Genomic DNA, 72,089 nt, shown 5'->3' on the forward strand with positions numbered 1-72,089 from the left:
CTCTCTCCTGCACACTAGACTTATATATACAACTTTCGGCTTGACCCCCCCACCCAAAAAGGTCTGATAAACATCTCAAACTTAACATAGTCCCAATTGAATGATTATAGAAGTACTGATTTGGGCCTCTCCTTGCCTCCTGTCTGCATCCCTGATCTGTTCCTCCCAAAGTTTTTTTCAGCCTCAGTTAACGGAAACATCAGGCATTCAGTTGTTTTAAGCTGAAGGAACTTGGAGTCAACCCCTGACTTCTCACTCTCTCTCATACTCCACATTCAGTCCATCTATCTCTACTATTATCTCATCTACTGTCAAATGCTATACTATCATCTCAACCTATAAAATAGATGCAGAAAAGGAGCACTTCTGGCCACATTTCTGCTACCACCCTGGCCTGAGCCACCATCATCACTTGCCTATATTTCTGCATTGCCTTCAATGATCTCCCTGCTTCCATTCTGGTCCCCTACATTCTATTCTCACAATAACCTGAGTGGTGATGATGGCTCTCCATCTCAACAGAGTAAAAGCCCAAGTCCTTGCTAGTAACTGTAAGGCCCTACATGAGCTCATGAACACACAGACACACACACACACTTTCCCTCTGTCCTTATATCCTTGCCATCTCTCCCTTGTCAACTACAGTCTAGCTACACTGATCTTGTTGCTTTTCCTAAAAATGACACACAAGTTCTCACCTGGGTCCACCATCACATAGATTAGTAGGCCTCAATATCCTCACCTACTAAACAAGGTAATTGAACCAGATGATCTCTTGGGTCCCTCCACAAAGATATTATGACTTTGTAACTGTTTTCATCTGCAAAAAGTGAAGACCGTGAAACCCCAAGGCCTAACGATGGGGCAATATTATGAGTTCTGACCAATGGCAAAGAAAAATGTTCATTTCCATATCTCTTCACCATTGGCTCTGCAAATCAAAATTAGATCTAATAAGCCATTTTTATAGTGAGAAGTGGAAAATTAACAATGGTCTATGGGAATAGTATTTAACTATCAATATTAACTGTTATGGTCATTGTTACTGTATTATAATAATAAGGAAAAATATTCTGGTAAAATGCTAAGGGAAGGGAGGGAAACTGTTTTACAAATACTATTATAATGAAAATGTGAAAATAAGTAGGAAGATTTATAGAAGAAAAATCATCAATGTGCTAAGAGTAATGGGGCTAAAGTCATGGAATTAAGGGTGATTCTTTTTTCTTTTCAAACTTTTCTACTATATGGTTTCTACTATGTGGTTTACTTTATCACCAATATAAATAATGAAGATGTGAGTGTTATGTGTGTTTAATCTTTTAAATATTTAAACCAGGAGATTTCTCTCCAGCTAGAAAAAATACGTTATATTCTTTCAATTACTGGGTCCATACACTACAGGCAAATTAGACACAGTGTTCTTTGAACAAGAACATGGTAATAGGGCTTCCCTGGTGGCGCAGTGTTTGAGCGTCTGCCTGCCGATGCAGGGGACACGGGTTCGTGCCCTGGTCCGGGAAGATCCCACATGCCGCAGAGCGGCTGGGCCCATGAGCCATGGCCGCTGAGCCTGCACGTCCGGAGCCTCTGCTCCGCAACGGGAGAGGCCACAACAGTGAGAGGCCCGCATACAGCAAAAAAAAAAAAAAAAAAAAGAACATGGTAATAAAAGATTAACAGGCAATTTCCCTACGTTGATGTGAATCAGCCATGCAGTCAACTCAGTTGGCAGCCAAGAGCCAAAACACATGGACTCGGGTATTTTCTTATCACATAGACAAGGTTAGTGGCGGATTCAAATTGATGGACACGCTCAGAGGCCCTTGGAGGGATTCTGTATTCTTTTTCTTTTCAGTGATGCCAAGATGCTATTCTTAGATAAGCCTCATCATTCAACAATATTCACTGAGTCCCCCAAATTGCAATCCAGTCTATCCAGTACGTTCAATCTATATTATGGATTGAGGAATGTAGAGTCCAAAGTTGTAGATTCAGGGTTTTTGATACAGAAACTCTTTGACTTTGGCCAGGTTACTTAATCATGGGTCTCAGTCTTCTCATCTATAAAATGGGGAAAGTAAGACCTTTGTCACTCTTGAAGAAAGAAAAAAGGAAGGAGCAAGGGAAGGAATGTCTTCGAACTTACGGGGTTGTTTTGTGCATTCAATATTATATATAATGTTGATATAATATCAATATTATAACAAGTTAGCATAAGATTGGGTTCACAACAAACACTCAGAAATTCAGTCCTTTGTCCATTCAACAAGTGTCTATTAAAAACAGGACGTGCCAGGTCTATGCTAGGAGATGTGGATACAACAGTGAACAAAGCTTATTCCTCTGCTCTAAAGACGTGTCTGGGCCGGAAGGAGAATTCAAGGAGAAAAAGACTATTACAATCCTTTATGATATTCATTAGGTGCGCAGAAAGCATAGTGTGACAGGGGCAGAGGTGAGGATGGGATAGTAGGGTGATAAATAACGTCTAAATACACTACAAATTGTTTTTAATATCAACAGTAACTTGAGTGTTCATTAAATGCCAGGCACTGTTCAGAGCTTATCAAAACTTTTTACTTCTGTTATCTCATTGATTGTATTCTATTATTAATCCCTATTTTAAGATAATTGAGTCACAGAGGGGTTAGGTAACTTTCTTAGAATCACACAGCTAAGTAATCATTGGAGCCAAGATTTGAAGCCGGGAAGTCTGACTTCCAGTGTGCGTTTCTAAGCACCATGTACACTGCCTTCTCCATTGGCTATTGTGTTTATCAAGTGAGGTAACAAATGTAAAGTTTATAGAATACTGCCTGTCACACAGCAAGCGTTCAATAAATGTTAACTAGTGTTAGTAATAGCAGTAGTAGCAAAAGCAGTAAGAGTAATAGCAAAAGTAGTAATGAAATAGTAATAGCGGTACTCGTAGTACTAGCAGTGGTAGTGGTAGTAATAATAGTAGTAGCAACAGCAAAATATAAAGCACTCTACAAATGCCAGTAGTTATTATTAGTCTGGACTCAGACGCATTCTAAGAAGGAAGGTGAAAAGTGTTCTTTACTTCTGTGTCATATGGTTTCGCTCTCATGAAACCCACTTCTTGGTACAGAAGAAGGACCCACACATCATACAGCTGGCAATTTAGAATAAAAACTGTTTAAGTTTCAAATCCAAAAGTTGCATTTCCAAGAACCAAGTTATTTGTGAAAATGCCATCTTTTAGGGTCAGTGCGGAAGAAACATAATAGTTAAGTCTTATGAGCACAGTTAGCACACCCAAAGCACTATGGCAAGCACATCACAAGGACAAGGTCATTTATTCCTTACAAGTGCTGTGTGAGGTAGATACTGATTTATCCCCTTTCCATACATGGGAACACTGGGGTTCAGAAAAGGTAAACTGTTTACTCGAGATGACACATTGAGTAAGTAGACAAGCCAGGATTTTAACTCAGAGCTGTTAATTCTGCTCACCTGGCCACTGGGATGAGGGGTAAAGTACAACCCAGGTGGAGATGGATCAGACTTGGACAAGGAAGAAGACAAGCCAGGGCACACAGAGAAGAGGGGCTGCTGGGGAAGAAGGCTGGATGGAGGTGCATCCGCAGAGATGTGGGCAGGGAGGAGTGAGCGGGGCCACCTGTCAGGCGGGAGCCTGGCCCTGCCCTCCCAGAGCTCCCCACCCAAGAAAAACCACACGGAGAGACCCACACTTGTTTACAATGTCTTGTTTTGAAGTTGCATTTTGTTTTGTCATCTCTGCCAAGGTGTACAAGACAGAAGACAGAACACTGAGAGAGACAGCTTTTGGTTTTTATTTGGTTTCTTCCAAAGTGTTCCTACATAAATAAAACTTCTTTTAAATGCTACTTTGTGTTTGGGACAATATTGGGGGCCACATTTATACACCCATTTGCCTCCCCCCCGATTAGTACTCACCTGAAGCAATCACAGAAGCTTTAGAATGACAGTCACTCATTCAATCAACAAACATTTATTGAGCACTTACCCTGTGTCAGACCACGTGCCCGGCAATGTAGACATGGCAGTGAACCAGAAGAGGCACAATCCTTGCTCCCCTGGAATTCACATTCTATTTGGGAGAGGTGGGCGATAAATGTGAAACCAATAAATAAGATGATACCAAATTGAGACACATCCTTGGACGGATATAAATAGAGTAACATGAAAAAAAGCTATTTGGGTAGAAGGTGTATAATAGGCTGGGTGGTCAGGGTTGGCCCTGAGAAAGTGATGCTTGACCTGGGAAGGAACAGAAAGAAGGGACCCTCAATGTGAAGGTCTGAGGCCAAAGGGAGCCAGGGGGAGGGAACAGCTAGTGCAAAGACCCTAATACTGACGAAAGGTTGGGGTATTTGAGGAACACAGAAAAAACCAGTTTGGCTGGACCACAGTGCGTCAGGGAGAGTATAGTAGGTGATGAACTCCAGGAACCAGATCAGAAAGGAGCTTGTAGACATGGTACGAGGAGCTTGAATTCGACTCGAAGTGCTGTAGAAGCCATTTGAGGTAAGAAGTAAGCAGTCCAGAGAAGGGGCTTATTTTTACTGGGGAAAGCATCTACTTGACAACTGTGTAGAGAACGGATTATAGGGGGCAAAGGAAGGTGGAAACCAGTGAGGAAGGTATTACAGCAGTGAAGGTGGGTGAGGACGGAGCATGGACTAGGGTGTTTGGGTTTATTTGGAGCAAAGCAGAAAGGTCTGAAAAATGTTTTCAAGGTAGAGGTAAGAGGTCTCACTGACAGGGTGGATGTGGGGAGGATAAGAGAATTTGTCAAATCCAGGAAGATCCCTAGGTTTGGCCCTAAGGAACTGGATATGTGGTGGTGTCGATCAATAAAATGTGGAAGTTGAGTGAAGAGCCAGTTTGGGGGCCATTGGGAAGGGAAGTGAAGGGTTCAGTTTGGGCATAATAGGTTAGAGATGGTTATTAGACATCTGTGTAGGAATGTCAAGTAGGCATTTATATGCAGGAATCAATCCACAGTTCAAAGGATAGGACAAGGCTGGAAATAAAGATTTTGGCCTTTTCATCATATAGATGGTAAGTCTGGCATGTGACTGGATAATCACCCTGGGGGGAGAGAGAAGGGGAAATTAGGTTCAAACCATCTCAAGATGGCCACTGTGAGCCTCAGTGTCCTTATTTATAAAATAGAGGTAATAGCTGACACCCCAAAAGGTAGTTTTACAAATTAAATTCTATTTGTATATAAGGCCCTTATCTGTATGACCCCAAATCCTTGGTCCGGTCCAATGTCATACTAAGGTCCCAGAAAGGCCAATTTCATAAAGGTTAGGCTTTCTCAAGAGACAGAGATAATTAGTTGATTTGCAAAGCCAAGATCCTGTGGTCCTGAGGTCTCCACCCACCCTGCTTTCTTTCTTCTTTCTCCTTGACCAACTGCATCTCCAACATGTTTTCACCTAGCACACAAACAGGCACATTACATTTGAGCCATTTCCCCTGGGCTGCTGAATCCCAGGTCCTCAGGAAAGAAAAGACCTTCAAGAGTGCTGACCTAATGGCACATGACCCCAGGAAGTTGTAACTGGCATGGGTGAAGCCCCATTTCACAATGTCAAGTGTCAGCTAATCCCCCTTGGCTGGCATAAGCAATGGCTATCCTTAGAGCTCGTGGTTGGTGCCCAGTAGGGTAAGTGTCAGGCAAAGGAGTCTTCAGTCAGTGGGATCCTTGAGGACACCACCATGTGTGTGCCCTGAGCTACCCTCTCTGCCACACCTCGTTGTCCAAAACAAAGAGTGACAGTGTCCACAACAATAATAACTAACTTTTATTGAGCACCTATTCTGTATCAGGCACTTGTGCAAGCACTTTCCACATATTACCTTATTTAATCCTTCCAGCAATCCAGGAAGGTTGATATTATTAGAACTCCCAAGTTGCACATGAGCAAACTGAGACTCAGGGATGATAGGTGATTGTCCAAGGTCAAACAACTAAGAAGTGATGGAGATTTGAATGCAGGTCTGCTCTCAACCACTATGCACTATCATCTCTTAGCAGTATACAGTATTTACCCTTTTCAGTTTACATTAGCAGCACTGACCTCCCAGGCTTACAGTGGGAAGAGCCCTGGATGAGGAATCAGGATGAGTTATAGTCTCAGGTCTGTTACTGATGAATGACATGGCCTGGAGTAAGTCATTTACCTTTTCTGAGCCTTAGTTCTCCTATCTTCAGGGCGGAGAGAGTAACCTCTGTCTCCTCAGGAGTACTGGGAGCACAAAATGTGATAACTGACGTGAAGATCATTTGCAAAGTCTCAGGGGAGGATTGCACGTAAAAGGTTATGAGGAAATAATGGTAATGGTGAAGATATTGATGCTGATGATAATGGTACACACACACATAAGAATGAACACATCTCAGAAGTCTCAGAAGAAGTTATTAAAACAATTAGAATAGAACCTGGCCCCTAGATAGTGTTCAATAAATATTATTAAATAAGTAAGTAATGAAGAGGAAAGGGAGAGAGTTGATAAAGGAGAATTCAGCAGATTCAATGCTCTTCAAACATTTGGGTTCAGAAATGAATCACCTGAATATGCATAAAGTTGGGGTCAGCATGAAGTTCAAGGTTCAAGGTGTTAAGAGAAAGATAAGGATTCTGTACCTCTGTTCAATTGTAACCTTCTGGGACTTCAAGAAGGCTCCACCACAGCTAAAGAACATCCCCCCATCTAGCAGTTAGTATAGAGTTTAGCACACAATAGTTTCTTTAAAATGGTATCTTTTCATTATCTCCCTTTTCTTCTTTCTCAGTGTCCCTCCCTTCTCATTTCCCTCCCTTTCCCCTCTCTTCTTACCTCTCCCTTTTTCTTTCTTCCCCCCTTCTCCCTCTCCTCTCTCTCTTTCTCTCTCCCTCCCTTTCTCTCTCTCTCCCTTTTATATATTTTCAGACTTTCCTTCAGTCATTTCCTCTTGTCTCAAATTTTTTTCTCTTCTTTCAGTCCCTCCATATTCTTTTCTCTCTCCTCTTTCTTCCTAGATCTTCCTTTCTCTTTCATCCTCCTCCAATCATTTTCCCTAACCCACTATGTAATAAACATTTTTCTTTGTCTTTTGGGTATCCACTAATATGTGAATCCAGCAAGTGCTTTCCTCCCAAGTTTTGATCACATTAGGTAAGAAGTTCAACCTCATGGGCAATGCAGAAAGACTTCTTCCAGCCAACCCAGCCATTGTCATCTTTGAACAGCCAAAGTCCAGTTGCAATATCCAATTCGTAGATCCACACATCACCAAGGGCACCCTAAAAACCACTGACATGATCAGGGTCACTGTCTCCATTAATACAGTAAAGAGAAACTTGTCAGTTCCAGGAAACATGTGTCCTTTTGTGTTGCTATTAGCCTGTTGTTTTAAAGAACCAGCTATGTGGGGTTTTGTCTCCCCCTCTGAATTTTGACCCTCTGGAGGACTCTATTCACATTTATCCTTTCATTTAATTCCCACAACAACCACATGGGAGGACCCTACCATGCCCCTGGCTGTGATTTAGAGATAAAGAAACTCGAAAGAAAAGGGAGGGAAGGAAGAAAGGAAGGAAGGAAGGAAGGGGAAAGAAAGAAAGAAACAAAGAAAGAAAAGAAACAAAGCAAGAAAGAAAGGAAGGAAGAAAGAAATCTCCAAATCACATATTTATTATTTTATAATCACATATTTATTAATTTATTATGAAGAGAACATAGAGTTCAAGGCCATGTCCCCTGACTCCAGTGGTGCTGGGAAGGCACAGCTGAACCCCCAAATCCTTATGTAAATTTCTGAAGATTCACCATCAGAGTTATTCAGGATAAAGAGAGTACAGGTTAAGGTTGTAAAACCAGATTGATCTGGGTTTATTTCTTAGCTCTAGGACTCACTAGCTTTGTGACCTTGGGCAAGTTATTTAGGCTCTCTGTGTCTCATTTGTCCCAAGAAAAAAAAATTATCTTCCTTGTAGAGTTAAATGTTATAATGCATGTAAAGCCCTTCTCAGAGCTCCTGGGAAATAGTCAAGGAAAGTTAGCTATTGTTACTGTAAAGTTTTGATCCCTGGAAAGAATGGTCCCTTAAGCCACCATCAGAAGAGAGACTATGAGGGGTCAGGATACAGACTGGAGGACGCCCAGAGATGAAGTTGAAGCAGAGTATCCTCCCACCAGCTCATGGACAAAAAGAATCAATTGAGGAGAAGCAAGCCCCCATGGTCCTGGTGTCCAATTTTCTAGAAATCATCACAGTGGCCAATACCTAAAGGCATCTTGTCTCCCATAGGTTTTCTAGAACATCTCACTAGAGCTAATGACAACGTGATCCAGGCATCCCTGGGCTCAGAGACAGTCATCTCAGGGGCTCGATGAGACTCAGCCCTGGGGAGGCCTGGGTTGCACCAGGTCTTCCTCCTCCAGGGCCTCGGGGTCTTTAAGACAGTTACATAGTGAGGTGTCAGAGAGGGGTTGGCATCACCAGGCCTCATTCTCCTGTTGACTAGGAGGTGGATTCAGTATCTACGTTCATTCTCTACAAAGCCTACAGATACAACTGGGGGTTAGACAGGAGATCAGCTACCTCAGACACCCTGTGAAAAAAACACAGGCTCTGGATGTTAGAACCAAGGAATGACCTCATACTCTTCCCATTTCATATCCCTGACGGTGCTTCCTAGACAGGGACTCAGAAGAACCTCACAGCATTACATGGTAAGTTAAAGCCAGAGGTTCAAACCCAGCACAAAGTTTAAAGTATTCTTGTGGGTTCTTCAACACTATCCCTCACACTTAAGCCTTTTATTCCTTTAGATTATTAAAGCTACTATGAGCAAGACATTATGGTAGGTATTGAAAAAACAGAAATGCATCATCTGTCTTAGTTGGCCAGGAGGATTGTGGACGATAGAAATGGCTTGTTGGCTTGGTTTCTCTTTCATACTATTCTGAGAAGTTCAACTGATCTCCAGAGAGACATGTGTCACCTCTCCTTAGATCTTTCCATGACCCTACTTCTGTGACTCATTCAAAAGCTCATGGAATGGGCCTTTTGGAATATTGGCAGTTGCTTTTTGTGTAATTGTCATTCTGTTCAAGGTCAAGATATAATGTTCCTTCCTTTCCTTAGCCCAGACATCACCATGTTTGGCCATTGTAAGGTTGACCTCCAGCACTCTGTTAGTTTCACTGAAGCCTTTACTCATATTCTTTTTTTTTTTTAATTTTATTGGAGTATAGTTGATTTACAATGTTTGTTAGTTTCAGGTGTACAGCAAAGTGATTCAGTTATACATATACATATATTCATTCTTTTTCAGATGCTTTTCTCATACAGGTTATCACAGAATATTGAGTTCCCTGTGCTATACAGTAGGTCTTTTTTGGTTATCTATCTTATATATAATAGTGTGTATACATTAATCCCAAACTCCTGATTTATCCCTCCCCACAATGTTTCCCCTGTGGTAACTATAAGTTTGTTTTCAATATCTGTAAGTCTTTCTGTTTTGTGAATAAGTTCATTTGTATCATTTTTTTAATTAGATTCCACATATGAGTGACATCATATGATATTTGTCTTTCTCTGCTTGACTTAACTTCACTTAGTATGATAATCTTTGTTTCTTTGTTGTTTATACTGGGAGTCAGGAAAAGGCAAAGAACCTCAGAAAACCCCTATTCTGCCATCTTTGAACCAATCTTGTCATTTTTAAGTTAAGTAAATGGGTCCAGAGATACAGAGTCAAGACGCCCCAAGCAGCAGTGCTGTACCAAATCCTGGTGTCTTGGTTTCAGCTGAGTGCTGGACAGCAATGATTGGGAAGGAGGGCTCGCTGGCTTGATGCCGTGATGATAACTCAGAGGCAATGCTGACAGTGCATTGCCTCCAGCGGTTTACCCCTCACTCTCATAGCTGTCCCCAGGAGACCTCAGCTGGTCTCAAACACTAGGAAATGTAGTTTGTCCAGTAAGTTCATTACATGTAATTTACTATCTCATTTGGTGTGGAGAATCAAATTTGGTGAGAGGATTGTGGTTCCCAGTCAGTTAACATTTATTAAGATCCATACTATATTTGATTCATTTATTCATTCAATATAGTTTGTGTCCTTTTCACACGGGAGAGGCAGCAGCATGTGGTAGTCTCAGAACTCCAGATTTAAAGTCAGGCAGCTTTAGTTTGCCTCCTGGACCGGTTATTAACTAGCTATTTGATTGGGGGTAAATCCTTTAATCTTTATGAACTTGACTTTCTGCTGTATAGAACTTTTTAAGTAAAATCATGGTTAAATAATTCACAGTGGGCTTCCCTGGTGGCGCAGCGGTTGAGAGTCCGCCTGCCGATGCAGGGGACGTGGGTTCGTGCCCCGGTCCAGGAAGATCCCACGTGCCGCGGAGTGGCTGGGCCCATGGGCCATGGCCACTGAGCCTGCGCGTCCGGAGCCTGTGCTCCGCAACCGGAGAGGCCACAGCAGTGAGAGGCCCGCGTGCCGCAAAATAATAATAATAATAATAAATAATTCACAGTACATGGCACATTAATTGTAAATAATAATAATAATGTGTGCTAGATTAGGACTGGACTAGGGTATTTTGTATGAGCAGGCTATTTCCTATCTTATTGAGGAAGAACATTTGAGAAATCCTTCAGCTGTTTATTTTGCATCTGAAACGATGATCTGTTAGTAAAAGGGCAGTATGTTTGCATGTGTGTCCTACTTGGGCCAACACACATTGACACAGATGAGTTTCACTCTTGCATCTGCTCAGTCTTGTAATTTTTTTCTCACTCACAAAAAGATTTTGACTTGACCATGGTGTTTCCAGGAAATCATTTATAGTAAAAGGGCCTTTTGGGACATCATCTATGCCTTCATCTCCTTTTTGCCAAATTGGAGTTTATAGTCCATTGGAGTGGACTCTTGTAGTGGTAGTGTTTTTCTGCTATGCACATCCTGCAGTGAATTTACATCACACACAGGAAAGATCACCTCTTCCAATCCAACAGCCAGAAGTAAAGAGGAAGTGAAATGAAGTCAATGGATTATTAATGTGAAAATTAATGTGAAAAATCAAGATGTACAATGTAATTTCATATTAACTCCCCTTTTAAAACTGTATTCTTACATAGCAAAAACCGTAGAAAAAACATACATTCAACGATTCATAGTGGTAAACTCTAGAAAGTGGGGCTATAAATGATTTCTTCTTATTATCTCTTTTTTGGTATTTTCAGAAAAGACTCAATATACCTGTGTTTTTTGTATGATAAGGAAAATAGCACGGTAAAAATTAGGTTTAAAAAGCACCTACTGAGTGTAGTACCTGGCAAATTTTAGATACTCAGTAGATGTCCAGTGATGTAATGAATGGTCCACAATCTGGGCAATTCCTGATGAGCTGACAGTTCAGCTGCCCTGGCATATCGATCATCCTGGCTCCACCACTGAGTGATCTCTCCAAGATAGCAAGAGAAAGAGGAAGGAGAAAAAAATGGAGAAGAGAATGGAGGAAAAAGATTCAGGAATGAAGTGCAATAAGGGACAGGTTACATCCCTTGATCATAGCATATTGTACCTGGAACACATGCTATGGAAAATGGACCCCCATTTCTTGGGCACTATGCAGGCATTTCATGGAGAACACAGTCTCCCACACTTCTGCAACTCTCATCATGTAGATGGGGAATTACCCTGACCCATCACAAGTGTAGTTAGTAGCAGTGATTTGAATCAAGGCCTCCTAACTCCAGCTCAGGGTTCCTTCTGATAAAGAAGTACATCTATGAAATATATGAGTATATATGCAAACTTACTTTAACTTAGGAGCTCAGAAGGGTGATGGGAAATCAAAAATATCAGGAAGAATCAGAACACTGAAGAAAAAGAAACTTAAAGGCATATTTATGAGCCCCAGTTAAATATATACAACCTTCAGTCAAAAAATATTTATGAAAGGCATGAATGTTTTAGGAGCTACAAGAGAATCAATCCACAAAGATGAAAGAAGTAACTCACCCAGGGCAGAGAGCACCTCATCAGCCCAGATACAACAGAACAAAACAAACAAAAAAAAAACAAAAAAAAAACCCCCAGAGAGCTATTTAGCAACAATCTGTTGCAGAAGAATCTGCATTGTGCATTTAGGATGTCATTCATTGCTCCGCTGAGTTCTTGTGTTCAAAGAAATAAGGCAAGGTCTATTTCTCTTTCCTAAATCCCTGGATCCTTGCCTTCTACCCACCCCAACCAAACCCCTACACTAAAAGACAGAAATTGGTAGCTGACTACATTATTGACTCAAATCCCCAAAATTGTACTCCCAAATGCCAAAGGGATGATTTGTACGTACACCTGATGCACCTTGAGAATATAGTGTGCAGTCAATGGGAAGGAGAAGAATTGTGCCTCCCACCTTACAATTCTCTACTTAAAGGCAGTCCTTTTTTCAGAATACTTTTTTATTTTTAATTCAGGAACAAGACACTGAATTTTATCCAGGATCTCAATGCACTTCATGGATGTTATCTAGAGGCCAGTATTAGTTTTGTCTGTTCTTTAGACCCTTCTTGTACACAACAGTTTAAATAATAAATAAAAGCTTAACGTGTTATGGAGGGTTTACATTTTGACAGAGATAAAGGTCAAAAACAGAGGTGATATTCATTCCTTTCCATTCCAGGCATTAGTTCTCTGGCTGGGGAATGGCTTGGGAAAGGCCATAAGAACTTTGGAAGCCCTTGATCCCACCTTTCTGAACCTCCGTCTCTCCCGCTGCATGGGCACTGACTGACTCTACAATCTGAGAGACAACTCTAGGCAGTGATTGTAAGAAAATTTTAATCCCCTGGAAATCAACTCATCAAAAACATGAGTTAATTGAAATTTAGGTTTTGATCTTCCTTTTATTAATAAGTGATAACATTAATTAAAGTATCATTATCTGCTATTATAAACAGATTTCAAAAATGTGTATTGTCCCAAACAGTAGAAAACTTCACAAATGTAAAAGCCAAAATGGGTGACATCGATCCGCCGTGGTCCTCTTCCTGATTCCAGGAAACAGGTTCCTCCATCTCATGGCTCCATCATCTTCAACATGGGGCTCTCCAGGTTAATGGCTCATCTGTGTCTGCACCAGGCTGGTCAACAGGGAAGAGCATGGAAGGGACCATGAGAAATCCTTATGTGCTGGACCAGGAAGTGAGACATATCACTTCTGATCACACTCTGTTGGTTAGAGTTCAGTCACATGACCACACCTTATACAAGGGAAGTTGGGAAATGTAGGCTGTGTGTCCAGGAAGAAGAGGAAACAGGTGAGTTTTATTGCTAGACAGTCTCCATGACAATAGGAAAATAAATTAACATCAGCACAATAACAACAAAATTGCAGTTTCCAGAGTATACCCTGGAGGCTACAGAAGTGAGACCTAGTCTCTAATAACTACATCTTCAGTCCTACACAAGACCTCTGTGTAGAATAAAGATCTTGTAAGGTTTTTTCTTCTCTAAGAAAATTTCATCACCATGATGGGAAAACTCCTAAGAAATGAAAACAAAGATGTATTTTAAGGAAGAAAAAGAGTTTCAGCATCAAGAGTTGAAGGAGGAAAAAAATCATTGAAATATCCCTAATTAGTTTGAAATTTTAATTTACCAAAAGGTACATTCTCATTCAAGCTAGTTAATTGGGGGGTTACCCTAACCAGTTAATAAGCCATGGTTATTAATAGCGATATTGTAGTATTCATTATACTAATGAATTCCTATTTACATATAGTCCACCTGAGATTAAATAGAAGCTGAGGGAAAGGAAGGAAGGAAGAAAGAAAGGAAGGAAGGAAGGAAGGAAGGAAGGAAGGAAGGGAGGAAAAGGGAGAGAGAGAGAAAGGAAGTGAGGAGGGAGGAAGGGAGGGAGAGAAAAAAGGAAAGGAAGGGAAAGAAGTAGTTCCCCTCTGTGTCGGTGTTTTCTCCATCATTTGTCCACTGGACAACTACACTTGGCTTTGAAAATCAGTCTCCCCTGCTCTAATTGCAATGACAAAAAGTAGCTCTGAGTGAAGAAACCCAAAAGTATTTGAAACCAGGTTACAACTCCCCTCAGTAATTTGGTTCTATAAGAAAATATACATGCCAACAAATTATCTTTCACTCCTGCAAGAAGAGATCCAGTTCTTTTGGGAATCTGAATTTATTTCAAGAGTGGGATGGGAAGGAAAGCACTCATTTAACCAGTTTTTAAAACAGATTTCATGACTATAAGCTTGAAAAAAGTCTCTGGCAGAAAAACACCTTAACTCTAATCGAAGCTAAACTGATGTTCTTGATGTTGGAGGGGTGCAGAGTGAAAGACGAATGGGTTGTGCTCCAGTGTCATGCATGTCTGTGAAAAACCAAATACTCATACTAGCTTGTCCCCTTCAATCTGAGCCATCATCCAAGAAATGCAAATACTGAGGCTCAGTATCAACTGATATTGATTAGAGTAAATGAAATAAATGCACTCAAACATCACTAATGGAAATACAATTTGGAAGGTAGTTTTTTTGGAAATTTTGTCAAGGTTAGATGCATTCATATTTTTCAAACCAATGATTGAATTTCTAACCTCATTTCAAAGGAAATGCTCTTAATTTCAGGGGGAAGAAGTCATATATAAGATATTTGTTGGGCTTCCCTGGTGGCGCAGTGGTTGAGAGTCCGCTTGCCGATGCAGGGGACACGGGTTCGTGCCCCGGTCCGGGAAGATCCCACGTGCCGCGGAGCGGCTGGGCCGTGAGCCATGGCCGCTGAGCCTGCGCGTCCAGAGCCTGTGCTCTGCAACGGGAGAGGCCACAACAGTGAGAGGCCCGCATACTGCAAAAAAAAAAAAAAAAAAAGATGTTTGTTGCAAAGCTATTTATGACAGCAAATGCCAACAATGGGATAGTTTCAATCAATTTGGCATATAGACTATAATGAAGATATTTGAAATTATGCTGTAGTTTTGGTCCTATGCAACTTATTACCCGTCATGAATCAGTAAACTTGTAATTACTGAATATTTAGAGCTCTTAGTGTCAAAGTAATTGAGACCTCAGTCTTTAGCTTTAAATGAATACTTTAGTTTGTGCTTTCTGAGCGGCTAGAATATTGTATTCCTGTTTCTAAGTTTGGGGCATTTTAATGGCATTACATTTGGGAATGAATGGAAATTGAATGCCGGGATCACTTTGAAAATGACGTCATTTTACAAAAACTTGGAGACAGGCTTAAAAGATAATGTTAAGTGAAAAAGCAGGAAAGGAAAATTGTTGGTAGAGTCTGGTAACAAAAAAATGAAATAGGAATGAACATTTTGAAATAGAAGAAAATCCTATTTTTTTCCACTTTCCTTCATCTTTTCAAAATTTCTTCAAAAAATTAACATTTTCTTTGAGAAAAAAGAAAAGATATGTTATATGTATAACTTAAAAAAAAAATTACCTCTTAGGTCTATACCTTCCCATACCTTGACTGCAACTCTCAAATTGTAACAATCATGTAGGTTACACGAAGCCTGATATAAGCCAGGCGACTGCAATACCTCCTATGAAACTGGGCGGGCCTCATTCCCAGAAGCAGTGTGAGCCCTAGGAGGGACGGATGTCCATGTAGCCAATCAAGTGTCTCAGGTCCACAACCACTTCATATGGAGCAAGGATGATGACACTGAGTATCCATTTAGAAAGGAACACAAGCAAGAATTCCATTCTTCCTCAACTCTGCAGCTCTCCTTTACCCTGGATCTAGAAATGACTTCTCAGGCTGAGGAAGTATAAGGCGGCAAAAGGACCAGAATCTGCCTCTCCCGCTCCTCTTTAAGGTGACTGTACCACCGATAAAAAGACAAGCTACTAGAAGGCAAGCTGAGTCAGGTCTCGTAGCCAGCAATCTCCTTATTGCTCTTGCGGGCAGAATGAGGTTTTGTTTCTCTTTCGGTGAGAGCGACACTGAGCCTATCTTGGTCAGGGCCTTCTGCATCATCCTAAAATGACTTTTTTTTCTTTCTCCTGCATTTAATCGTATTCTCTGCCACTAAACTTTTTAAAAAGCGGTGGTTAGATCCTGTTGAGCTGGGCATGAAAGAGCCCCTTTGCTCCCAGGGTTCTGATGGAGGAGACTTACCTTTAAATTGTGAAGAATCTCAAGGATCCCACTTGCCTGTGATCCCACTTTAGCCTTAAGTTCTGTCTCCTCCCCAGAATTCAGATATAGGGTTGGGCTTGAGGAGGTAATGGTGCAAGTTGACCGTGTCACTGGGTACAATGGTATTTCCTGAGAACCAACTTGGGTGTTCGGTAGCGCATTAGCTGCTGGATTATGACAGTGGAGACATGCTTTAAACAAATTATTCCAACAAGTTACTAACTAATTAACCTCAACTGTCCAGAATGCTATAGGAGTGTCTCACAGGCAGACATACCTCAGCCTAAAGCAGTGACTTTTTTCAACCAGGGACAGTTTTACCCTCCAAGGGGACATTAGGCAATGTCTGAAGACATTTTTGGTTGTCACAATTTGGAGGAAGGTGAGGACAGGAACGAGAGTATTACTGACCTTCAGTAGGTAAGAGCTAGCATGCTGCTAAACACTCTACAATGTCAATAGTGTCTAGGTTGAAAAAACCCTGGTAATTTTCAAACTTGCCCAGTTTCTGATTCAGGAGGTATGGGGTGAGGCCTGAGAATTGCATTTCTCATAAGCTCCCAAGTGATGCTACTCTCTGTTGGACCAGGAACCACACTTGGAGAATTATTGGTCTGCATTTTCAAAGAAGTCATCCCCAGAAAATGACGTGTAAAGGCCCAGCGAGCATTAGCTGAAGAAAAAGGGAAAGATAAGCTTTTGCATGCAGTTTGTGCAAAAACGCAGAAGTAGGAAGTTTTGTCATGTTCAAGTAGCTGAAATAAACAAACATGGGGTTGAATGAAGCTGGAGAGGGAGCCAGAGAGAGATTGTGCAGGGCTATTGTAGAAGCATGGTCTCTATTCCATTGAAAGCTACGGAAAGGCACTGAAGAGATTTTTAGCAGGGGGTTGGGGAAACTTGACTGGGCAGTTGGGGTGAAGAGTAAAGTAAAATATGTTGCCTGTAGTTTAATATAATAAAAGAGCATGGCCTTTGGAACCAGACAGTCCTGAATTTCAATTCTAGTTAAGCCTCTTTGCTAATTATATGATCAAGGGCAAATCATTTAACTTTCTGTGAGCCTCTGTTTCCTCTCTGTAAAATGGAACCATTCAGACCTACGTCACTAGATTGTTGTGAGAATAAATGAGATCATGTTTGTAAAAGTGTCTGGCACACAGGAAGGCTCAACAAATGTTAATTCTCTTCCATTAATCATCAACGATGAAAGGATCATGGTCTCCTCCAGAACCTAATTTGCATCTCAAAAAGCACACAGTAAAGCATGATGTCAACAACACAGGTCTGTCCAAAGAGTGCTTGTATCACCTGTGTGTGCCAAACGTATGTCAGGGCCTGCTGCTGGCAAGTTTAAGGGCAAATTAGGCAACCACCAACCCACGCAAAAAGGCTGCAAAGCTAATGCTAGGTTTGCAGATACCATCACAGAACTCAGGCCAAAATTACCTAATTTATTGACGTTTGGATACTTCCAGAGGCTCTTTTACCAGGTCCCTTACTGTTTTGTAGCCTGACAATGGGAAGGAGAAACAGTACTTAAAACCACAATAAATAATAATAATACTTAGCACTTAAATAACCTCCGCCATCTTCAAAGCCATTTACAAACACTCACAAATTAAGACTCACCCAGTCCCAGCCTTGGGAAAGTGTCATTATCTTGGTTTCTTCCATACAGCACAGAGGATGAGCCAGTAGAGTTGTCCAAATTCTGGCCACTTGGCTTGAGAATCAGCTGCTTTAATTCAATCCAGGCGTCACTAGTGGGCCTATTCTAGAAGAATCTGGGCATTTCTTTGGATCATAGAGTAGTACAGAATGTTTGATGAGAAGAGTAATTCCACTTTCCAAGAATCCTTTAAAATAATAAATAAAGAAGGTAGAGGAAATGCTTGGAGGAGATGCGTAGGTTTATGGCATAGATTGTGCTATGGTTTTACTTCATCAAGTTGTAAACATGTGTAGCTTTTTGTATGTCAATCACACACTCAGTGAAGTGATTTTAGATAAAAGAAAAAATCCCTTGTGAATCTAATTTTGCACAGAAGTACCCAGCACAATCTGAATTAGACTTAACTGGAAGGTTGGCTTTTTGGCCAACAAAGTGCTGTCTCTGAATCCCCAGCTCTCTTACTCTACCATCTCCCAGAAAACTGAGTGAATGTCAGGATTTTTGCATGTGTCTGATAATTATGTAATTAATAATGATAATATCTCAAAGTTTCCTCATCTGTAAACTAGAGATAATGGACCACAGGGTTCTTGTGAGGACAAAGTATGAAGAATGCCAGGGTGGCAATCAACACAAGAAAGCTTTCCTTATCATTGTTGTGGTTGATACCATTGCCATTAGATTTTTATTATTTTCCATATATTTCCCATATGCCGTGTCTTACAGGGTTCATCACAGTCCTCTTGTAGAGGTAAGCAGGTAATATTACCCTCTGCGGAAATGTGGGCTCAGAGAGAGAAAACAGACTCACCTAAAACCACAGAGCTCATCACTGTCAGAAGAGGGAGGAGCCCACGTGCTGTCTTTATATCATCCCTGCTTCATTCATAATTCCTCTCTTCCTTCTTCTGTGCTAAGCAGTACATTCCATTTTCTCCTTCAAATCCTCCACCCACAATATTTAATCTCACTTTTACAGGAAGCTCAGCATCTGAGAAGTTAAGTAAGATGTACAAGGGAGTGCTAATGTGGACCTTAGGATCTGGGTCCAGGTCTATCTGGCCCTAAAACCTGAGCACTTAATCAGTGCAATAGACCAGAAAACAATCTACAGAAAAAGACTTTTTAAGTCTAGCATGTTTGCATTCTCTCCCTCTACACATTCCAGGCAAAGAATGGCATCTCTTATTTTTGCTCCCGTAACTCCACAGCAACTCTAGACATTTATTGAGCCCCTATTATGTGCCATACACTGTACCCAAGGTCTATGGAATATCTTCAAGGATCTTGTACTCAAGAAGCTTCATGTCCAGTGGAAAAGGTGAGCATCAGCTCTTACCACTGCTCCTCAGAACCAAGATTGAGAAAGGATCATTCAAAATGGCCATGGCTACAATTCTGGATCTCGGAAATGCCAACCATCCCCACCTTCACCCCTACTCCTGTGCTACCAAGGGCATGATGATTTAGAAACAGAATCAGACAACTGCATAAGACGGTCCTCATTTGTCTCAAGGTATAAGGTATTTGTTCTCAAGGAAGTCCTGTATGCTTATTTCAAAGTGGATTATGTTTTCTAGTCTATTGCACTGATTAAGTGCTCAGGCTTTAGGGCCAGATAGACCTGGACCCAGATCCTAAGGTCCACATTAGCGCTACCTTGTACATCTTACTTAACTTCTTAGATGCTGAGCTTCCTGTAAAAGAGAGATTAAATATTGTGGGTGGAGGATTTGAAAGAGAAAATGGAATGGAGTGCTTAGCACAAAACTGGGCACATGGTAGGTCTCCATAGATAGCAGCTATTGTCATTACTGTTACATTATTATGCTATTGTTGTTATTATTAAACCTCTATTCTTTACACAAAAATTGTATTAAATCCGATTGCAAAGTTTGGCAATGATGCTGCTAATATCTCTCCTATAGATAATCTTAGTGCAAACTCACTGGTTATCAATGAAGTCCTTGAAAATAATACAACTATCCATGATATAGTTGCAGAGATTAAATTTTTTTAATTCTTTGTGCTTTTTGGCAGAACTGCAAAGCTCAGAAATAAGGAGCCAACTCAAAGGAACGGAGTTGTTAGAATGAGAGAGAGTGGAAATCCCAGCTCTGCACCTTACTAGTTGTGTGATCTTGGGGAACTCAACTCTTTAAAGACTCTGTTTTCTCTTTTATAAAATGGGGACAATAAGATCAACTTCCCTGGGTTATTGAAGAGCTAATAAAATAATGTGTGGCATTTTACAAATCCTAATAAAATACCTATGATTAGGTTTTTACTGTTCTTAAAATATGGATGGCTTTAGGTAAAAAGACACTGGAGAATAAATTAATAACTATTTTATAAATATAGTTATATTGTAGATAAACTCTTTTAAAATAGACAATTGCTGATGGAAAAAATAATGGAAGGGCTGCTTGTAGTAAAAGGGTAGAAAGGAATGCATCATAATCGTTAAATGCCTTTTGTGTGCCATACAAATAGCATGATATTAATAGCATGATATTAATTGCATGATATTAATAGCATATTAATTGCATGATATTAATTGCATGATATTAATTGCATTAATTGATTAATAGATCTAGACAGAACTGGGTTCAAATCCTAGTTCTCCAGTTTCTTGGCTGTGCAGCTTTAGATGGTTACTTAATCTCTCTGAGCTTCCTGATCTATAAATGAGATAACCAATATCATCTACCTCATAATGTTTTGGTGAAAACTTAGGGCATGAAAAGTACTTACACTGTACCTGAGAAATATCAGGCACTACATAAATGTCCCCTTTATTTTGACTCTTATACAAAAAAGAGGAAAAACAACCTAGTTAAAGTTCTCTATGTCTTTTAAGGGGTAGAATACATTTGTCTCAGGCAGAGCAGCAGTTACAAGAGTAACATCTGAAGATGCTACACTAAGTGAGAGAAGCAGAGGCATGGAATTGAAATCCTCAGTGCCTTTATATCAGAGAACTGCAACAAAGAAAGCAGAATCAAGGCTGGGTCCAACATGAGGGTAGCAAGACACTATACTGCCTGAAATGTCACTGCAAGCAGGGTGATCTTATATCCCAGTCTGCCCAGGCATTACAGTTATCTTTTGATACATAACCAAGCACCCCAAATTTATGTCTTAAAAGAGCATAATTTTGTTCAAGCATTTGCAATCTTGGCAGGGCTCTGCAAAAAGAAAGGAAGGAAGAGGAAGGAGGGAAGGGAGAAAGGAAGGGAGGAAGGAAGGAAGGAAATAAGAAGGAGAGAGAGAGGAAGGGAGGAAGGAAGAGAAAGAGAGAGAGGGAGAAAAAAAGAAAAGGGAGGAAGTGAGATAGGGAATAGACGATCGGTTGAAAGATAGAGATAGATGATAGACAGATAGGTGATAGGTAAATAGGTAGATAGATAATTGAAAAGTTACAGAAGGGCAGAATTGGCTTGAACTCAAGAAGAAATTCTGAGGACTACCCCAACTTTGGTGGGCTCCAAAGGAAAGAATTCCTCTAGGGACCAGAGGTTGAAAAGTGACCTCTGACATCCCTTCCAGCTCTCAGATTCTGTGACCCTCTCCAAAGAACAGACGTGGTGGTGATTAACATTCCCTTTTTCCCAAGATGGGTGGTGCACGCTTTCATCTTTCAATGTTTATAAATGCCTTTGAAGGTGGAATGTGCCACATACATACTAAGAGCTATTATTAATATGGTGCCCAAACACCTCTCTCCACATGATAGTCAAAGAACAAAGCATTAGGGGTGCAAGTAAGCATGTGTGTGCACACACTCCAATTGAGGAATGTTCTTTATTCTCACCCTGCCTTGGGAGAGGCAGGATATGTCACAGAGGCCAGAGATGGAGCAGAATCAGGGACATGCAAGTGTCGAAAGGGAGAATTCGATGACAAGCTTGGAACATAATTGATCAATGCAGTTATCAATGCAGTTTTTATTTCTCCTATTTGCTATAGACATGAGCTAAGCACAAAAGAAAATGTAAAAATGTCATGGATACAAGGTCCTGCACTGGAGGACAGATATGACAAAGACATTGAGTCAGTTATCTTCTGAAGTCTACTCTCACTTAAAGACCAGTAGACCAAGTCCCAGATGCAGATAACCCACCAGGACTGAGCAAGGAGAGATCTTGTTTATAGAACACCAGGGATAGGTCATCTAAAATTTTTGCTGCAATCGCAGAGGTCATGTTTCTAAAACATTTTTGTTCATGGATACTTTAATCCCATGAAAGTTATTAACCCCCTTCCCAGAAAAATACACATGCAAATGAAATCTTGCATGAAGTATGTGTGGAATTCACAAATTTCCAAAAGCTCTGTCTTCCCTGGGCCCTTTTCTGTAGCTCTTGTGTAGCTGTATACTCTAAATTTTGAAATTCTCTAACTCTGATCAGATTCAAAGCAGACAACAGATCTCCACCTCCGGATTCTGGGCATCCAGCTCAGTGTCCGGCAAGTCATGCACCTAAGATAAGTGCTTGTTTAATGGATAAACACGGAATTAAAGTATTTAAAAGAACAAGGAATCCTCCTTTAGCTGTATCTCTAAGGGTCTTTTTTATTTGTTTTATTTTTGGGTTGTTTTTTAATACTTCTCAGGCATTTGACCACCACAGGTTAGCAAGCCAAGAACAAATAAATGAATAAGTGAATCACCCAGAATTATTTCAAGAACAAAGGAAGGTTGAAACATTTGCTCTCTTACCCCCAACACAGGATGCAAACTCTGTCTTGAAGAGCTCTAAGGAACTATGTGTAAACTGCAAAATTCACACCTAACATGGCAAAATTGAAGAAGTCTGTTTTCAGAAATCCCAGAAAAATAGCAAAGCAGAACAAGTCAAGCCCTTGATCTATCTGAGCAGAATCAGCCACGGTAGACTTCTTAAGCTTTCAAAGGTTCCTCCATCGTGAAGAAATGGGAGTAGGTCGCGCTTAAATTCACCACCGGCTGTAAATGTTGCCAGGATAAACCCTTCAACAAGACAAGCGCCCCTGGCAACCATTCACTGGAAGAAATGGATCCTATCACTCAAGCAAGGTCCTCATTTACAAGAGTCAAGATGGCCAGAGAAAGAGAGGCAAAGACGAGAGAGAGTAAACGATTGAGGGTAGCAGGGCGAGAGGGACAGAGGAAGCCTTCAGGTCAAGTCTTCCGGCTTCCTCTCTTTCTAAAGTAGTCATCCGCTTTCAAGAGGTAAATAAAATAACACCATATGGGTATGACATTATGCAAATGAGAAGTCGGAGAGAAGACACCCTAATAGCTACTGAGAGCCAGATACCCAGATGGGAAGCTGTGCGGTGTCTCATCTCCGGGGGCCCTCACTCCGTGCCCAGCACCTTTGCATGCTGGTCCAGGACTTCAAGCCTTGAGGGCTTCCAACTTCCGGCCACCTTGAGGGGCTTTTTAGTAAAGTGCCACGAAGATAAAATTAGAAACCGGGCTTCCTTTTTTTCCCCCGTCACTCTATTAGTTACACATAAATCAGCATCAACTGAGAAACACGCCCTCCCAATTTTCAATGACAGACACAAGAGTAGGCTGGGTTTTAGCCACTACCTCCAGGCTGCCTCTCAGATCCTCTCCACCTGCCACCCCCAAAACAAAAGAAAACCATACCCCTCACCCCAGCATCCTCACCATTTCATCTGTTCCCTCTTCTTTCTAAATGTGTGACCCGTGGAAAATAGCTCAAGTTCTTTGACCCTCATCTGTGAAATGAGAATTAAAAAAATCTCTCCACTACAGGTACACAAAAAAGATGATCAACATCGCTAATCATCAGAGAAATGCAAATCAAAACCACAATGCGATATCGCCTCACACCTGTCAGAATGGCTATCATCAAAAAGAACACAAATAACAAATTGTTGGTGAGGAAGTGGAGAAAAGGGAACCCTTGTGCACTGTTGATGGGAATGTAAATTGGTGCATCCACTGTGGAAAACATTATGGAGGTTTCTCAAAAAACTGAAAATAGAACAACCCAGCAATTCCACTCCTGGGTATGTATCTGAAAAAAACAAAAACACTAATTGAAAAGATACATGCACCCCAATATTCATAGCAGCATTATTTACAATTGCCAAGATATGGAAGCAATATAAGCGTCCATCAACAGAAGAACGGATAAAGATGTAGTGTATATATACAGTGGAATGCTATTCAACCATAAAAAGAATGAAAATTTGCCATTTGCAACTTGGATGGACTTGGAGAGTATTATGCTAAGTGAAATAAATCAGAGAAAGACAAATGCTGTATGATATCACTTATACGTGGAAGCTAAATAATACAACAAACTAGTGAATATAAGAAAAAAGAAGCAGACTCACAGATATAGAGAAGAAACTAGTGGTTACCAGTGGGGAGAGGGAAGGGGTGAGGGGCAAGATAGGGGTAGGGAATTAAGAGGTACAAACTATTATGTATAAAATAAGCTACAAGTACAACATGGAGAATATAGTCAATATTTTATAGTGACTATAAATGGTGTATAACCTTTCAAAATTGTGAATCACTGTATTGTACACCTGTAACTTATATAATACTGTATAGCAACTATACTTCAATAAAAGAAAAATATTCTTAAAAAGGCTGTCCACCTGCAGAGTTGCCCTTATAACTGGGTGAGGTTTGGCAGCAAGCTGGTCACCAACTGCTTAGTGAAGATTGTTGTATGCAAGTCATCATGAGTCCAGTTGGTTTATAACCCCAAATTCAGCCTCAAATATGATCCCCAAGGGCAAGGTCTTGTCACTCACTATAGGGGCTTTCAGTCTTGCAGGTGATCAAAAAATGCTGCAGATGCCAGAGATGGGAATAAAAGATTCATTGATCCTTTTCTTTCCTCAAGGCTGCTTTTTGTGCCATTTATGTTTATTGAGAGAAGAAAATGAGGGCAGAAGTTTCATAAGAGTTGTTTTTTTGTTGGTCATTTTGTTGTTTTTTCGTAAGGGTCAAGGCTTTGTTCATTTGTATGTGATTTACATTTGCTTTTTGGAGACCGTAATTTTGTTAAGTTAGCCTGAGATGGAGCAGGGTGAATCATGGAACCCGCAGCATCTATGCAAAGCCTGCCTCTGACAGGTGAGGTCTGCAGGACGTCCTGCTCAGCTTCCTCAAGTGTGACCACACTCAGGAGATGCTCCTTTGTGAATGTTACTAGATGAATGTTATTGTTCTGCTGTAAAGTTTAGAAGTGTATTTTAAATAATTATTGATAAGTATTGATACCTGTTTTCCATTTAATGTAGAAAGAGCGACTTTTCTTCTGTCATATTTCTATTTAGGTTTTTAAAAAGTTACTCTAAAGAAAATATAAAATGAACAGTAATACAGATGGTATCCAACTGAGTCAAAAATCTTGAACTGGTTCTCCAATGATAATTTGTATTTGAGAAACCATGGGTGAGTAGAGAAAACTTTGAAGAAAAGAAAAGCTATCTGGGCTCCAGTTCTAGCTCTAGTGATTTTTCTGTGAAAATGTAGGCATACCATATTACATCTCAGTTCACAGATTTTCCAGTCAGTGACAGTGAGGATGATGCTACATGATGGGAGATAACTTCTTCTCTCTCCTTCATTCCACTCATGAAAAGCATCCTTATTCTTTAAGAGTTACCCTACCCAACGACTCTTTGTTCAAAAAATGTATTAACTAACTTATTGTGGTGATCATTTTGTAATGTACACATATATCAAACCATTATACCTTAAAATTATGCAATGTTATATCTCAATTTTATCTCAGTACAGCTGGAAAATAATTGTTTAAATATTTTAAAATACACACACACACACACACACACACACACACACACAGTAAGGGGTTGAATGACGATATGAAAGACTTGCTTTTCCAAGAAAAGCATACCATCAAGTTTCCAGAAAAGAGGAATTTGTTGGAAACCCATCACCCTCTGTTGTAACATCAGTCTCGATCAGAACAATATCAGTTTTTATCGAGGAGCTGCCATTTAGAGCAGAGATCTGTAAACTACAGCCCATGGGCCACATCTGGCCAACCACCTGTTTTTGTAAGCAAATTGTTATTGGAACACAGCCACATTTGTTCAGTTACATATTTTCTATGGGTGCTTTCATGCTACAATGGCTGAAGCCTGACTCAACTAATACAATAGACAATATAACTGGCTTGCAAGGCAGGAATCAGTCACCTCCAGCCTGTGAATTCCTCCTAATAAAGAAGAAAGCTGAAGGGTCAGTAACGAGGGGTAGTTTATTCAGTGCACGCCTCCTCATTTTGCCTGTTTGACATTCATGAACCAATGCGGTCAGAGAGAATATTACAGCTGGTATGGGAGCAAGATATATCATAGGACCTACCCCCATTCATCAGAAAATAAATCCCCACTTGTAAATGTTTTCCTAATTCCATCAAGATCACAAAAGATTACTAATACTACAAATCAATGTTATTAAAATGATATTTAACTCAGTAAATTGCATGAATGATCAGTAATGCTAAAAACCAATATCTTAAGCCCTCAAAGGACCTGCAGTTTGACTTCTGAGTCTAAAAGAGGCATTAAGTCTACGCTTAACAGCCAGTGAACCCAGGGAGGGGATGAGAAGGTAAGGAAACTGGAGATTCGTGAATAAGACTCTGAGTAAGTGAAAAAGAAGACTCTTTGACTCTTCTTAAGTCTTTGAGGTTGCACTCATTGGGAAATTGCATTATTGGTCAAGAGATATTCACTCTCCTTGCTCCAACACCATGGACAGGGCATAATTCCCAGCCTCCATGACTGGGCTTGGCCATGTGACTTACTTTGGCCAGTGGGCTGCAGGTGGGAAACGATAGGAGGTCAGTTTCAAGCTTTGTGTATTTCTAATCCATCTCTCCCACTCCTGTATTCTCCGTGAGAAGTGGATGTCCAAGTGTCTGCTGCTGCTTCAGCCTGGGTCCAGGAATGAGAGCCACGTAGAGTACTTCTGAACCTGAAGTGCAGACAAGACCCAGTCCACAGACCGAACCTGACCAGCAGGCCCATAAGCAAGAAGTAAATCTAGTAGTGAGAGGCCACTGATATTGGGGGTTATTTGATGCTACAGTAAATCTGACTAACACAGGTCACTTCTTTGCCAATGAGGCTGTGGAAATGGTACGTTTATTATCAAATTTGTAAATTAAACACTTATGAAAGCTTGAACAGTAACTAAATGCCCATTATTTCATTTTGCACATAAGGAAGCTGAGATCGGAGAGTGAGTTGCCCAAAGGCTCTAACAAGTCAGTGGCAGAGCAAAGAGAACAGGATTCCTGCCTTGTAATACCTAATTCTTACCCTGGAAGTTTGAGGATCTGAAAGATCTGGTTTAAAACCCCACCTCTGCAAAGAACTAGTGCATGCCCTTGAGAAAATCATTAAATCTCTCTAAGGCTTGGGTTTTCCATCTGTTATATGGAGATAACACTACTACTACTTCAAAAGATAGCTCTAGAATTAAATTAACACAGATAAAGAACATGGTACAACATGTGGGACAATGAAAGCATGCAATAAATATTAGCCATTAATATCATTATTATTATTACTGGATCCCCAAAAGATGGTCATTTGGCCTACTTTTTGAAAATCAACTTTATTGGGGAAAAGTATGCATGCAATAAAATGTACCCCTGTTAGGTACATGGTACAGTTTGGTGAGTTTTAGCAAATTTATACATTCATGCTATCACCATCACTATCATGATATAAAACGTGTCCATGACACTAGAAAGTTCCTTTCTAACCGTTTAAAGTCCATCTGTCCCAGCCCCAGTCCCAGGCAACCGCTAGTCTGCTTTCCACTAATTTGGGATGTCATTATAAATGATTGTTTCCTGTTCTAGACTTTTATGTAAATGGAATACTGGTATATGTGTTTTGTGTCTGAATTCCTCTCCTCAACGTATGTTGAGATTCTTTCATGTTGTCGAGAATATCAATAGTTTATTCTTTTTTATCGTGAGTAATATTTACCATTGCACGGGTATATTACCATTTCTTTATCCATTCACTTGTTAACAGGCAGTTGGCTTGTTGTTCCATTTGGGGGCTATAATGAATAAAGCCGCCCTGAACATTTGTGTACAAGTCTTTTTGTGGACACATGTTTTAATTTCTCTTGGATAAATATCTAGGAATAGGATGGCTGATTGATGATATGTGAGTGTTGATCTTTATAAGAAATTGTCAAAGACCCCTTCAAAGTGATGATAGTATTTCATGCTTTCACCAGCAAGGCGCAATAACTCCAGTTGCTCACATCCTCACTGATACTTGATATGGTCAGTCTTTTTAATCCCAGCCACTTTAATAAGTACATTGGTAACTTATTATGGTTTAAGTTTGCATTTCTCTGATGACAAATTAGGTAGTGTATCTTTTCTGATATTTATTTGCCATCATTATATCTTTTGTGAAGTGTCAGTTCAAAACTTCTACCCATGGAGAGAAAAGGGCAGGTACTTTATAATTATTATTGAGTTGTAAGAGTTCTTTATATATTCTTGCTATATATAGTTCTTTATATATATTCATATATATATGGCAAAGGGCTTTTGTTTGATTTTTTATATATATTTTACTTTTATATATATTTATTTTTATGTATATTTATTTTATATATATTTTATTATATAATGTATGCCATATATATATATATATAAAGAGAAAAGAATATTTTTCTCCAATCTGTACATCCAGCCTATTTTAAACATACTAAGGAAATGTCATTCTCCTCCAAGACAATTCTGAAGTTTGATGGCTCTATGTATTAGGAATCTTGGGCTTATGTAGAAAAAAGACCATTTCTTTATAGCAAGGATTGACAGACTACAGGCAAGGGCCAAACCTGGCCCACAGCTTGTTTTTGTGAATAAAGTTTTATTGAAACACAGCTATACTCATTCGTTTACATATTGACCGTGTCTGCTTTTGTGCTACAAAGGCAGGTTGAATAGTTGCAACAGAGACCACAGGGCTTTAAAGCCTAAAGTATTTGCTATCAGTCCCTTTACTGAAAAAGCTGGTCAACTGTTATTTTATAGCATTGGCCTGTTTGTTCTAATGCAGCTTTTGGATAACAGAAAAGAAATCTGTCACCTCCTTCAAGGATTTAAGACAACTTTTCTGTCTCCCCTTCTTTTCTTCAGGCTTAATAAATATCTCTCACCTTTTCCCAAAATAGGTTTTCAAGCACCAACATCATCTTTGCCTTCCTTCAGCTTGTCAGTTCCTATTAAATTGCCAACCCCAAAGCTATCATAGTCTTCCTTGTGATCAAATCATTACAGGAAATGGGAAAACCATCTACTCCTTTAACTTGGACTACACAGGTTTTTAACAACCTCAACCTATGGCTTCAATTAGAAATGTGGTCAGTTATAACCCCAAGTGTTATTCTACTGAGAGAGATCTCCCCCAAGATTCTTTACTCATTCGCCCATCAGTTCATTCAACAGACATGTGAAGTGACTCTTGTGTTCCATGCATTGTATAAATGGTTATTTAAATCCAGATGCAAGATGCTGGATTCATACCTGTTCAATTCTATGAACTATGACTCGCATTCCAGCATGTCATCTATGGCGTGGGCTATTGTTAAGATTATCTGTTATTCTGCAACAAACTGCTCTAAATGCAATGTGTAAATAAAACGGTAACAATTTACATAGTTCATGAATATGCAATTTGGACCAAACTCAACAGAGAAGGCTCATCTCTGTTCTATGTGGCATCGAGTAGGGTCCTCAGGCACCTCTCTCTCCACGTGGTCTCTCCAGCATGGCCAGGGTAGCCATCCAAAAGCCATGTCCTAAGAGACAGCCAGATTGAAGCTGCATCACTGTTTCTAGCCTAGTGTTATAAATGACTTAAGGTCGCTTCTCTCACATTTTATTTGTCAAGGTGGCCATAAATTCCTGCCCCATTTCAAGCCAGAGGGAGAACTAGACTTCACCTCTTGATGGCATGTGAAAGAAGATGTAGACAGGTCTTAAAACTGCCACAGCTACCATCACTCTAATTGGAATGATGGTTCTCAAACCGGGGCCATAAGGAGCTCTGAGAGTCCACGAACTGAATTGAGTTTCTCCACTGTAAGGACAGAACGTTAACATCTATTCTCCTAACCATCCCTCTCAAGAAGTAAATATTTATTTCTGTGGATCTGCGTCCACTTAGGAGGCTCAGAAGCAAAAAAACAAAGTATTCCACTGGCCTGTGTAAAACAGGCTCTTTCAAGTTACTTTTCTCCAGTCTGGAATCTGTGGCCTGGAGCTCAGCCTCAGGAAGACGACCTTGATGTCTTTATGATTAAATTCAAAGAGGAGAATAAATGTTCCTGCTCTCCTTGGGCCTCTGAAAGATGCCGTGAAATTTTGCTGATGTAACTGGATAAAAGGAGCTCTTTATAATACGTAAATTTTGCCAGCATTGTCTCCTTAGACATCTTTTCAGGCTGGCAGAGAGGTAATGCATCCTGAGTGCATTTAAAGTGAACTGGGCTTTTCTATTTTTAACTAGCATTATTTTTTTAAATGTTAAATATGAATCCTATTACATTACTCAAGGAAAGGTGGATGGAAGTTTGAAATAGACCCCAGAATTGTTAACTTAGAAGCAGTGAGCATGCTAAGGAGTACAGGCACGTGAATTTTGAAATTAATATCCCAGCTCCAAAGACATCAGTATGAAACCTGAGGAAATCATGTAACCTCTTTGTGCCTCGGTTTCCCCACTTGTCAAGTAGGAAGAAGCCAATGATAAATACTCACCAATGTTCCAAGTGACTTTCAATAAATGTGGAGGGCAGAAATGCTTGGGGATTAACTTCTACCCTCCGGGCCCCAACAAGGAAAAAGAAAGTGCAAATTAGAGCAAACGTGGGACTTAGAACTAAAAATTCTGCTTCTAAATAGCTTTATGTAACCTCTCTGAGCCTCTGTTTCCTCATCTATAAACTGCAGGTGGCCACCCTTGTATGGCCCATATCCCAAGGCTACTGGGCTAATCAGATGAGACAATGCATGCAAAAGAGCACCATAAACCGTAATAGCCTCTGCATCTGCATCTGTCAATGGCAGTGCTAGAAAAAAAAAAAAAAAGATGTGCGAGTTGATCAGGTTCTAAGGTAATAATATTGAGAAAGTGGGAAGAAAGGGCAGGAGTTGGAACTCAGCTGAGCTCTCGCCTTTTGGTCTGAAGCGATAAAACAAAATATCTGGAGCATGCAATGATGTGATTACTGGACAAGTATTCTACGAGACAGCAGAAAGGGGAGAGGAGGAAGGGTAGGGCTAACTCGCTCGGATGGAGGACCAGCTCTATCCATTCCAGGCAATGGTATGAATCCCGTTGCCTGGTTCGGATCCTGAATACAGCACTTCTAAGCTGCAAGACCTTGGCAAGATAATTAAACATTCTGTGGGGCTTCCCTGGTGGCGCAGTGGTTGAGAGCCCGCCTGCCGATGCAGGGGACACGGGTTCGTGCCCCGGTTTGGGAGGATCCCACGTGCCGCAGAGCGGCTGGGCCTGTGAACCATGGCCGCTGAGCCTGTGCTCCGCAACGGGAGGGGCCGCAGCAGTGAGAGGCCCATGTGCCGCAAAAAAAAAAAAAAAACCATTCTGTGCCTCAGTGTTTTCATCTGCAGAATTGGGTTAATAATTGTGCCCCTCCATGGAGTTGTCGTGAAGATTATATTAGTTACTGCAAGTGCTTAGAACTTGAGTGCTTCTGATGAATACTCAGTATATGTTATATTTATTCATTCATTTATTCCACTCAATTAACACATATCTATTGAGTGTTCAATCTGTGCCAATCCCTGTTGTAGGAACTGGGCATATAGTCATGAGTAAAACAAAATGCCTGCCCTCAAGTAGCTTGGAGTGTGTTCTAGAGCATTTCCAGAAAGACAACAGATGAATTCTTATACAGGATGTCAGTGCAGGGCTCACCTGGCAGTCCAGTGGTTAAGACTTCACCTTCCAATGCAGGGAGTTCGGGTTTGATCCCTGGTCGGGGAGCTAAGATCCCACATGCCTCGTGACCAAAAAAACCAAAACATAAAACAGAAGCAATATTGTAATAAATTCCATAAAGACTTTAAAAATGGTCCAATCAAAAAAATCTTTAAAAAAATGTATGTCAGTTCATGATAAATACGATGGATAAAAGTGAGATGGGGTACAGGGGATATGAGATTAAGGGGTTGCAATTTCAGGTAGAGGGGCCAAGGAGACTTCCTTGATCTCTGATATATTGAACATGTAGGCACAGGTACGGTGGGCTGCCCAGATACACCTCAGGATGTAGGCACTCATTCCGCCTACTACCAGGACCTCTAGCTGCTGCTCCAAGACTCAGTCAAAGAGAGCCTTCATCCCAGACCATTTCTCAGAAGGCAGCCTGCATCCGTGACTGGCCAACATGGAAGTACAAAAGCCTAACCATTTGTCCTCAGCTGGGACAACTCTGAAGGGCCATCTCAGCTCCCTGTGGGATTGCTGGACATCTCCATTGAAACTGCATCATGGTACGGCTTCTCCCTCTGCCCAGTCTAGCATCCCTCCCCATGTTGTCGTTGTTTCTGAGCTCACTCCCCAGTTAGCCTCCTCCACACAACCCTCAGAGACCTAGACTCTCTTTCCCAGGAAATCCAACCTATGACGAAAGCTAAGTAACTTGTACAATATCTTTCCACGTGAAGCGGTGGAGCAAGGATTTACCCCGGGGCTGCCTGCCTCTGTGGTTTGGGGCCTCTCCTGTTGTTATCAGCAGTGGTGCACATTCCATTCTGTTCCAGCCAGTGAGGCAGCAGGAAACTTGGAATTTCTTGGAATTTCTGAGCAACCCAGAGCACGAGGGTGGGTGTAGCTGTGGATAAGAAAAGGAGAGGAGGTGTTAATTTCAAGAGCAGAAGACATTAAATTGAAACCCAATGACGATGAAAATGCACCAACACATTTTGAAAAGAAACTTGTGATATTTTAGAATTTGACTCATTTTTTGCTATAGATTCCTAGTGCTTTTGTAATAGATGTACAATGGTTTAGTTTATATATTTGAAAAATAAACCTCTTTCCAACTAAGTTCTAGCTTTAGTTTGGTTTTCTATCAAGTCTGTTTTCATACATTTTAGAATGCCATTTATATCTTGGGATAAAGTTACTTTGGGGAGCCCCAAAATGTGAACTTCCTCCTAATCTCAACGACGTACTTATTTTTATATCTGGATGCCTTGAAGGATACCTGCCTTTGGTTCAGCCTGCATCCCAGACACAACAGGTCCAGAAGCTGGCAATATGGTAAGTAGACATCCCAGACTGGGAAAAGGAACATAGAAATTCTTCAGGTGTTGGGAAAGTCTTCCTGAAGCAGTGTCACAAGCCACTGGAGAGGAATCTAGCAGACAAAAGAAAATTAGTCACTGTAGTAAAATCTTATGGAGAACAAAAACCAATAAAAACATCCAGCACCTGAGGAAAAGAACTAATTCCAAATTTACATAATTTTTTATAAGTACTTTGGACCCACGCTAGATATATGTTTGCAAACTGCATTCTCACAATACCTCTATACGGAAGGGGATATTAAATTTACCTTAAAGTTGTGTAAACTGAGATTCATGGCAGGTAAGTGACTTCCCAAAGTTTATACTTGTGAGTTGAGAGTGAGTATTTCAACCCTGACTGGCCAACTCCCAGTGCCATGCCCAAAAGCAGGAATTCGTTTTTATGATGGTTGGAAATACAACTCAGGGAAAAAAAATTCCAGTTCTTTCATTGTCCTACTCTTTCCTGCCCTGAGATGCAACATTGTAACCCTTGTTAAACTCGAGCCAGGCAAGTGGATTCACCCTCTCTGGAGGTACAGTTGTTCCCTTTATCTGTGGATTTACTTTCTTCGGTTTCAGTTATCCATGGCTAACCTTGATCCAGAAATATTAAATGAAAAATTACAGAAATAAACAATCGATATGTAAATTTTGTGCCATTCTGAGTAGCTTAATGAAATCTCGTGCCATTCCACTCCATCCTGCCTGGGATCCCCAGCCATCACCATCATCTGCTCCTGGCATCCAATCATCAACATCGACACAGTTCAATGATCCAGGATCACCCGAAACAGATGATCCTCCTTCTGAAGTATCATCAGAAGGTCGACAGGGGGCTTCCCTGGTAGCGCAGTGGTTGGGAGTCCGCCTGCCGATGCAGGGGACATGGGTTTGTGCCCCGGTCCGGGAGGATCCCACGTGCCGCGGAGCGGCTAGGCCCGTGAGCCATGGCCGCTGCGCCTGCGCGTCCGGAGCCTGTGCTCCGCAACGGGAGAGGCCACAGCAGTGAGACGCCCGCGTACCGCCAAAAAATTATAATAATAAAGAAGGTGAACAGTATCCTAACACTATGTCACAATGCCCACATCATTCACCTCACTTCTCATCATAGGCATTTTATCATCTCACAACATCACAAGAAGAAGGGTGAGTACCGTACAATAAGCTACTTTGAGAGAAAGAGGCCACATTTCCATAACTTTTATTATGGTTCTATTTTATTATTTGTTGTTGTTGTTAATCCCTTACTGTGCCTAATTGAGGAATTAAACTTTATCATAGGTATGTGTATAAAGGAAAAAACATGGTATGGTTCAGTACTATCTGTGGTTTCAGGGCAGCCACTGGGTTTCCTGGAATGTTATCCCCCGTGGATAAGGGCCAACTACTGTATTTGTAAAGACTAAAATCTCTTTTGCTCTCCCAGAATCTTTTAGACCTCCACTGTGGCATTAACATCAGTGGATGAACTCTGCATTAGCAGAGCTGACACAGAAAATGTTACAAAAATTTTAGTTGCACACCCACCTTTAGACAAGTTCCAGCCTCCCCTAGAGCCAATGAGAAGAATGATACATTGGTTCTTAGAAATGATTAAAAGAGAGACCTAATGATATCTCTACTAATGACTCTGAATTTTACTTATGCAGTGTTGGCTTCTTTCCATTTCAGAATCTTGGATGAATGTCTAAACCCTGGTAATGCCTCAGAGCAAATGTTACCTAATCTCGAACTGAAGTTTATAAGAATTCAATGGAATCCTATCCGGCAGAGTATGAATTATTTTTATCTTCTGTTTTCCTTGAGTAGTGTGTCCTTGAACACTTAATCTCTCCAAGCCTCAGCTTCCTCATCTGCTAAATGGGGAGATCAATGGTCGTTCACTTATTATGCAGGGCTAATGAGAGCAACAAATGATCCCTTTGGTCTCATACTGGGTGTCGACCGCTTAATGGAAACAAATTCTAATCATGTTCCCTCCCCACTTCCCCATGCTCAGCAGCCTTTGGGAGTTGCCAGTTGCCCAGAGCAACCACTTGAGCTTGGTCCTCCAGACTTTTCACGAGCTGGCTTCTACCCCCTGCCTCTCCAGGCTCCACAGCACAACCTTCCTTCTCACCACAGTCAAAGATGCCATTCCTGAGACCCTTTACCGACTTTCACTTTGCATTGCTCTGTCCAGTCAGCTTCCTCTCTCTGAAAACCCCTTGCCCTTTCCTCTGTCTGCCTGGTGAAGTCAAGTTCATAATTGAAAACCCTACTCTCAAATGTTCCCCTAGAGAAACTTTCCCTGCCTCTCCCTGGCCAAGCCCTGAGCTCTATGGAACTTTGTCCATACCACCAGCCACGACCAAAAGTGTTCTGGCCATACTCAAGGTTACCCCCTGGGATTAGCAGAATCACGATCCAGGTCTCTTGGCTCCCCTGCTCTCTTTCCACAGATGCTTCTGTGAAAAAAAAATACAAAATTATTCTAGGAATTGTGGGAGACTCTGATGAATGCCCAAGACACTTATTCCATGTTTTACAGAGCTAATCTACCCAGTCATTCTAATAAAATTGTAGAAACGCAATTGACCAGATCCTATGACTCACCCACCGCTGGCTCTGGCTCCCTCAGATAAGGCAAAGAGAGCTGGGTACGGAGCTTATCCACATAATAAACCAGAACAAAAATGAACTCAGGGGCTGTAATTCCATCAAGGGTCTCTGATAGTGACAGAAACCCCCAAAGCAGGTTTCTGTGGTCACAGGAAAGACCACCTCAGTGAAATCATTAGTCCCTGCCATATTTGGCTTTGATTCTGACAGTGACAAGACTCACCAGATAAGCCCATTGGCTGCAGTAACAGATTGGGTTTGGGCAGCAAAGCTGTCCCCAAATGAAGGATTCACTTTACGTCAATGAAAGCACATGAATCTCTGTTTAGTGGCACCTTGAGTCCACAACCTCGAAATAGAATTGCATCTCCTCCAACCAGAAAACCTTCCTGTATGCAAAAATTGAAATACATCAGGATGCATATAAGTCACAGGGAGAGAGCTTTGGCTGTTACATCCAACTAGCCATAAATTCTCGTCAGGTATGGGATGCCAAGAGAATCTGTAGGCAAAGAGAAAGTGGGAACAAAGTGATGACTCTGCCTTAGAATAATAACATGGAGTCTTTTGCATAACATTGTACAACAATTATCTTGATAGATCCTCACAAAATCCATCAACGTAGGTGAGTAAGCAGCACAATTGTCCTCATTTCACACATAAGAAAAATGAGGCTCAAAGATTCTGAATGAATTTCCCAAAGTCACGCAGAGGAGAAGCTCAGGGCTAGAAACAGTCCCCAGTCTGACCCTTTTCCACTCCACTAAACAGCTTTCTACCCAGGGGCTTTCATGCACCATCAAATAGAGAAAATCAGAACCACTGAGCTTCTATAAAAGAAAATGGAAAGTACTACATTCCAAAGGAAACTGGTTGTTTCTGAAGCTATCAGGTGATAATATTTTGTATTATTAATAATAAATCCGGACTAGGTTTTCTCATCCAGACTTTTGGTCTTCACTCTCCATGGAATGTGTTTTACTAGGAAGAGAATAAAATGTATCTGGAAATGCATGGGATTTGGCATCAGACGTGGATCCAAACACCAGCTCTGCTATTGACTAGCTGTGTGACTGAGGACACGTTAATTGCTTTGAATCTGAATTTCCTTATCATGAAAATAGGGATGATAATAGATTCATCAGAGAAATAGGGTAGGAAGTAAACAAAACAGCATGTGAAAAGTGCTCAACAGGGTGTACCTGGCACATAGTAAGTCCTCAAAAATGTCTGAATCTGGAGAAACAAACTCCTTCACCACATCACATCAGCTAATGATGAACAGAGCACTCACAAGCTCTTTTAAAGAGTGGCTTCAGGCAGTGCGGCCCCACCAGGGCACTGCTCTTTGCTCAGCGTCTCACATTTTGTGAAGCATGGGCACGTTCACGATTAGGGAATCAAATCATTGTCTTCAGATCTCTGTCATTGGGCGAGGAATTAAATCAGCCTTTTTATCCACCAGCAAAAGGGCAAGTCTTTCTTTTCTTTATTAATGGAGTTGCTGACTTATTAGTTCACATGGAACATGTCCTAAGCATCTGAAATAAACCCCAATACTGGGAAAGTGCTAGATGCCAGTTAAAATTTTGTGAGCACTGCTAAGTGCCAGTCTCTCTGTAAAGCACTTCCAGCCACATTGGCACATTTGAGCCTTGCAAGCATCCCTACAAGCAGATTCTCTCCATTTTACAAGTTACGAAGTGGAGGCTCAGAGTCGCCCAAGGTCACACAGTACCTACAGTAGCTGAGCCAGGGTTCCACTTCTAATGTTCTTCCCCTTTCCTTTAGGACAAGGGGCTCACTGCCATACGGCTGCCAAGTCTCCATCAAAGTCAGCATCCAACAAAAAGTACCAAGAGTGAGCAGGGACAGATGAGAGTGAGAGAGGCCCCCATCACTGACTCACGACCAGGGGGAATCCGTGTCAGACCTTCATGCCCTCTGCCTCTTTACTTGTGAAATGGAACAGTACCTCACTTGGTTTAGATTTAAGTCAGTCTCAAATTACTAAGTGGCCTGATTCATTTCAGAATTTCGCCTGTGTAGTATGTTTCCCAGAAAGCCATTTGGAAGACTAGCCTTTCTTTAGGTTTGCTTTTTATTATTTTACTAAGAGAAAAATCCTCGTTGTTTTCACATTCACCCAAAATTTATGAAGTGAATGCTATGTGCCCGGCATTCTAACTAGGTTCTGGGGATAGAGAAGCCAACCAGAGAGACTCCATCTCTGCCCTCACGGAGCTGAGAGTCTACCGGGAAAGACTGGACTACTAACCACCCAACTGTAAAAGTGATTATATAATCAAAATTCTGATGACTGCCCCATTTAGAATGCAATGAGTGCTATCAAGGGACATACCACAATCTCGGGGTCAAAGAGGGCTTCCTGAGAAAATGATGCTTCAAGGGAAAGCAGAAGGATGAGTACAAGTTGGCCAACTGAATGAGGGTAGTGGTACTCCAGGCAAAGGAAACAGCACTTGCAAAGTCATAGAGCCAAGAAGGAGCAGCTCTTCTTTGAGGAACTGAAAGGAGACCAGAGTGACTAAAGCACAGAGACCCAAAATGGAAGGAAAGGATATGAAAACCGGGCCAACAGAGGGACGGCATTGCTTTCAAAAGCACTCATCGGTAATGGCTTTAGTCATTGTGAACATACATACTCGGCCCCACGCACATGCTCTTGAATATAGCTGATACTTACAGATGTTAGACCTAAACAAACGAAGGGTTCAAATGATGAACTTTTTTTCTCCCTCTGTTCCTCTTCCACCTTCTATTCTTCTTGATCATGATCCTACTTTCTAAGTGTGGTAGGAAACATAGAGACAACGAATTTCCTAAGAAACTGTAGGTGTTCAAAGGGTACAAAGTTCCAGTTATGAGATGAATAAGTTCTTAGGATGTAATATGCAGTGTGATGACTATAGTTAACAATACTGTGTTGCTTACTTGGAAGTTGGAAGAGAGTAGATCTTGAAAGTTCTCACCACGCACACCAAAAAGGGTAACGATTTGAGGTAATCTTATTGTAGTAATCACTTCACAATATACACACAGAGTGAGTCATCGCGTTGTGCACCTTAAACTTACACAATGTTTTATGTCAATTGCATCTCGATAAAGCTGAAAAAGAAAACAAAATTCAAAAACAGTGAAAAAAATCTGTTTTGCACAGCCTCATGGATGTCTCTAAGGGAACACGGTATAACCTTGAGCAAAAGCAATGCGTTTCAGGGATTTTCCCTTTCTTCTGCAAAACTGGAGCGTTCAAACATCTCCGAGCACTTATAGGATTAAGGGGGTGATGTACAGAAATCTACTGAGTGCAGTGACCGGCACAAAGAGCTATGTGCTGAACGCCCCCTTCTTTCCTACCCACGTGAGGTAGGAAACAGGAGAGGTGCGCTGGTTACGTGGGACTAACTGCCGTAACAAAGAAATTCGATGCACAATGGCTCAAACGTGAGAGGAATTTACTTTCTGTTCACTCATGTCTAAAATGGGTGTTCCTGGCGGATGGCCAGATCTCTTCTGCACACAGTCCAGGGACCTTCATTCCCTCTCAAGTCTTCATCAGGTTCTTCTGCCTCAAGTTGGCAGAAAGGATAAAATGTGAAGGAGTACTGCCCACACATCATTCAGGCTTGACTATCAGGGCCCTGTTGCATGGCCACACCTAACCGTAGGAAATCAAGACCTGCAGGATACCTGGGGGAGGAGAGGGAACGGGCGTAAGTGACTGGCCAGTCGTCTTGGCCACCCCACCAAGATGAGAGGGAGCTCTTTGTTACTAGCCTAAGTAAATTAGCGCACCTACAAGTAGGTACTACACACCTCCTTCCTGCAGCACTTCCTTGAAGGCTGGGGCAGGTGTGGCAATAGCAGTGAGTAGCGCCATTATGTTCCTCCCAACCTGGAGGCTCCTGAGAGCGTATTAGCAGCCTGGCTTCTCCCTCTCCTTATCTCCACAGGCACCCCGTCATCGGATTTGTTTGCTTTTCTCTCCTAAAATATGTGAAAATCCTTCCTTTTCCTGTGATTACCTCCACTGCCCTTTATCTTCACTCCCCTGATTCATGGCAACAGTTTCCTTACTTCATCTCTAGCCAGACTGGCTCCCGTCCATCTCATCGACTTCGGACTCCAGTCCACCCTCCTAGCCGGGGCCACCAAATGCAGTTGACACTGGCCTGCTTTAATCCTATTTGGCACATCGAAGTTTGCAGGATAACGTCCAAAGCCTCTAACCTGACAGCTGACAGGAAGCGGCCCTGCCTCCCATATAGCCTAATCCTTCTCTGAGTCCAGCCTTGTACCTACCTGTCCAGCACATTCTGTATGGTGTCCTGCGTACAGCCACCAGGCTGTTTCTCTCCTCCAAGGCCTCTTTGCTCCTGTTAACCTTCTACTGGTATGCATGTATTTAAAGTCCATCCCAGGCATCCCTAACTCCTGGAATCCCCCTGTGACCTTCACCTTGCTCCTCTGTGTTCTCAAGATACCCTTTGTATATATTTCTTGCTGAACTATCACTGTAGTGATAATGTTTATTGGTATTTCATCCACCCATCCCACTATCCCTGAAACTCCAAGCAAGTCAACAATTTTGAGAGCCTTGAATGTCATTCTAAGGGCTTGGAAGTTAACCCTGGAATGTAAGAGGAATTGCTGAGGATTTTTGATAAAGGGAGCAATACAATATAATCAATATTTTAAGATAAATCTAGGGGGAGACCACAGGTAGATTATGGGAAGGACTAAATGGATGCAGGACTACTTGTAAGGAAGGGAGAAGACCAATTCAACCAGATGTTATCTGTGTGACCTTGAGCACACCACCTCTCAGAGTCTTGTTTTATTTATGAACAAAGCGGAAATAATAAATCATGCCGAACCGTCTCACCAGGTCAATGTGAGGTCACTGCGGAATAATGTATACTAAAGTGCTTTATAAAGTCCAGTGTAATTATTAAGGCTAGTGGTTAAAATCCAAATAAATCCAAAGTGAGACATGCCTACCATGTCTTCAGTGTCGAATAGAGTCCCTTCTTGAAGTCAGATGCGTCCCCGGACTGCCCAGTATTCCCCTGTGCAATGCGAGGCTAAAATTATCCCTACTTGCCTGTCGCCCGTGAGCTGACTTCCAGTACCTGAAGGGTTGTCAGGCGAAAGAACGGGATTAACTCCATAGAGCTGTGTGATGGTTTCCAGGAGACAAATACTGACTCAACCTAAGGAAAACCTTTCTAACTGTCAGAGCCGCCCAAAGGCTGCCTGGGGCTGGGAGTGCAAGTGGGCCGTGAAACCCTTGAAATTAGAGATGATGAAAACAAAGCTGGGAGACCATGGAGGCAGAGTCCACACATCAGTGAGGTTTGGACTGGTCGGCTTCTAAATGTCCTTCCAATTCTAAAACCTCATTGTCTGCTGCCCCTGGGGACGCCTCTATAACTATGTGTGTTGCTCACATTGTCAGTTTATGACATGAGACAGTTGATTTAGAGTTTTCTCTCCTCCACTAGACTAGGGTCATCCAAGAGGCAAGGACTGAGCCTCCTCTAACTTGAGATTCTCAGTGCCCGCAGCAGCTTCCGGAGCACAGTAAACCCTCAGTAAGTGCTGGTGGAATGACTGGATGGATGAAGGAATTATGCTGGGGGTGTTGGGATGATGTCTTTAAGTTCCGGCTAAGATGAGTATTTCATAGTGAGGCTCGTGTGTGATGATGTTGGTCTAGATTGATACTTTCCAACTTGGAGTCTTTCAACTCCCAGAAGTCCTATTTTCAGTATTAAGAAAAAAGCTAATAAAAGTCTGGTGTTTGTCCATGTTACAGAGTGCCCCAAATTCGAAACCACCCAGTTTCTCTGCATTTAGCTGGGAATTTATCGACTTGGTGTGGTCACTCTTTATCTCCTATAGCAAACCATCACACTGGAACTTCAGACGTATCATCTCATTTAATCGTTTTGTGAAACCTGTATGTTAGGGCATGCTGTCTGTAGCTTATAGACAAGAAGATAGGGGCTCAGAAGGGTTTTGTGACTTGCTCAGTAATGGAAGTTTAGAGCGTCAGAGGCAGAATTTCGACCCAGTTCTGCCTGGCCTCTAAACTCACGCTCTCCCCACGTAATACTCAGCTTCGTTTCAGAGAAGGAGGCTTCTCTGATGTGTGTGTCTTTCACTGAGATGCTTCAGATGGGGGTCAGTCTTGGCCATTAGCATTTCCTTCCCTTTGGTGAGAACAATGGGTGTTCTCATCTTCCCTTCTGACCACTCAAAACCCCCTGAGTTGAATGAGAAGGCAGACCCACCAAATTATACCTGACCTCATAGATTTCCCACCTCACAAACCCCCCAACACCACAACCCCCGCTTCCAGCTGAATCTCCTTCTTACCCTCAGATGTTATTACATAGAAGAACATGCAGAGGTCTCCCAGGCCCTCTATTCCGGACCTTATATTTTTCTCGTGTTGACAACTTAATACATGTCCACACTTCCTTTTATGGGGAAAGATAAGACTCTGATGGTAATCAGAGCACCAGGGTAGGAAATGCCACATTCCTCCGTGTAAATATTTGACTAAGCTTTCTCCAGGCCATGCATCATTATGCCGAGCCCCCAGAAAAACTTCAGGTCCACAGATCTGCAGGTGAGATACCTTGGCAATGAATTATGAGAGGGCTTGTTTAAAAACCACGGCCAGAGCAATGTATTTCTGGAAGGGGTAAGGAGGCCTGCTCTACGTGACCAAAAGCTGTTCTGAGAAAGCCAAGAATAGAGGCTGGGTCTCAGCTGGGCTGGAGTTCCTCCTTCAGTCAACTAATCCCTGAAAAGAGGGACCTGTTTGGATGGTTTTTAAAGAAAGAAATGACTGCAACTATGTTGCTAATGTCCATGTAAGTGAAAAATCGGAAGCAACCTGAAGGTCGATAAAGAATTACTTACATCCACCAATGCAGTAGGCAAACAATAATAAAAGTATTGATAATCATAGCTAACATGTATTGATTGCTGACAACATGCCATTATAGGTTCTTCTCATTTAATCCTCACAACATTCTCCTAAGGTCTCTTAAAGTGTTCATTATGCCATTTTACAACTGAGGCAGAGAGAGGTTGAGGAACTTGGCCAGGGTTGCACAGTAAGCAAGTGATGGAGCAGAAAACTACACAGACGTCGGAAATTCTATTATAAATGAATATTTGTTGACTTTAAAATATGCTCATGATATTAAAGGGAAAAATGCAGTTTCCCAAATTGTGTGATTCCATTTTTTTAATTATGAGAAATGGAGAACCATGGCTACTCTTAAAACACAAACACACACACACACACACACCAGAAAATAAAAAGTGAGGAAACTGGAAATGTAGAGAAATTGGAACTGTTGGTGGGAATGTAAAATGGTGCAGCTGCTGTGAGAAACAGTATAGGGATTCCTCAGAAATATAAAAATGCAATTATAAACTTTTTGATCTTTACATCTGGAAACTATATATTGTTGCTGCAATAATTTCTTCTTATATTTGAGACCAGATGTGTTGGTCCTAAAGGATGAAAACATTGCCATCAACATGCTGTCCATCTTCATGGAGGCTCTGGACAATAATCTATTTTTGACCTTATAAAGGTAGACATTACTCACACCCTAATTGTGCCCTGAAGAGCATATCTTGTGCACCTAGTCATCAGAGGCCAAACTCTTCTATTGCAGGCATTCAAAAAATGGCTTTCCCTGTTTTTCCTTTTGTTGCCTGTGCTTTTGATGTCCCACTTTTTTTTCTAATGGCCAACCAATTCTAAAGTTCAGCTTTCATGAACATCATTGAAATAAACACTTCTGTGACAGGTTGTGGCTCATTGCAAAGCTGTTGTGAACAATTCCACTTTTGGGTATATACCCAAGAGAATTGAAAGCAGGATCTCAAAGAGATATTTGTATATCTCATAGCAGCACTGTTCACAATAGCTCAAAGGTAGAAGCAGCCCTAGTGTCCATCCGTGGATGAAGTGGTCTATACCTACACTAGAATATTACTCAGCCTTAAGAAAGAAGACATTCTGATACAACGTGGATGAACCTTGAGGATATTATGCTAAGTGAAATAAGCCAGTCACAAAAAGACAAATGCTTTATGATTCCACTTATACGAGGCATCTAAAATAGTCAAATACACAGAAACAGAAAGTAGAATGGTAGTTGCCAGAGCCTGGGAGGAGGGGGCATAGAGAGTTATTGTATAATGGGTTCAGAGTTTCAGTTTTGCAAGATGAAAAGAGTTCTGGAGATTAGTTACAGAACAATGTGAATACACTTAACACTAACGAACTATACAGCTAAAAATGTACCTGTAGTTAAGGTTCTTGAAAAATACCCCCATAATGAGAGAAAAGCAGTGAGGGAGAGTGGAAGCTGGAATACAAGGAAAGGAATCAGTTGTCTGCAGAGGAACAGCGTTCACCATGGCTTCTGCAGGTACCAAACAGGCAGGCTTTGTGCACTCCTCAAATTAGGCCCATATGTTCAGGTGCTCAGCCTTTGTGAGTGAGGGGCTTACAAGGGGCCTGAATAACCGGAAACAGGGGGTCTTCCTCCATTAACGTGCGTGGATGGCAGGAGTAGGGAGTCAGAACAGTAATTCTGAGCAGAAAAATACATTGCCTGAGTGAGCGTCTACAAAGAAGGTTGAAGGTCTTAGAATCCAACTGGAGGCGGAAAAAGTTTGCCTGCCCCTGCTTTAGGGTGTATGTGGTATTTTATCTGAGGCTGATTGACGCCTGTCATTTTCCTCCCCAGATCTCCAAGATGAAGTGGTGTAAAATGGCAAGAACAGCTGAAAGAAGGAGGACCTCATATTCTAAAGCAGACTAGGGATCATCTTTCACCAAATTCCTTCCACCTTTCTTTATGCTAGTGAGTGGTGTCAAGTTCTGCAAAACCAGAGTAATGTGGTTGTCAAGTGGCAGGCGGTTGGGAAACTTATTGGTTTTCCACTGGTAGATAAATTTGTTGTATCCTAAACACAGAAAAAACCAACATTCTAAGAGGCCAATCACGAAGAGTCACAGTGTATCTGAGTGGTTAACCCTGTGATACTGAAATGACTCACCGGGGTCTGTGAACTTACTACTATTGATTTCACGGGTTTAGGTCCCCATTCCATATTCATGGTACTCTGTTAATTCTACAAATACTGCTGAAAACTTCCATGCCAGCGTTAGCTGCGGAGGCTCTTGATTTGCCCTCACATTTTTAAAAATATTTTTTTGGCCACACCATGGGGCTTGCGGGATCTTAGTTTCCTGACCAGGGATGAACCTGTGCCCCCTGCGGTGGAAGCGCAGTCTTAACCACTGGACCGCCAGGGAAGTCCCACCCTCACATTTTTTTTTTTTAACAAATTAAAATTTTTTTATTTGGTTAACATGAAGAGAGGGAAACATCTGAATGTCTTTTCTATCATGAATATATATATATTTTTTAACTTTTTATTTTATATTGGAGTATAGTTGATGAACAATATTGTGTTAGTTTCAGGTGTACAACAAAGTGATTCAGTTATACATATACATGTATCTATTCTTTGACAAGTTCTTTGCCCAATTAGGTTTTTTGGGGATTTTTAAGAGCCTTTGGCTTGTCTCAGCAGCTGAAGATGCTGTGAACGTTTCTGCGTTACTCCACAGTCCGTGGACTCAACCTCCGAGCTGTTGATTTGTGTCAAAGATGCTAAAGAACTGTCCAGAAGAGAGTGCTTAGCTCGGTCTGGTGTTTCTAAGCTTGAAATGGAAGATGGGAGGCTTTCTGGGTATTTCAAGAAGAAAGCGACTTAGTACAGGGAATTAAAAGTTTGAACAGTTGTGGTACGGGTTAGAGTCATGTCAGTAGGGAAATCTTCAAGGGCTGGAATCCAGGAAGCTGCTACCCCCGCAATCCAGGCAGTAGTGCTGAAGTGGTGAATTCTCAAGAAAATGACTGGGAGGAAGCCATTGGCAACATCCCGCACGTACTGACACCTACTCTTTGACAGCTGCTGCAGCAGATAAGAACTTCTCCTTCTCGGCCTTCAAAACACCATCCCAGCACCTCTCCTTAGCAGAATCTAACCCTAACCCCTGCCGGCAAAATTCTAGGGAATGTGCTCCCAGGCTAGCTTCTCCCATGCAGAGGAGAATGTAGAAGGAATCAGGGAACTAGGTGGGGTTGATATTAAATAACCCAGCTTTGGGGGAGATTCAGGAAGACTTCCTAGAGAATACAGTACCAGAGACCGGGTTTTGAAAGACCAAGGTTGGCCAAGGCCTGGCCTTGGTCAATGATTCATCAAAGGAGTTTCCCTTTCTAGGCTGCAAGAGCCTGAATTAGGGAAGTACCATCTTCCCAAGAAGCGCTCGTCTTTTGCAACCAAAAGAATAGGTAGCTATAAATAGCCTGAGTTTCTCACCATTCTGTGTTCAAAATGGATAACTGCAAACAACTTCCTTCTAGAGGAAAAGATTTAGGAATGATAATTAATGCATCAAACAGCAATACCTTCCTCATTGGAAATGTAAGTGGGGGAGGATTTCTCTCAGAACATGTTTCATAGGCAGTTTGGAGTTGTGTCAAGAGAAAGAAACTGTCAACTACGGTGGCCGTCAGTGCAAGGCACAGAGTGAGATCCTAGCCTCTCCACCTTGACCTTGTCCTCCATCTCCCTGGTAGCCCCCTCCTAACCCTCCCAGAGACACATCAGAACTCTCCAGATCACCAGCCCGCTGACTGCCCATCTTTCCCTCAAAGTTTAGATTGACAGAAATATTGAAGTGCTGGGAAGGTAAAGGTATGCATCAATTAAACACCTACACTTTCCCTTGCTACATTAGATGCGTTATGTACCTAATGTGTTGAAATCCTCTAAGGGACCTCTGAGAGAAACCTATTGCCCCCGCTTTCCAGATGAGGAAGCAAAGATCAAGAAAGGTAAAAATAATATTTCTGAGGTCACACAGCCACTGTTCTCCTCCAGAGAAAAGAGTGAGACCCTCATTCTTCTACTATAAGTGAATTCTGAGCTCCATGGAGTGTTCCTGGGTCACACGGAGGTTGAAACATCCTTACAGCTTTGCAAGACTATGGAGAAGCTTGAGCTCATCCCTTGTCCTTCCCCTCCTTCCCCCTTCATCCCAGGAAAACGTGGGACAGCCAGATCTCAACATTGTCAGTGACATTAGCCACAGTAGGGTTCCACTTCCACCCTAAGCTCTCTCTGTATCATTTTCCCAAAGACATGAAAAAAAGAGAGGGCTCCTTTGAGACTAGAGCCCATGTAGATATTCAAAATTTCAGGTCACATTCGTCTCAGGGAATTTAATTTTTTGTTAGCTTCTTTATCTTCTACTGTTTCTTTATGAATCAAGTAAATACTTATCTGAGTTAGGAAAAATAGAAGATACACGTACACCTAAAGAAAACTAAAATCTATAAACACATTACAAGGATGAAATCACAGGTCCTCTGTAAGACAATAAGTTCAGCACTTTACTTTTCTTTTCCACACACCATCTCATGTACTTCCCAGTCTTTTTTAATAATTCTTTGAAGTTTTGGGATCCAGCTCATAGTTATGACACTGTTATTTTATATATTATAAGCATTCTGCATCCTGAATGAACTTCAGGCTTTAATTCCTTTTTATAACCATAATGGTGACATTGAAGTTTATCTCTTCTTTAATTGTTATCACTGCTCACTGTGAGTCCTTCTATATGGTGACCATCTAATTCTGAGCTCTTGTGTTTCATTACTCAGTTTGCAAATGTGTCTTAAAGAAGTGTTTCAAGGAGGGACTGCAGATAATATATTTTGTCTCCTTTGCACATCCAGTGATATCATCCCATTCACTGCACACGTGAATGTTCACTGGAACATATATGGAACATTCCTGGATCACATCCTTTGCTTCTTGAAACTCTATAGATGCTACCAAATTATCTTCTGTCATTTAGTGTGCTGGAAAGAAGACGAAGGCTAGGTTAATTTTTATTAATATGAAACAACCCCATTGTTTCACCTCTGCCTATTTACGGGATTTTGTGTGTATCTCGGGAGGCTAATCCTCTCACGCCAGGCTACATAGATTTGAGGCTCTTATTTTGGGGTTTTCTTGAATCAGGGCTACTTGTTCCTGCCTCCCATGAGCCTTCTGCGCCTTTAGCTCAGCAATGCTAACTGGTGTCACACAGCTCTACATTTTCTGGCCAACATTTCTGAAATCTCACTTATTGTTACTCTCGTCCTTTCAACCCTTTGTCTCCTTTTCCCTAAATTCTGAGGGACTTTCTCAGATATGTCCTCCACACCCGTGGTAAACCTTCACACAGCAGGAAATGGCGATACTGCCCATTGAGCACATATATTTTTCTTGCTTTCTCCCATCATGATTCCTCCATCTAATTGCTTTGCCTTTTTCCCCTCTAGATCTTTCCTCCAGACATTCTGCTTCCATTTCAGAGAGACCTTCATGCAGTATGTGGGAGTACCATACAGTTTTCTGAAATGACCATCTGGATTCTGTGATAAATTGTTCTCAGTATTTCTCTACCTTATTCCTCCCGCCCACCTTTTTGGGGGGCAAGATTTTTCATTGTCCCCTTCTTTGTATTGATAATGATATTGTTTGTTTTACTCATCCTTGGACAGGACAAGGTTGGTTTGTCAGTGTTTGTTAAAGCCATGAAGAGTGATTTGCTCCATGCATGCCCTAAGGGTCAAATTCTCTTCTCCAGTTCGCAATTTCTGCTCACAGATTTCAGTGCACTCCTTGCTTAATAGCTGGCTCTCCCCTGGGATGCCATGCATTGAATATGCTTCCCTCTTGCTCAGATCTCAGCCCAGCCTCTGCTTCTCAGAGACAATGCAGGATGGGACCAGCCCAGCTCCTGCCAGGTAGAAGCCACCAGAGACTTCATGCCTTGTCAGCTACTTCACAGCTTCCACAGGGTCACTTGCCTCCCCACACTACTTCAGTCTCTCCCTATTTTCTGTACAGGCTTTCCTGTGATTCCCAGCATCTGGCTGGACTGGGAGAAATGGGAGAAGAGGGGGAGATAATACTATTTTCAAGGACAACTCCTGAGAAGGGGAATTTTCTCATGAAGGAAAGCAAGAGCATGCCATATGCTGGAGTCGAGGTAGCTGATCCTCAGTCCAGATCCATCTACCCCATGATGACCGTGAACCATTCTAGCTTCTGTCATCAGGCTGTACATTCAGTCTTAGCGTTCCATCTCATCTACGGTTTTCACAAGAAGAGCCGAACGGCTTAGCTTCCGGACCCACCAGACAGCTAGCATTTGGAACCGGAAGTCAGCAGGTAGTTTACTTCAATCTTTTTCCATTTCCAAGCAGCTATTCATTCAAAGGGTCAAAAATATGTATAAGCCCAAAACTGAAGTCCGTGGGGGTCTGTCCTTGTCTCCTCTACACAGTCTGGGTGAAAACTTGGCAGAGCAAGAGAAAAAAGGTGACAAAATTTTAGTTCAGTTTGGATTCGTTTATTTTATTTTGTAAATTTTCTTCACAGAATCTTTCAAACTGCAAGTTTAGTTTTCACTCAACGTCTCAGCCTCTGTAGGCTGTCCCAGTGGAGGGCTCTCCACTACTCTGCTGAGTGCCCCAGGCCGGGTCGGTGAAGTCCCTTTTCTCATAGCCAGTCATACAACCTCCAGAAGCGCTTTCTCACTTAGAGGCCCGCATGCTTCTTCCTGGGCAAGGTGGCTGAACTGGAGCCCCAGAGCCAGGGTCTGTTCTTAGAGAAGGGGGATGGAATTCCCAGTTACCTGCTGTACACAAAAGCATCTTTAGGAAAGATCCCATTGAAATCCTGACATCCGAGCCAAGCTTTGAGGAATCTAAGGTGAAGCCATGAGGCTCTCTGGGAAAGAGGGTTCTAGGCAGGGAGAACCACTGCTGGGAGCTTCTTAAGGAAGATGTGGGCCTGGCACACTTGAAGCTCAGCAAGGAAGCCAGTGTGGCTTAAGCCCAGGGAGCCAAGGGTTGGGATGGGGGTACCGGGGGGCATCACGCTGACGGCCCAGTAAAAACTGGAGGACTATGGCTTTGAGTGAGTGAGACGGGAGCCTTGGAAGGATTTTGGGCAGGGGCGTAACACGATATGACAAATAACACTAAACAAGAGTTATCACACTTGCAATGAAAATAAAATACTGGTGAGGCACAGAGGACTCAACAGAAACAGGAAGAGCCACTGGGGACCAGCTTTTTCTGTGGCTTCATGCTGAGATGGTGGGATGAACAGGAGACACACCTAAATGGCCGGTGGAAGGCCCCAGAACAGGATACTTTGTGGGACCCTAGAAGAAAACCCATGTCAGGTCAACCAGAAGCTTCAGCCAAGCTCTCAGCCCATGCCCTGCATCCTCTGATTCCAGAAGAGTGTTCAGAAAGAAACATTCAGCCTGATCAATTTAACTAAAAGTAACAAGGCAAGACCACCTGATCAAAGACAAAGCCAAAAAGGAATAATAGTATCTTTCCACATTGGATCAGAGCAAAGAGAAGATCTGGGCAGAGCTCTCCATGTTAAGCGTGAGAAAAAAGGGAAGAAAATGGCATTTCAACTATGCAAGCATTCTAGAACACAAAAGGGAAAGGAAAGACAATCTGCAAAAGAACAATAAAAAACTCAGTATGGAGTCATTTATACAAGACTCAAAAACAAGATGATGAAGCAATATGCTGGGTTGAAAAGGCAGATTACCAGGTTAAGGAAACAATTGCAGGTCAAAGCAGCATCCTTATGGATCAAACAAATAAATGTAAACCGTGGAGAACAGACTAGGCACAACTAAAAATTCAAACAATGACAAAAAGAAAAGGCTTTAGCACCTCACAGTGAATGCAAAGGAAAAAGATAAATGAACAAATCAGTTACAGATGATGATAAATAGACTTCAAAGTTGGCCCACATAAAGAATCATTTATATTTTTTAAGGAGAGCAACTAACAAATGGGAGAGTGTTTCAGAGATGTCATTTCATATATATTTGTGATACTAGAAAAATACTAAATCTGCAAATCATAAGAAATTAATATACTAGAAAAAAACAGTACAATTTACAAGGAGGCACTGAACTTATCCTGACCAACATTATCTATAGAGGAAGACTTTATCCAGACAGATAAAAAGGGAGTGAGGTGGGATCCAGCTGGCCTCAGACTTCACCACAGCAGCATTCTTCAAGAAGAAATCAGATTTATGTCCCAAAGCCCTGACTAAAGGAAAATGTAACTCAAGAATATTAAAACTGAAGACATTCTGAAACATGAAAGAACTCAGAAACTATATGAGCCCTCTTGCAAAATATACTGGAAGACTAATCCAATCGCAAGATGAATTTATTAAAACACACACCTCTAGAGTGAAGAAGTTATAGTTCAAAGAACTAGTTATGGGGATCACATTCATTTAAATAAGGTTAAACAACAGCATAACAGCAAAATTTTTGATGGCTGAACACAATGTGTTATCAATCATTTTAACTTTAAAATTGTAAAAGTAACAAAACTCAGGACTAAAGAAAGGAGGTGGGAGAAAGTCAGAGGATGAATCACTTACCTTTTTCTATTTTATTGAAGTATAATTGATGTACAATATTATAGAAGTTACAAGTGTATAATACAGTGATTCATAATTTTTAAAGGTTATACTCCATTTATAGTTACTAGAAAATATTAGCTATATTCCCTGTGTTGTACAACATATCCTTGAAGCTTCTTTTATACATAATAGTTTGTACCTTTTAATTCATTACCCCTCTATTACCCCACCCCTTTCCCTCTCCCCACTGGTAACCACTAGTTTGTTCTCAATATCTGTGAGTCTGCTTCTTTTTTGTTATATTCACTAGTTTGTTGTATTTTTTAGATTCCACATAAGTGATATTATACTGTATTTGTCTTTCTCTGTCTGACTTTTCACTTAGCATAATGCCCTCCAAGTCCATCCATGTTGCCGCAAATGGCAAAATTTCATTCTTTTTTATTGCTGAGTAGTATTCCAGTGTATGTGTGTGTGTGTGTGTGTGTGTGTGTGTGGATGTATATCTCACATCTTCTTTATCCATTCATCTGTTATGGACACTTGGGTTGCTTCCATTTCTTGGCAATTGTAAATAGTGCTGCTATGAACATTGGGGTACACGCATCTTTTTGAATTAGCATTTTTGGGCTTTTTCAGATATATACTCAGGAGTGGAATTGCCAGGGAGAAAATATTTGCAAGTAATATGACTGATAAGGGGTTATTGTCCAAAATACATAAACAGCTCGTACAACTCAACATAAAAAAAAACAAACAACCCGATTAAAAAATGGGCAGAAGACTTGAATAGACATTTTTCCAAAGAGGGAATGCAGATGGCCAAGAGGCACATGAAGAAATGCTCAACATCAATAATCATCCGGCAAATGCAAACAGAAACCACAATAAAATGTCACCTCACACCTGTCAAATGGCTATCATCAAAATGAACACAAATAGCAAATGTTGGTGAGAATGTGGAGAAAAGGAAACACTCGTACACTGTCAGTGGGAGTGTAAGTTAGTGCAGCCACTGTGGAAAACAGTGTGGAGGTCTCTCAAAAAACACTTTATCTTTTACAGTAGGAGGTTATTTTTAATTAGTATTGCCTGAAAAATTGGAAGATGTATATTAAAAGAGAAAAATGAAACATTTGATCTCATCAAGTTTTTACTTAACCCTACTTAGAGAGATATTTGAGGAAATACTATCACTGGCAATGGAGGAAAAAAGAAACATGATCTAAATTTCAGCAGTTTCTTCAGTTTCACTTCAGTTCATTTTTCTTTAGTTACAATCAAGTGTAATTACACAACATTTTTATTTTAAAAAGCATTATGATCTCTAACTAGTTAGCTAGCTTTTTATCTACCTAACTAGCCTTCCATTCTTCCAACCCATCCATATACACACAGGGATGTTTGGAATGATGTCCACCAGAGTTAATGTTGGTTATTTCTTGCTGGTGGAATTCTGAAGTGATTTGCTGATTTCTTCTTCATACTTAAAAAAAAAATTCTTTAAAATTATTTTATTATGAACATTTATCATTTAATAAGAAATAAAGTTGTGATATTTTAAAATACATATGTTGGGAATTCCCTGGCAGTCCAGTGGTTACAACTCTGTGCTTCCACTTCAGGGGCACGGGACTAAGGTCCTGCATGCTGCACAGTGCGGCCAAAAAATATTATAATAATAAAATAAACTAAATATGTTTACTTAAGTCTTATATAGTAATAAATCAATATTTGATGGTGTTCTGAAATCAGAATTATTACTCAAGAGTAATTGATGTATTGAGGGTTTGCTATATATGCTGAGCACACTGTAAACGGGCCTCATATAGACAACGCTATCTTTTTTAAACCTCACAACTTCATGAGCATGTCCCCATTTTAAAGATGAGGAAACTAAATCTCATATATGTTAAGTGATGACATCACTCACTTCCAATCAGCTGAAAAGGAGCTCAAATCCATGTTCTTAATTCCAAGTCCACTCATTCCTTTATCAATTTTGTACAGAGGCCCCACTCTGTCCCACATATTATATACGCTCCACTATGGCACAATCCCTAGACTTCTTCCCGAGGACAAAGTTAAGCTTTTCCTCTTTAGACAGTTAAAGAAAAGTGCATAAGAAAGATTTTACAAAAGAAAGATTCAGAGACCCTGATTCCTAAACCATCCTGAAATGGTACCCTCTATTAGCTTGCCTTTTATCTTCTCTTCTCTTTTATATTCTCTTTGGAGATGATATCGTGACTGATTTTACATATACCTTGCAGATTTATTTTATTTAAAATATAAAATACACTGAAATTGGGACCAGGGTGTTTGTGTATGATTCTTTCAGGTGCACGTGGATACCTTGCGTACTTTCTGTATGTGGCTATATTTCACAATTTAAAAAAAAAAAAAAGAATTTTACAGCCTGTTAGCAAGGTTTATCAGCTTGTTTCACTCAATAAATTAAATATTGACCTGTGATAAATAGTAAAACATAGATGATCAACCATATTTAGATAAATGTCTATAGGACAGTGTATTATTTACCTATTGCAATATATACAAAATACCCCCCAAATTACCACTTTAAGCCAGCAAAAATTTGTTTATCCCACAGCCGCTGGGTCAGGGCACCAAGCGCAGCTGAGCTGGCTGCCTCTGCTCGCTCTTTCTCACACACAAAAGCCAGAATTCGTGTGTTGATGGGGCAGCCATCATCAAGCTCGACGGGAGAGGAGTTGCTTCAAAACTCACCCATCTGACTATTGGCAGGCCTCAGGCCTTTGCTGGCTGTGGATCAGAGTCACCAGTCACTTAACCACAGGGATTTCTCGATAGGTCTGCTCACAGTACGCAGTTTGCTTCTCCCCAAATGAGCGATCTCAGAGAGAAGAAGAAAAGGAGACTCAATATGAAAGCTGCAGTCTTTTTATAACCTCATCTCAGAAGTTATGTTCAATTGCTTCTGCTTTATTCTGTTCATTAGAAGTGAGTTACTAGATCTAGCCCTCACTCAACAGGAGGGGAGTACACAAGGGAGTGAATGGCTGGAGGTGGGGGGTCAAGCTAGAGGCCGTTTACCATAGGCAGAGACAAAAAAGCCATGTACAAAAATGGTAGCAGTAGCTGCCTCTAGTAGTGGATCGGAACTATGGGTGCTCTTAATATTATTTTTATTGTTCGCCTTCTTTTCTAAATTATCAATGGTGCAGAGGTAGAAATGGTTGAAAGCATGGGCTCTGTATTTAAATTCTGCTTCTGTCATTCACCACCTGGATAAGACAGAGCCTTACTAAGACTCAGTTTCCCCCGTGCCTACTTCTCATGTTCTTGTGCAGATCGACGTAATCTGTCTGAAAAGCACTCACAAGTAGCACATTTTAAGAGCTCATTAAATGTGGGCATTTATCACTGATGAGTATATAATTTTTGAAATATGAAGAAGCAGGTTGGTAGAAGTTATAATAATACAAAAAATTATTATCCCATTTATGCTTACACTTATTTTCGTTAGCAGGGGAGGGATACGAACACATAAAACACAGGAAAAGTGAGAGCAGATAGTATAAGCAAATGCTAAATTATGTAGATCAAACCACAAGTGAAGTCATTAAAAATAAAGGGAAAATGGAAGATGGAGCAATTGTGGAGAGGAATGCATTTCAGAAGAGGCAGGGCAGGCTGTGGAGAGGCTGATGGGCAGGATTAGAGGATCTGAAATTCTGGTCAATTCCTCATTTACTGAGTGCCTCCTCCATGCTAGCCACTGAAGATGCAGCGCTGAATAAGGCAGAATGTCTTCAGAAAACTCACAGTCTAGAAGGCAAGGACATCAATAAGAGATCCTTTCAAAGTATTTGGTGACTTCAGAAAGAGAAATAAGCATTTAATCAACAGCTATTTATTGAGCAACTACTATGTGCAGGCATTATAGGAGATACCAAAACCCACTGTCCCCAAAGAGCTCATTGCATAGTTCAGGAGATGGACAATTAAACAGGCAATCTCAAGGCAACGTAACAAATGCTGAAATGAGAAGAGCATCCTTTTTTAAAGAGATTACATGACATGGAAGAGCAGAGGAGTGGTTCAGGGAGTCAAGGAAGGTCACATATAAGCTGAGACTATGTTAGCCAAGCCAAGCATTTAAAGAGAGAGTTCTAATTGAAGGAACATCCTAAGCACAGGATTCTGAGACAGCGCAGAGAAAGATGACATAACTGTGAGACAAAAGGCTGGCAGGCTTAGGCAGGTTAATCAAGGCCAGATTATGGAGTATTCAGAACTGCAGACAATAGAAAATAGAGTGCACGCTTAAAATTTGCAGAGAGCAATGACATCGTGGAGGCTCTATTTAAGGAGGAACTTGTGTTTCCCTCAGAGGAAGTGTGGATAAGTGGTGAGCTCAGAGTCTGGAGAGGAGGTGACCTTGACCTCAGAGGTTCATTTCACCTGGAGTGTTCCTCTCAGGATGACTCCCTTAAATTCCAATGACATCTGATCTGGAAGTCCATTGTAACTCCATCTAAGCTCTGCAGAACCACATGATGCTTGAAGAAACAAGTAGTCTCACGCGTCACAGACAGTGCCAGAAAGAATGACAGAGAAGAGAGAGCTTTCAAAACAAATAAAAACACACCAGGACTCAGCTGGGGTCTTCGTGGAAGGCATATTCAATGGGGGACGTGCCTGCAAAAGCAGAATAGAGCCAGAAACAGGATGGGAGAAGTTCTTAGTTCCCACCATAGTGGGACAGCCATCTGATTTTACTATTCTGGAGCAGGGTGACATTGGGCTAATCCCCTAATCTTTTTGACCCAAGTTTCATGTCTGTAAAAGATAATAACCTCTATTTCAAAGGACTGCTGGAGGGATAAAATGAGATTATCTCTATGAGAGAACGAAGAACAATCCAACGGTAAGGTAATTTTACTATTATTTTTAGATAGGGAAGAAAGTATAATTCTTAATGCTAGAACTCTGGAGTTTAAGCCTGGGTTCAAATCCCAGTCTTGCAATTACTAACTGTGTGATCTTAGGCAAGTTCCTTAACTTCTCTGGGTCTCCAGTTGCTTGCTCATAAAATGGAGAAAATAATAGTAGCCTCTTCCTAGGTGTTTTAAGAGACATAAATGATTAATTCATGTAAAATGCCAAAACAATGTAGATGTATAATGCACTCTCAATAAATATCAGCTAGTAATAGTAGTTGTTGTTATTGTTGCTATAATAGTAGCACCAGTTGTAACAGTGTTAGTAGCAGTAGTATTTTTGGATTCTATGACCCTGATTTTTATGATACAGATGGGAATAGAAAAATAACATATTAATGCAAATGAGATTTAATTAGCACCTCAACGTAAGTTCATGTATTTTGTGTTTTTCAAATCTAATAGCAAGGCTGCAGCATTATTTCCAGATTAAATTTGAGGAAATAGACTTGAAGAAGTTACATGAATTTCTTATGATCACACACCCAGAAAAGGCTATGCAAGGAGTTGGCCTCAAGTTTCCTGATGCTAAATTCAGTGTTCCTTCTGACAAGATGAGCTCTCTCTCTTTGCTAGGTATTGCATGCTTTAAAAATAATAATTTTCAGGCATCTCAGCAGGAATTTCCTTTAGGCTGAGCTAAAATCAAACTGTATGGTATTAGCAAGTATTGCTGTTCTTTCTACAAAGCTTTTGTCCTTTCTGGTATTGTCTTCCAGCTTTCTCCTCTAAGAAGAAATTTTCAATTAGCCATTAGCTTATGTCACAAACATTTGTTCTTAAATGCACACATTCATTCTTGTAAGTGATTAAGGATGATGGGTATACAAATATATAAGTACATAAATGACAAGCCAACCATGTACATGTGGTAATTTAACTTTGAGATGACTACCATGTTTATGCACTTCTATCAGGCTGCCTACTTTTGATGAATGTGCAATTTCTTTCCCACAATTTTATCACTGCCAGTATTTAAGTAAATATTCTAAGTGCAGGACTAGAGAAAACCGTCTATGCCATCCAGATAATTTGCAGCTGGGAAAAATAAGCAATAGGGTTCTGTTTAGATTCTAAGTCTGGTAAGTTGTTGCTCCCCACAGGTGTCCAGTGATTTGGAATGTGCCACTACTCTATGACCACCCTGAACGCACCTGATCTCATCTGGAATGTGCCACTGAGTGAAAGAGCACTGATGCCAGATGGGAGTATAAGACTCAGGATGAAGTTCAATCATTTGACTGAAAATTCCCAAGAATATTTCAGACATTATCACAGATTACGGAATTTTAGAGTTACTTAAGTAGACAGAGAGGGTACAAAATCTAGCTAAGTGAGATTAACCCTGGATAAAAGAAGAGGAAGCACACTCCAGAAAGCAGGAACTGGATGAAAAAAGTAGGATGGTTCTGTACAGGAACCCATAGGAAGTTTGGTGTTGCTGAAGACAAAATGGCAGAGATGAGGCAGAGGTGGGCAAATGTCAGGTGGTAGAGGGTCCTGAATGCTACGCAAAGGGGTGTGAACTTTACCCTGAGGCCGTGGAAGGTTTTAGGGAAGAAGTGGCGCAGCCCATGTGCATTTCAGGTCAATCACACCAGTGGAAATATGAAGAGGATTTGGCAGGATGATGTCATGTCAACAGCAGGCTGGAACTCCCAGCATTCCTTGCTCTTCACTCACAGCTGAATATGTTCTGAAGCTTTCTGAGCACCACTCTCCTCCCTCCACAGCAAGGAGGCTTGGAGAGTGATTCTGGGAAGTCAGGAACATTCTGGGTTGTCAAAGTCAAACTGAAAAACCATTCCTGACCAAGAGCAAAGTTGAAATGTTATTAGGCTTCCTAGAGGCCAATGCTGAGGGATGGGAGCCCTTCAGACATAGTGTGAAACCAGAATTGAGACTCTGGGTGGCCATTCACTTTCCTAGTGCTTTGTTGCATCCTTCAGGGTGTTGGCTGGAGCTGAGTGACTGCACAACCGTGGGTTTTGCAAACCTGAGCTCCTAAGTTTCTTTCCTCAAGCTGCCTCTTCCCTGTACCTCATGCTGCAACTTCACCCTTCTATGAACCTCTGACATCTCAGGGTTTGAAGTAAAACTGAAAGTTCCAAAAGGACCACAAGAGACCTTTCCTCCCCAAACTTCTCCTGCCCAAGTATACACTTTTCTTTTTACTGCATGTCTGGTTCACAGATGTTGGGTTTACTCTGAGTGTGAACTTTGTAGTGAAAGGATGTGATGCTTGGAGTCCAGGCACTTGGGTTTGATTCTGGTTCTGCAGCTTTCTGACCACCTGAACTGCCAATCCATTTAACACATTGAGTCCCAACTCTTCCATCTGCAAAATAGGAAATTAACTAGATGATGCCTGAGGGAGCTTTGAGCTCTCTAATATTCTGTGATTATAAGAACATCCTGTTACCCATCATTGTCCTGGATGCTGAGGAAAAATAAAATGAAACAAGCCCCAAGCCCACCATCACCTTCATAATATAGCCATGACACCGATAATAGGCAGATATGCAAATGATGTTGTAGGCAAATGCTTACGACATGGAAAATTCTTCAGCTCTATTGTCAAGTGAGAGAAAAGGCGACAAGGAAGCACAGTGTGATCTCATTTTTGTAAAATAAGTAAATACATAGAAAAAAATACCCAAAAGGTGATCTCACAGTCGTCTCTGGTCATGAAATTTTCTGTGTTTTTGTTCTTGTTTATTTTTATTTTATGATTTTTTTACAAAGAAGGTACATTATTTTTGCAATAATAAAATAAATCTTATAAAATAATAGGAGTATTCTCTGGAGGATCATGGATCTATTGACCATTCTTATGAGGAATTAATGAAGACTTTCCAGATGGCCTGACATTTATTCTAGAACGTGATGGTCAAATAAGAGTAATTCATTTCTCAGCAACCCCTCCATCCATCCCTTTCTTTTCCCCTGAGTACGTGATATGGTTTCTCATGAATAAGCATTGACCTCCGCCTCTAAAGTATACACTACTTGAAAGCAAAAGACAATTCTCCTGGTTCTCCAGTATCCTCTCTGAATAAATACCAAACATTTGTCCCACAGAATATACAGAGTAAACAAACTTGCACTTACGATGCGGATTTTGTTGAAGGCAGAGATGTTGATTTATACTCTGCTCATGCTTGTGCAAAAATCCTCCATCTCTGGTTTCTCAGTGGTTGGTGCACCAGTTTCCCGAATCTAAGGTCATGAGTTTACTTCCTGCATCACTTAGCTTCACTGTCTTCTTCTGTGGCTTGGACCAAAATCCCAACAACATGTGGCAGTCACTGCACTGGGAAAGCTGAGTAGAGACAGAAAAATAAACCAGCAAAGTACAAGGGACCTAAGATGTGAATGGATGGTTCTATCCTATGAGGTATCATGGAGTTATTGGGGTAGAGCAGAGGTAGAAGGAAGAATGGAGGGAAGAGAAATTAGGGAAAACCCCACTTCTTAGACCTAGGCTAAAACAAGGTGAAATCAATCTTGGGAAAAGAGCAGTTGTCTGCTGCACTGCATCTCTTTAAATACCGTCTATCTACATGCCAGCAATGCCCAAATTTATGTCTCTAGCCCAGACCTAGCTCCCAAACTCCAGATTAAAATTCAGCTCTCAACTTGATATGTCCACTTGGATACCAAACCAACCTCTCAAACTCAACATGTGCTAAACCAAACTCCTGATCGTTCCTATCCAAGCTTAGGCCATTTGCTGCTTCTCCATCTCAGAAGAGGGCAATCAGCTTTCCAGTTGCTTAGGTGAAAATCTAGGAATAAAATACAGATGGCCAAAAAGCACATGAAAAGATGCTCAACATCACTAATTATTAGAGAAATGCAAATCAAAAATACAATGAGGTATCAGCTCACACCGGTCAGGAGGGCCATCATCAAAAAATCTACAAACAATAAATGCTGGAGAAGGTACGGAGAAAACCCTCCTACACTGTCAGTCGGAATGTAAATTGATACAGCCACTATGGAGAACAGTATGGAGGTTCCTTAAAAAAACTAAAAATAGAGCTACCATATGAACTAGCAACCCCACTCCTGGGCGTATATCTGGAGAAAACCATAATTCAAAAACCACATGCACCCCAATGTTCATTGCAGCACTATTTACAATAGATAGGACATGGAAGCAACCTAAATGTCCATTGACAGAGGAATGGATAAAGAGGATGTGGTACGTATATACAATGGAATATTACTCAGCCATAAAAAAGAATGAAATAATGCCATTCGCAGCAACATGGATGGACCTAGAGATTGTCATACTGAGTGAAGTAAGTCAGACAGAGAAAGACAAAAATCATATGATATTGCTTATATGTGAAATCTTTAAAAAAAAGGGGAAAAAATGGTACAGATGAACTTATTCGCAAAACAGAAATGGAGTCACAGATGTAGAAAACAAACTTGTGGTTACCAGGAGGGACAGTGGGGGGGAGGGATAAATTGGGAGATTGGGATTGACACATAGACACTACTATATAAAGATTAGATAACTGATAAGGACCTACTGCATAGCACAGGGAACCCTTCTCAATACTCCATAATGACCTATACGGGAAAAGAATCTTAAAAAGAGTGGATATATGTATATGTATAACTGATTCACTTTGCTGTACACCTGAAACTAAGACAACATTGTAAATCAAGTATACGCCAATAAAGTTTTTTTTAAATAAATAAAATAAAATCCAGGAATAGGAATTACCTGTGCTGTCTCTCATACCCCACATTTGTCAGGAAATACTCTTGGCTCTATCGTCAGAAAATATTAAAATTCAGCCATTTCTCACCAACCCACCACTACCACTCTGGTCCAAGCCACCATTATCTTTCACCTGCATTACTGTAATAACCGCCTGACTTTTTCCCTCCTGCCTTAACCCCCTACGGTCTATTCTAAGCACAGCAGCCAAAGTGATCCTCTTAAGATACACATTATTTTATGCCTTTCATGCCCTGCTCAAAATATTGCACCGGCTCTCCATTCCACTCAAATAAAAGTCAAGTGTTTCGTAGACAATGGGTCTGCAGACCCGATGTGATATGGTTCCCATTAGTTCTCTCGCCTCTCAACACTCAGCTTTTACCACATGGCTCTCCTTCCCACTCCTACACAATCACCCACTGCTTACTATTCATGTTTGTGTACATCTTATCTAACTGTTGAGTAATAGGAATAGCTAATCTTTGAAATCTCATATTTGCGTAGCAGTTAACAATTTACTTCCATATATAATATTTCATTAAATCTTCACAATAGTGTTGTAAGCTAAGTGTTCCTTTCCCCTTTTTACAGGTAATCAATTTGAGGCTCAGAGAGGTTAAGCACCTCACCAAGCTTCACATGGTTAGTAATTGGTACACTTGTATTCAAATATAGGTCTGTTTGACCCTAATGGGTGAAAAGAAGACTTAAAGTTGATTGATTCCTCTTAGATTAAGGTCCCTTACTTAATAATTTTATTTAATCTCCTTAATCTATATCTTCTCTCCTTCCGTTAGGTCCTACTCCGTTATGCAAGGTGTCTTGTACGTAGCAAATGATCATAAAATGTCGATAAGCATCATTGTCGTCCTCATCATCATCCTCATCCTTACATTACAAACTCTATCTTTTGAGCCCTTGCTTCAGTCTTCATGGGTCATGTTCTTTTTAGTTCTTCATTCATGAACTAAAGAAAGAGACTTGTGGGCAGCAAGGATGGATAAATTCGGTAGGCAATAACTGTCTGTGTTTCTTTTTCTTCTTTCTAAAAATTGCTACCTATTTGTTCCCACTGTCTGTGACCATTCCCAAAGAGATGCTTGGTTCATTGAGTTCCTACCTAATTCCCTTCCCACCAGCAATGCAGTTATTCAACTTGCCAATTGTCTGTTTCCAAGTGGCCTCACAGTTCCCATTTGTAAAAGTCAATATGGTCTAACTCATCATTATTCCCTAAATGGTTCACTTATATCCTGGGATATAATTCCTTTTCAGAAAGTGTTCAAAGCTTGTTCAGTTATCTAGTCAACAAGTATTTGTTTAGCAACTAACATAGCCCAACCTCTGATATAGGAATTGGGAATAGACAAAGAGACAGGACCTTGGCCTTCTGATGGTATAACAATGGACAAAGATAGGAACTGAGGTAATTTTAATCTGTACCTAGGATATAAATATCTGAGATTTACCTAGAAGATCAATCAATCTCCATTTTACGGATTTTAAAACTGAATCCCAATTTTTAAAAACAGTTTTCAGTTTTTTATACTAATTATTTTTATCCCAACAGGCTTTAAGTTTTTAAAAGATCATGTACCCATTTTTTAAAATACTATTTTTAAGTGATTTTGATGGTTCACAGTTTTCTTAATTGAAGATGCCAGTTAAGGCTTCTAATTAGCATGAGGCTGTGTTGCTACACTAAATTGATTTCATTCCAGCAAAATTAGAAAAACTTGACATTTTGCTGAGCCTGTGCATTACTAATAAGTTTAAATATATTTTTTCTATTATAATCGCCACAATTTGTGTGTGTGTGGATTCCTGGGGATTCAGGCAGAACAGTTTAAGAAAATCTGCTAAGATAGGAGAATAATGATGCCAGCATCAAGACCAGGGCCCGAAGTCTTGTTGTCTACCCATATTTCTCCATTGATCATTCATTCAACAACCATTCCTTAAACCCCAGCTGTGCTCTGGTTTCTCTGATATGTACTGTGATACAAAGAGCTACAGAAGCTCTCAGATAAGAAGGAGGCTGAGAACTGTAGGCTTGTGAGCAGTGAACCATTCAAAGAAGTCAGACTAAGTGGAGGAATAGTGAACAGAAGTTTGGAAGAGGTATGAAGGGATCTGGTTTTAAGAATTTAACTCTATTTCTGCTTTGTTTCAGACCTTTTCTCTTTTGTTGTGTTTCTCCTTTTAATTATTGTTCAAAATTCTTTATACCAGTATGTCATAGTTTATTCAACTTGCCCCCATCATTAGATATTTGAAATTTTTACACTGTTAAAAATAATATGTATGACCTTCATTTATTCCATAAACACTTACTGAGCATCTACTAAGTGTATGACACAATTCTCTCGTATGTGGTTAGGAAGTTGATTCAGGCAGACATTCTGCCTGCAATAAGTTTTCAGCCTAGTAGAATATAGCTAGATCATTAGGTAGATCTACTCATGCCATAAGAGGAATTGCACGAGTGCTGTAAGAGATGCCCAGTTACACTTCTAGAACAAATGATTCTATAATTCAGGGTCAGTGAATTATAAAAGACAGGAAGATTAAATTAGAATAGTTAGGGCAAATCATTCAATGTCTTGAGCTCCAAGTTAGAGAGCCTGTGCTACTTTTAGAGATCAGTGGGTTACCATCCATTAAGGCATCATAGAATAATGGTTAAAAGAGCACAGATCCAACAATAAAACGTTTAAATAAATCATGATATGTACAAATAAAGGAACACCTTGAAGCCATTAAAATAAGTGGTAGAAAAATAACTAGTGGCTTGAAAAGGATTTATAATACTATCTGCATAGAAAAGTCAAATCATAAAGCAATATATCCAGTATGATCCCAATTTTGTATCAGAAACAAAATATAGAAAAAAGCTGGAAAGACAAGCTCAGCAATTTCTTCCTGGTTATTTCAGAGTATAGGGATTATGAGGGATTTCATTTTTTTCTCTGTGTTTTGCTTTCTTTTTTCCATTTTTTCAACTGAGCACTAAATACACCCCTAATTGTTCAGTATTTGGATTGTTTCCAGTTTCCATTACTGGAAGTAATGGTTTGCTGAACATCCTTGTACATAAATATTTGTATGCGTACCTGTCCATTCATGTTAAGTGGAATTTGGGATCATGAGGTGTGCCCACAGGACACATGTTAGTTTGGTATTTAAATTTTTAACTTAAAAAATAAAAAAATACATGGACTCTGGAGCCCGACTCCCTATGTTTGAACGTGAACCCCACTGCTTCCTAGACTGTAACCTCCAGCAAGTTACAGTAGTTTTCTGTGCCTCATTTCACTCTTTTTAAAATGAGGCTATTAACTGCACCCTCCTCATGGGGTTGTTGGGAAGATTAGAGGCATTAATTCCTACAAGGGCTTAGAGCAGTGCCCGGCATATGGTGAGTGTTTAATAAATGTTAGAAATCATGGATTTTTATTGTTGATAATACGATAACGAGTTTTCTTATTTTGTTTCTCCCTGGTGCTTTTTTTTGGCGGGGGTGGGGGATTCATTTAATCTTTTCTATTAGGACAGTATCTCATACCTGCCAAGTAATCTTTTACTCTCATCATTTCTTCCTATAACCACTTTAGAAAACCCTTTTTAAGGATAATCCCCAGGTCACACAGCATACAAACCATTTGTTCTTCTGCTCTTGATATGAAAACTTATTTTTTTAATATTCTTTCAACTATCCAAACACTAGTCACAACATATTTTGGCATGGAAGTTAGTTAGGATGTAGTTCTACAATGTCAAAATCAATTTTGAAAGAACACTGGGCTCCCTAAAGGATTTCAAGCTTCACTTTCAAGGGAATATTACAGCTCGAACAAGCATTTGTTCCCAACATTTCCCTCTGGGGCCTTACTGAGATATCAGATGAAAGCAAGAGAAGGGGTTTTTTTTTTTTATAAAGTAAAAGACGCTACTGCCAGAAGCAATTACTTAGCATGGAAGAACACATCCTTTAAAATGTGGGGGTTTTGTAGGGGATAAACCTATCACACAAAATGTTCCGTTAAACAAAGCCTTCCTTGCAACGTGAAGCTCCTTTAGGATCCAGACTATTCTACACGGTGGCAAAAGAAATAAGCCCTTTCCAGAATCCTTTGCACTTCCCTCCCTACATATCTGTAACTGATAGAAAAATAGTACGTATGCCTCACAGGAAAGGAGTACTGCAATCAAGATACCTTGTGTTTAGACCCGCTCTGCTGCTAATTACATGGGTGACATTGCACTAACAGTTATAATATAACTTCTCTGAATTTCCATTTTCTATCTGTAGACATGAGGCATAGAATCAGCGATTTCCAAGTTCCTTTTGGTCCAACATTCTAACTTGCTTTTCCTTCTTTTGTCATTTCCTTCCAGACTTGGCTCAGAATGAGGAATGCATTAAATATTACAGCAGAATTCCCCTTAGCGCTTGGAGAGTGAGGGTGAAAATTCCTAGGCTAATATTTTCTTCCTTAACACACAACCCATATTTACAAGAAGCTATTAGGCGTCAGATACTGTTATGTGGTGGAGACACAACATGCACAAAATAGAAACAGTCGAAGTCCTTTGAAGTTTACCACAGCTCAGACGGTGAAGCAAGGGATGACAATTAAATTCGATAGGTGCTCTAACTTCGAGGAGAGCCAGCTTTGAGATGCTGTGATTTTAAAGCTGGACCAACAGGAGAGAAGATTCTAATTGTACCGATGTGTCAGTTTCTTCAGTCAACCCTCCCTGGCCCTTCTCAAAATCTTTAGTCCAGACTAAGGAGATGTTCCTCCTCAGGGCTCCCACGGCACCTGTGCTTACTGCCATCTGATCCTTTAATACATTGCTTTCACAAGGTCTGTGGATCTGTGTCTACCCCAATAGACAGCAAGGACGTCAAGAAGTAAGACGATTTTCATTTCATTTCATTCCTCCACCTACTTTAGCATATAGCACAGTTCTTGATGCCTCGTTGGGGACCAGAAAATGTTTGCTGACAAGAATTAAGAAGTAATCCATTTACCACTTGAGAAAAGCTGTGATAGGTGGTGGGACTCAGGATCTAATTAGAGTCTGATCAGCCCAGGAGTCAAGGTCCATCTCTGGCCAACAGAATACCGTCTTACACAGAAAATGTCCAAATAAAGGTAATTCTTTGATTATCTTCATTCTCATGTACAGTTTTCTTTTACTGCTCAGGTATCTGTAATTCCCACGTTTAAAAAGCCATCTGGGAGCATGACATTAGCAAAGCTCTATGATTTCTCTGCAAGAGGTGAACACAGGTACACACAGAATAACTTGACATTTCTCTGGCTTTTTCTGTTCAGTATTGGGGTCTTATCAGCAAGGGGTCCCTAACTCTCATTTCAGGGTGCACGTTTCTAATAAACTCAATACAAGTCCAAAATTAACAAAAGTATTTTAATACAGCTCTAAAGTATTGGCGCCACTGTGCCGATTGTCTAAAAGCAGACAAGCCACATTCTGATGAAGTTCTGGGGTACCCCTGTCAGGCAACCTCTTTTGCCAGCTTGAATCAGAAGGAAAACTTTCTGAGTGTGCAGCTGGCTTGTTGTCTGGGGATCTGCGGGTGAGTTATCAGCTAACACCTTTGCTTCCTCCGCCACCTGGCCCTGATCCATCTTTCCTCCTTTTATTTCTTCAGCTCCTCTCGCTCTTCAGAAGCGGAGTCTCTTTGTTCTCTCTGAAAGCCCAGCTCTCTTCCACCTCCTTGGCTTTGCGTGGAATGAACTTCTGGCATCAACACTCTTCCACTTTCCAAGGCATCTTCACTTATTCAAATCTTTCTCATTTCCAAGGTCCAAATCACACAGCAAATGCTCCAACATGTCTTTTCTGATTGCTCCAGCTTAATATAGCCTTTCCCTCCTCTGAGCTTTATACGGAACCCTCTATTTATACATATTCTTCTTATAACTTCCTGCCTGGTGTTCTGGGAATTCATGGACTGGCCTTATCTTCCCTGCTAGCTGCAGGCTCACTGAAGGATGATTCATTGCTGTATATTCCCAGCACCCAGTACATTTGAGACTGTAGCGTGGATTGGTACTCCCACTCTTGGATTTCTCATTCTTCAAAATAATAGACGAAACTGGGGTTTGAAAGGAGTGAGGGAAAACTGAGAGACTTGGTGGCTATAGAACTTCCTCAGATTGCATCCTTTGTTCTCTCTGGTCTGCACTCAAGGTAGGCTGATTCTTGGATGGAAAGCATTCAATTCCAAGGAAACAGTGTGAAAGAAGGCACAAAGATGTGAGGGAGCATTGACTCCTGTAAACTGTGGAGTGACTTGAGTGCCGAGTCCACAGTGGAAAAGGAGATGTAACTGGAAAGGTAGAGAAATCTTCAGATGGGGAGCTACCCAAGGATGTTAAGCATGTGTGCTTCTGAAAGATGACCCTGAATGTGGTTTGATTAAAGACTAGGAAGGGGCAGGGCAACCAGCTAAGGGAAAGTTCATTGCGATTCATTGACAATACAATTCATTTTGATTTACCCTGGGGTGGAAGAAGAAGAAATGGTACATTTGGAGAGCATGCAAACACCTTTTTGACAATTAAAAAGACTTGCAAAAAACAAATGAGCTAACTGTACATGGAAGCCTTCAAAAAACCAAGGCAACACACAAATGTAGGATATGTATTTCCCCAGGCTAAGGGAAGAAGGCCACTTCAAATTAAGCTCTGTTTCCAGGCACATCATATTTATTCATTTTATTTGCACAGTGATTTACACCTAGTTTTATTTGCCACATCCATTGTTCCCCAGAAAATGAGGAGGACAAAGGTACTACGGAAGCTGGCTGAGCTAAGAGAAGGGAGCAAAGCACAGACCATTAAATTCAAAAATGTATTTTAAACTAACACAACATTGTAAATCAACTATACTCCAATAAAATTTTTTTTAATGTATTTTAAACTAAAAAAATCGAAAACATACTCTTTTCTTTTAACTCTTCATACTTAAGTGTCTTTGGGTAAATTTTGGTTCATTTCCGTCCTGGGATTAATGGCCGAATTCAAAGTAAATAACTAGTGTTCACTGAAAAAGGTATTTCCCTTCATCTTAGTTCCTTTTTTCTTCTGTTTTGGATATTCTGCCTTCTTGGGGCTGCCATTTTGAGAGTTCTAAAAATAATATGTAAAGAGAGATGATAAGTGGAGAGAAATTCGAGGGGCGGAAGGAACCCAGAGTTGGTTACCTTGAATTGTGCCCTTCTTCCCCCTTCACTGGGCAGAGCACTTGATGAAGAGCCACAGGACTGACATTCTTGTCCAGGGTCTTTTATGAATTCTCTAAAGTCCATTTTCCTATATGATAAGTGGGATTAACAATAATAACAGCTAACCTTTAGAACCCTTTGCTCTATTATATATCTCAGGGGCCGGCAGCTATAGTTTGTAGACCAAATCAACAAATCCAGCACACCACTTGTATAGCCAAGAGCTAAGAATGATTTTTACATTCTAAATGATGGGGGTAGGAATCAAAATAATAATGATGTTCTGTGACATGTGAAAATTATGTGAAATCTAATTTTGGTGTCCATAAATAAAATTGTATTAGCATACAGACATAACAGTTCATTTATCTATTGTCTACAATGCGTTCCCCATTGTCCGAGTTCAGGCTGCTATAACAAAATACCAGAGACCAGTGACTTAACAGAAATTTATTTCTCAAGGTTCTGGAGACCAGGAAGTTCAAGATCAAGGTGCTGGCAGATTCAGTGTCTGGCGAGAACCCTCTTCCTGGTTCATATACAGCTGTCTTCTCACTGTGTCCTTACATGGTGAAGAGCAGAGAGAGATTAATTCTTTGTCTTCTTATAAGGGCACTAATTCCATCATGTGGGCCCCATACTCATGACCTCATCTAAACCTAATTACCTCCCAAAGGCCCCGCCTCCAAATACCATCACATTGGGCGTTTAGGGTCTCAACATATGAATGTTGGAGAGACACAAATATGCAGGTCATAACACACTGCAGTGGGAGAGTTCAGTAGCTACAACAGAGACCACGTGGCCTGCAAAACCTAACGCATTTACTATCTGATCCTTTACAGACAAAGTTTGCTGACACCTGCTATATGCTTTCCATAGTCGTACTAGTGAGTTTCCCCCATTTTCCCATTTTACAGGTGAGGAGACTAGGAAATAGAGTGATTTCTCTAGTTAACTATTACACAGGTAGGGAGTGGACTCAGAATCCATACCACCCAGGTAGTCAGACTCCAAAATGTTCATTCTCCTACTCTATACAATGCTGTCTTCCTACTCTTCTGTGTTGTTCCCCAAAGCAATCATTCAAAATCCCTTGAATGAGTTTGAAGTTGAAGTCCATGGGCTCTGAGAAGTCTTTCTCCACTACTTCAGCCCCTATGACTCGTTTTCTCTTCCTAAATTTTCATATCACTTTTGGTTCCATTCTTGGTGGCTCTTAGCCACCCACTGCAGTCACTGTGTTCCTCTCCCAGTAGATTGTGAAACCCATTGAGAACAGGTGATATGCCCTTATTCTTACACCCCTGCCGTTAGCACAGTGCTGACTTGTGACAGGAGCTCGAAAACTGCGAGTTGATTGAACAAGTGTGACTTAATAGGTGAGCAGGACTCTTCTCCCCTCTACTGAAGGAAGATCATTTAGGACAGGGATCAACACCTCAGCTTCCCATGTTTCTCCCCACAGGGAAGAGAACAATTCTAGTTCCCAATGGTCCACTATTAGAGAGTCCCTGCACTGATTGAAAATGAAATTCAAGATGTTATAACCCTCGTTTATTGACAAAGGTGTTTGACCCAATCCACTGAGAGGGACTGCCTGCTTTGGGGCCATTTCAGGGTTTTCTTCTCAGTTCATCCTTCCTATTGCTAGCCGGGTCATTTCTGTTCTCTCTTCAAGAGCCTTTATTGACTCACCATTATCTACAGAATCGAGTCCAGTTTCCTCAGCTCGGCAATCAGAATTCTCGTGCGTTTGAGCTCAACCAGCTCTCCAGCTATGTCTTTCCCTCTGTTTTCTCACATCCTAGATTCCTCAATATTCCCCAAACCGCTATCCTCTTCCTGTGACCATGCCTTTTGACCATGCTGTTTCTCACCCACACGTCTCCATCCACCAATATCTTCAAATGCTAAATGCCATGTTGAAATGCCACCTCCTTGAGAACAAGGAATATGCCTCAGTCATCTCCACTTGTCCTATAGTGTCCTTAACCCAGCAGCTGCACACAGTAAGTGCTCAATATTGGCTTGTTTGCTGTTAGGTTCCAATCCTTTATCCATCTACCTAATCTCACCTGGATCCTTTATGGCTAGATAGGGGTAGGGGCACCGTGTGAGGGCAGGGAAAGGAGCAAAGGCTTCTATGTCTTCCTCAGGCTCATTCACTCATTTCATCCAGCATTTATTAAGCACCTACAATGTGCCAGGCAACATGCTGAAATGTTACATTTATTATCATTCTGTCACTTACATTCCCATGTGAGAGGTACTATTATTAGTTTCGTTAGGCGAAAAAAGAGACACCTGGGCTCGGAGAGGTGGTACAATTTGCCCAAGGTCACACAGCAAATTTATGTCTGATCATAGAACAAAACCTATGGTCTTTCCATTATATGTCATCACCCTAAGACAAAAACCCTGACAGCAAGGAGCTCATAGACTTAGAAAGGATTTGAGTTTTATAGCCTGTTCATTGATATATTCATCCATTCATTCTACAAATATCGCACCAGGCATCAGGAACACAGCTGTGAAGAGCAAGCAGGGGTCCTGCCATCTTGGACATTACATTAAGTGGGTGATGTGTAATAAACAAAGAAATAAACAAAATAATTACAGACTGTGATAAGTGCTATGACGAAGGCCACCATTTGCGGTAGACTTAGGGCAAGGTTCTTTGAGGGACAGACGTTAAACTGGAGACCTCAAGAACGAGAATGAGATTCGTAATGGGCCAGGAGAATTTTCAGAGTAGCGAGAACAGCTAGCGCAAAGGCCCCGAGACTTGCAATACACTGGGCTGATTCGCAAAACAGAAAGGAGGCCAATGTGGCCCAGCAAGAGAGATGGGGGTGATGCCAGGTGAAGTTGGAGGGCTGGAAAACCGCCATGTGACTCCATGTTGTAGAAAGAAGCCGTCCATCCGATGTGATCATAAGCACTTTGTGAATGGTAAACACCCCACAAAGGTAACTGATTAGTACAGTTCTAAAAACTCGAATCCTGGTGTATTATTCATCACATTTTTAGATTTTAGAGAGGTAATGTAGTGAGTATAGAGAAGTTATGAAATACCTTAGCAGGGACTAGAGTATACCCCGTAACCAAACACATTAATATTTCTGCAGTGAAGCATGTGAATACACACACTAAGTGGGATAAATAAAGGGTACAGATAACTTCGTGGCCATTCAAGGCAAGTGTTACTGACAAATAAGTTTGTCAGCTCAGTTTTTACCCAAAATGGGTGACAAAATTTTGCTTTTCACAGTATATTAGATTTCAAGGTTATACATAAGGGACGGTGAGTTCGTGTCGGTCTCATCCCTGCTCTTCTCTTTTCCTCGCTCTGCCAGAAATGCTCCCTGCATACCTGCTTGGGTCCTTACCCACCTTGTTAATCTTCAAAGCCCAGGTCAGGTGCCACCTCTGAGAATCCACTCCTGCACCCCATTCCCAGGGGAAGTTAATTTTTCTGGCTCCTAGCTTCTTCTGTACATTGCACGAATAGCTGTTGCCTTGTCGAGCTGTACTGTAAGTCTGTATCTATAGCACTGAGCCCTTGAGGGCAGCAAACACGTCTCACCCACCCTTAGTCTCAAGACTGAGCACGGTGCTCCACTCAAGATGTTGTTCAAACA

At 41.0% G+C, this 72,089-nt stretch overlaps 1 long non-coding RNA gene across 3 annotated transcripts; it reads right to left on the reverse strand.

The window, feature by feature from the left end:
• Positions 1–13,010: 13,010 nt before the first annotated feature.
• LOC309835169 lies at positions 13,011–32,746 on the reverse strand. 3 transcript variants are annotated; one of them, XR_014297955.1, is made up of 7 exons: positions 31,864–32,746; positions 30,681–30,738; positions 17,829–18,055; positions 17,646–17,709; positions 16,176–16,363; positions 14,638–14,885; positions 13,011–13,168 (listed from the first exon to the last, which is right to left on the reverse strand). It is a non-coding gene; the product is annotated as an uncharacterized lncRNA (long non-coding RNA). The 3 variants fall into 3 exon arrangements; XR_014297953.1 differs by lacking the exon at positions 30,681–30,738; XR_014297954.1 differs by lacking the exon at positions 17,646–17,709.
• Positions 32,747–72,089: the final 39,343 nt, after the last annotated feature.

The sequence above is a fragment of the Grampus griseus genome (genome assembly GCF_964374135.1).
Source record: "Grampus griseus genome assembly, chromosome: 17".
NCBI classification, from domain to species: Eukaryota; Metazoa; Chordata; class Mammalia; order Artiodactyla; family Delphinidae; genus Grampus; species Grampus griseus.